Source organism: Pelmatolapia mariae, linkage group LG3_W, assembly GCF_036321145.2.
Source record: "Pelmatolapia mariae isolate MD_Pm_ZW linkage group LG3_W, Pm_UMD_F_2, whole genome shotgun sequence".
NCBI classification, from domain to species: domain Eukaryota; kingdom Metazoa; phylum Chordata; class Actinopteri; order Cichliformes; family Cichlidae; genus Pelmatolapia; species Pelmatolapia mariae.
The window spans coordinates 62,088,155-62,147,924 of NC_086229.1; the positions used below are offsets into that span (position 1 = coordinate 62,088,155).

General features: G+C 39.7%; 2 protein-coding genes across 8 annotated transcripts; one reads left to right on the top strand and one right to left on the bottom strand.

Annotated features, from left to right (window-relative positions):
• Window positions 1-603: 603 nt before the first annotated feature.
• Window positions 604-39,398, bottom strand: LOC134624716 (uncharacterized). Of its 7 annotated transcripts, none has more exons than XM_063469741.1 (7): window positions 39,228-39,398; window positions 35,771-36,124; window positions 35,303-35,662; window positions 33,239-33,279; window positions 30,376-31,050; window positions 28,987-29,113; window positions 20,801-20,863 (listed from the first exon to the last, which is right to left on the bottom strand). In XM_063469741.1, exons 1-5 carry the CDS (start codon window positions 39,298-39,300, stop codon window positions 31,033-31,035), a joined length of 846 nt encoding a protein of 281 aa, XP_063325811.1. In that variant the 5' UTR covers window positions 39,301-39,398; the 3' UTR covers window positions 20,801-20,863; window positions 28,987-29,113; window positions 30,376-31,032. The 7 variants fall into 7 exon arrangements, with proteins under 7 accessions (XP_063325815.1, XP_063325811.1, XP_063325813.1 ...); XM_063469743.1 differs by having other exon boundaries at window positions 28,963-29,113; XM_063469744.1 differs by lacking the exon at window positions 20,801-20,863 and adding an exon at window positions 28,395-28,780.
• LOC134623837 (Fc receptor-like protein 5) lies at window positions 20,741-21,785 on the top strand. Its single transcript, XM_063468850.1, has 4 exons — window positions 20,741-21,035; window positions 21,115-21,360; window positions 21,415-21,597; window positions 21,682-21,785. Exons 1-4 carry the CDS (start codon window positions 20,741-20,743, stop codon window positions 21,783-21,785), a joined length of 828 nt encoding a protein of 275 aa, XP_063324920.1.
• Window positions 39,399-59,770: the final 20,372 nt, after the last annotated feature.

Sequence of the window (59,770 nt, forward strand, 5' to 3'; positions counted from 1 at the left end):
AATATCTTCTTACCTTATTTAGTCGTGTCTTATGTCACTCCTGTCTCTGTGCTCCGTGCTCCCTTTTTTTGGGTTAAGTCCACGTCGCTGCGTTATACTTTCAGTTTTTCTTTGATGGTCCCTTGTCATGTCATTGTTCTTTTGCTTCCCCTTGGTTGCGTTATGTTTGATTACTCCCAGCTTTGCTCTCTTCTTGTGTCTCATTTCTTTGTTAATTCTCAGTGTATTTAAGCCCTGTGTTTTCCTTGTGTTGTGTTGTGTTGTACCCTCTCCATGCTGTGTTTCTCCCCTTATGTCCTTCTGAAATTCTAGCTGCTTGTTTTGTTCCCTCGAGTCTCCTAGTTTTAGGTTCCAGCATCCAGTTTAGTGTTTAGTTTCACATTTGTGATTTTGGTTTATTCTGTGATGTTTATTCATTTGAAGAGTTTTCCCAGCAATAAAACTGCACTTTAAGTTTAACTTTCCGTGGCACCTGAGTCCTGGTCCAGAGGAAGTGCTCAAGGCGGCACCACAAGGAGTTCGCGAGCAGCAAGGCTCAACATATGTTGAAATCTCAAAGGAGTTTTATATGAAAATTTTTATTTATGAAAACTCTGACTTCTGTTCATTCAGGTTTTTTGTTAACGTTCTTACTGACAATGTTTTTCAGTATAATAGAAAACAAAGAACAATGAGATTAAATTTGTTCTGATGAACATGACATTCCAGATTCCAAACAACTGACACAACTAAAGCAAAACATCCGGCATCTAAAGCTATAAATACGTGGACAGCGTCAGTCAGCCAGTCAGTAAGCAGCTGTTTCCACCTCAGGTGAAGAGGAGTCCTCCAGCTCACAAGTCTTGAATCTGAGGAGAACCAAAACGCAGTATCCGTGTTGTAAGTTTCTCTGGTGTTTCATATTTCATATGTTGGCTGGTTTAGACACTCTGCAAACAAAACATGAGACAGATTTGTTTTCAGTCAATATTTTGTTTTTGTGTTCATGGACATAAATATTCACATTACAAAAAACACATATTTAAGTATTGTCATTCATCAGGATATTTTGTCCAGATTCTTCAGGTGTCACAGTAGCAACCAAGAAGATCCAGCTTTAAAAGACATTTTAACATTTGTGCACTATAATAACCAAGAACATGACCCTATTCTAAATAATAACACATTCAAAAAATAAAATAAAATAAAATGAAATACCTTAACCTGAAAGACACCTTTTCATCAATTTTTGTGAATTTTTAGTTTGCTTTTTGTTTTTTTGCTGCTGTTTTCACACAGCTGATATCGTGTGAGGACCAACTCCATTGACTTCCTTTGTATGTTTTCTCATTTAAAAACAGTTCAATTATGTGTATATAAATGTAAACATACCCCAAACTAATTCTGATTCATGTATATTGTGCTTGTTTATTTAGAGACTATGGATCCAAGCAAAGAACTGGGTTATCTCAGGTATGAAATGATTGATTACCCTCTGACCAAAGGAATATATTAGTATTTAGCATAGCTTAGCACAAAGACTGGAATCTGTTAGCCTAGCTTCATAAGAGGAAAAATAAGCTCTTCTTTTAATCTGGTTCAAACGGTACTAAAACCTGACAATTGCAGCATAAGACATTAGAGATGCTATAATCATGTTGGTTTATCAAAATGTTAGACTGTTCCCTTATCAGTCTACGACAATATAAGTGTGATGTCCATGGTAACATGCTAACAGAGAATGCTTGTTTGACCCACCTTCTCCTTTCAGAGTGGGAAGTGTGGAAGACAAAGATCTTACATCAGAGATCAAGAGGCGTAAGTCTGTTTTTAATTTGATTAGTGGAAACAAAGCAGAACATATTCAACCAACATCACTAATTCGCATCTCTGATATCAGGAGTCATCATCCTAGTGTCAAATGGTGAACAGGTGATGGATCAATAACTGCAGCAGGATTGTGTTTGTTTTCTCCAACAGATTCCTGTGAACTCACAGTCGACACAAAAACAGTGAGCAGGAAACTCCAACTCACTGACGGAAACAAGACGGTGACCTATGTGGGGGGACATAACCTACATCATTTCCACAGACGCGGATTTCATTCTCCTCAGCTGCTGTGTATAAACGGTCTGACTGATCGACATTACTGGGAGGTCGAGTGGAGTGGACATGTTTACATAGCAGTCAGTTACAGTGGAATCAGTAGGAAAGGAATAACTGGTAACAATGAGTTTGGATCCAATTCTCAGTCCTGGGCACTTGTAGTAAAAACAGGTTCACCCTCTGTAATTGCAAGGCATGATAACACAGAAACACCCATCGTCTCCCACAACAAATCTAACAGAGTAGCAGTGTATGTGGATTATGCTGCTGGGATTCTGTCCTTTTTCAGTGTTTCCTCTGACACTCTGATCCACCTCCACACATTCAAAACCAGATTCACTGATCCTCTTTATCCCGGATTTGCAGTCTTGCCTGGTTCCAGAGTACTGCTAAAGAAACGATGACTGTTGAACTATGTTCAGTCTATATATGTGTGTGTATGTATATATATATATATATATATATATATATATATATATATATACACACACACATTGTGGTAGTGTAGTGGTAGTAGTTTTTTTACTGTATGTCAGCTGTTGAATTACTATTTGCTGTTCATTATGTACCATGTATTGGTGACTGTAAATTACAGTGGATTGCCTTGTATTTTTAAAATGGTTTTCTTTGTTACACTGTACCATTGATTGATTATTTATAACATACCTCCTTGCATGTGGTTTTTATCTATACAGTCTATTTTAATGAACATTTTATATCACAAGCATCATAAAGTAAGTGTCTGTAGTAAGTAAAACCCTATCAATAGAATTTTGAAGTGTGTGTTTAATATATATACACTCTTTATATTGCCAACTTCCTTGACTCACACACTGCCACACTTAGCATAGAGGATAAAAAATATGTACAAATAGAGATCACATTTTTATTCTTTGATGGTAAGTCTGTGCAAAGTAGAAGCTAATGTTTTGCTAACTTCAAACTCTGTCCAAAAACTGTTAATACTAAATCTGAAAATTCACATCTTTACCTACAGTTTTTCAAAACTGCAAGACCAAAAGAGACAAAGGTTGTAGTTAAAAGTTCAGTTCACCTGCTCTTCAGTTGACAGAGGAAGTTGAATTCTATTTTTGGTGTCATGAAACTATTTATGAAACCTGTTTCTACTTTAAATAAGGTTTGATTCAGGCACAGATCCACCTCGCTGGCCACGTGTAAGGAGTAAGCAAAACTTAGAACACACAGTAGTTGCTCTAACTTCATTGTAGACCCTCTTAATGACTCACTGAGAGGAAGATGAGACTGTACAGAGAGAGAAGACTTGATGATGAGCGATTGTAGAAACTCTGTGTGCAGCTTGGGGTGGCTGTGACTCTGGTGGTAGAGCAGATCAGCTACTAACCAGAAGGTTGGTGGTTCGATTCTTGGCTTCCCCAGTCTGCATGCCAAATATCCTTGGGCAAAATACTAACCCCAAGTTGCTCTCCGATGCATTCATCGGAGTATGAATGTGTGAATGTAGTTTAGTTTGCACTTGTCTTTAGAAGTGCATGGGTGAATGAGGCATGTTGTATACAGCGCTTTGAGTACTCCAGGAGAGTAGAAAAGCTATATAAGAATCCATTTAAACACTGAACCTCTAAAACTGAGGCCGCTGGTTTGTTAGAGACTTGAGTTTAAGCTCAGATGAATTCAGCTTAAAGTGTCTGTAAGTAAAGTAAGGCGTAAAACTACTCAGTTACTCTTTCTTTGAGCTTTATCTAGTTTTCTGCACTTGGTGCATGTGCTTAAGGTTAGGGTTAGTTAGTGTTAGTTAGGTTAGTGTGCTTTTATTATTTTCCTTGACTTTTCTGCCTCTACTTTAAAAGTTTGTGTTCATTGTGCTTTGCATTTAGTTTTGCTTCCTTTGTCTCATCTCGTTGCATGTTTGCCATCATCCTAATAAATAATGGGCTTTTTGTGAAACACACTGTGTCTCTGCACATCCACATTTGAGTCCTCAAACACAAAAACTTGGCCTGCATGTCCCACAGATCTTGACAAGTTAAGATAGATACCTGTGATTTACAGGAAGGGCATTGTTTATCTGATAACTAATATGAAGCCTCATTTAGGACTCTGTTTTTTTTTTGGGGGGGGGGTTACCACTTGCTGTCTAAAGATCTGCTGAGTGAGGGTTTTTAACTCCTCAGTGGTGTAGTTTGTCTCTGTGTCTTTGACCCTGTGCAGTGATTATCACTTCTATAATAAACTGAAAATTTCAAACTAGATAAACTTATCAGGCTTCAAACCCAAATAAAGCACATCTGCCATTAGATAGATTAATGGTATCAAGTATTTGGGTCATAGTTGAATAGTCAGATAAAAAAATATTTGAGATATAAAATCCCATCATATTTCATGGAGCCTCAAAGGAAAATGTGATGAGCTGAAGGAGAATTCATACAGTTTATAAAGCAAACCAACACGAATTTGCTTAAGAATGTGATGGCGGAGTACTTATGCTAAAGTATTTTATTTCTAATGTATTATAACTTAAACACTATAATCTTTTCCTGTTTGTTCATTTGAATAGTTTCCTAGGAGTGTCACAGTCCTGGGTCGGTGACCCAGTGTTTCTGTTTTGTGTCAGTAACCTTTGATTTCTTGATGTGTCTTTGTTAGTTCCTGGGCGTTGCTTTTGTGTTATTATTGTGCTTCTGAGTTCAGTCTGAATTTCCTGTATTACTTTGAAGGTCTTGTCTCATGTTAGTATATTCTGTTTTAGTTCTTTCTTGCCCAATTAGTTCCAGCTGTGTTGCCACCGATTCCTTGGTCTGTCATGTTCCTGCCTGTGTATTTATAGTTTGTGTCCTCCAGCGCTTGTGGTCATGCTGTTCTGTCATGGAACGACTGTGTGCAGGCAGGGGAAGAGAACCCAAAGAGTCAAAATGTGAACTTAAAAACATTGTTTTATTGCAGGCTCGGAAGTAATACAAAATATCAAAATTATACTGGGAGAATTCTAAGAATACAGGAAGACACTGGGAACGTTAACGACGCAACCACGAGCACTGGCGGACCAGTGATGTGAATAACGGCGTTACAAGTAACGGCGTTACTAACAGCGTTACTTTTTTCAGTAACGAGCAATCTAACTAATTATTACTATTTCTATCGTTACAATGTTACAGTTACTAACAATGAAACGCGGTCCGTTACTATTTTTCAACAAACAGATGGTTGAAGCTGTGTTCAGCTTACCGCATCTTATATCAGTCACACAGAAGTAGCTGTAAGTAATCTGGACGCTACAGCTTTAAGCAGCTGCGCATTCCCACAGACGGTAATCGCAATCACTGTCTAGCACATCACCTGGAGCTAAGGGGGCAAAAAAATTGCATGTTGCTGTTTGACTAAAGCAGAAGTAAAAAGTAGTTGTGGTAAGTCAATCACATGACCACTTAAAGACGAAGCAACAAGGTGATATATACCAGTTTTTAAATTGTGTCGATAGGCCACGTAAAACCAGAGTCATGATAAACAAGATATACGCAACGTTTTTTCCTCAATAGTTTCATCACGTTAGCTTACTGTCTAAGGACAGTGCTAGCAAGCACTCTCTGCTTATGAGCAAAAAAAAAAAAAAACAAAAACAAAAAAAAACAGGGGAAGTTTTAGGATTGATGGCGAGAGAGAGCAGAAAAAGAGGGAGAGAGCGAGTTTTGAGATGTGTGAGATTTGTGATGTTTAGCGTATTTGGAGTGTGCAGTTAATGTGTTTTGTGTTGTGTAGTATTAAAAATGGATAATTATACCCTGGACCCCAGAGGGTTAAATGTTTTTTTTTAAGGTAACGCAATAGTTACTTTTCAAATAATTAATTACTTTCAGAATATTGTAACTCAGTTACTAACTCTTTCAAAGTAACTTGCCCAACACTGTGAAGGACACACACTGGTTAACAGGTTAAAGATATCGGTAAAGACTTCTGCAAGCTGCTCAGCACATCCTCAAAGCACACATCAAGGAATGTCGTCAGGGCCAACAGCTTTGCGAGTGTTGATAATGCTCAGTGCGTTATGGGCATCTGTGATGGTAAGAGTGAGTTTTGTGACTTTATGGTGGCTCACAGTTTTTGGGGGTAGTGTTTTCAGGAAATCAGTGGTGGTCAACTTGCATGAAGCCTTTCAGCCATGACAGCATGTCAGTGGTTAAAGCGGAGAGATGCAATCAGTCAAACAGCATTCGTACCATCTCCATCTCACTTCCTCTCAGCTGAACTGCGGTCAGTTTCAGGAAGATGCGAGGTATTTCCACGAATCAGCAACACGATCAACACAACCAATGTTAAAATTAAATTAAAAATTAAATTAATCATTTTTGACATAAGAATATTTTGCTCTATAATGACAAATACACCATCCTGTTGGTGTTGTCTACATGTTTTTTTTCCTTTTTTTGAGGGGGGGGGGGGGTCCTGACCGATTTCAGCCGATAGCTTCTTTTTAAGTCTGTCAGTGAAGGCACCAATGCTCCCCTTAATATCTGCTAATTTTTCTGGGGCCTATGTCTGTAGTCATTAGTCAGTTTTACCATTTTTAAAGCTTTTTTTCTCTCGTATTTGTTGCAGTCAGACAAAAAAACCTTCCACTAAAAACCACAACACTGGCATCCTGTCACAGAGGAAGAGGAGCAGGGTTTGACTTTAACTGACTGTGAACTGTTTAAAGCGTTGACCTGATATCACAGAGAGTAGGATGAAGAAAACATCTCTGCTGTGGCTGCTCAGTAAGTAAACTAAAATGATTATAAATGACAATATGTTGTTTCTTCAGGAACATGCATTCAGGTTGGATTAGAATAGGAGGGCAGTAGATGAGTTTTTATCAAGGACACCAAAAAGAAGGAAGAGGGTCAACAGGAAATCAGAATATTTCATAATAAGTTCATACAGTGCAGCAAATTGACATGGATACATTAATCTACAGTTTTGTGTACATCTCTCATACAGATGCATGACATTTAATGAAGTTTAATGTGGTTTGTGTTCAACAGCAATTTAAAAAAACAATATGTAAAATAAGCTACTTTCATAAATATCAGAAGGTATTAATACAAAGATTTCACTATCCAAAAAGTAAAGTTCCTCTGTTTGAATTTCTCAACTTTTTTGTGTATTTGTATCTTGGTTCTGTATTTTGCACTGTTGACATTTAGCTTGTTATTGTTTCTTATAGTTCATTGGTCTTTATTTCAGTTTACCTGATACGAGTTCCTTTTGCTGTCATTTCATGCCTTCGGTTCTTCTGTCCTGATGCTCGTTTAGGTTGATTCTGTGTGTCGTGGGTTTGTGGCGTCCTTTTGGTTTTAAGATAGATTTTATGTTTGTGCTCCATAGTCTTTGTTCATGATGTTAGTTTTGCTTTTCTGGTGCTTCTGAATTTCTTGTTATGCATGCTTTTAGTTCCTTGATGTTTGATGACGAGCCTTTTGTGTTCGTATTCTGTTCCTTCAGTCTCGCCTCCATGTTTGTCTTCTGTCTGTATGTCAAATTCACATAAAATTGTTATAATACATAAAATACTATTCGGTAAGTTGATCTATAATAATATAACTACATATAGTAATTAAATCTTATAAATATCTGCTGTGCAGTACGATGTTTGAATCCAAGATGCATCTGAGCTGGAGTAGAAAGCTGCAAAACAAAGAAATACTTGAATGTAGTATAAAAGTATGAAGAATTTCCATTACGTACTTGAGTAAATGTACTTTTTTACATTGTGTCACTGCTGATATTAACATATTACCAGCACTCTAATCCAGCACAGATGTATCTGTTTGGGACATTAAAGAGAAAACTGTTTTATCTTTTTTTCCTGAGTGGATTCAAACCCATGATGTCTGTTTTCTCCACTGATGATGATTTTCTGTTTTTACTGCATTTTTTTTTTTAAATGTCAAACTCAAATCAACCTGAGTGTCATTTCTCTTTAGTTCTGATCTCACTGCTGAGCTGTACAACAAACCAAGGTCAGTAACCGTCTTCTGTCACAGTTTAAACTTGACATAACCTAAACCCCGCTAAGTGCCCCTTTTTTTAACCTTTCTTGTGGCATGACATGACAGTCATACAGAAGATTATCACTACAGCCTGATGAATATTTATTATTCATAAGTATAAAGGAAGTATAGGGAAATAATTTATTCTATGTACATATTATATCAAAAAGTCCTTTTAACAGCTTGTCTGACTGTGAGTCCCAGCAGCTCTCAGTTCTTTGAAGGAGACTTTGTGTCTCTGAGCTGTGAGGAGGACGACAGCTCTGCTGGATGGACTCTGAGGAGAAACACAAGCAAACAGCAGAGGACTCAGTGTGGAGATGGGTGGGGAGAAGGAGCTGGTTCCTCCTGTAACATCAGCTACATCTTCACCTTAGACAGTGGAGTTTACTGGTGTGAGTCCAGAAAGGGTCCCATCAGTAACATGGTTAACCTGACAGTCACTGGTAAGCTGAGTGTGTGGAGTTAGTGTTGATGAAGCTGTGTGTAAATGGATGAAATGCTGTAGTTTGTCTCTGTGTTGAGGTGGATCAGTGATCCTGCAGAGTCCTGTCCTCCCTGTGATGGAGGGAGATGACGTCACTCTGCTCTGTAAAACAAAGACCACTCCCTCCAACCTCCCAGCTGCTTTCTATAAAGATGGCTCCCTCATCAGGAAGCAGCCTACAGGTCACATGACCATCCAGCATGTTTCCAGGTCTGATGAAGGCCTCTACAAGTGTGACATCAGCGGTCATGGAGAGTCTCCATCCAGCTGGATCACTGTCACAGGTGAGGAGCTTCACACTCATTTCACTTTCTTTTGTCCACATATTCACTGACCAGAAGTCTCTGCAGGTAGACCTACAACCACAAACTCACCCATCACCTCTTCAAACATGCCCTCAACCACATCTTTGCCCTCTTACTCCACCACGCTGAGACTGGTCTGTCACCTGGTGGTGATCTGTCCATACTTCATCTCCACTCTCCTCATGGTGTCTTTATATCGACACAGAGCCAAAGGTAACACTCTGAGTATCCTTGATTATTTACTAAGCTCGATTACTTTCGCCTCATTTAAATATGTCTGATGACCTCATGTTACAGGAAATGACCCCACCATCTTCTTGGCAACAGAAACTAACGCTGATGAGAGACTCTGTGAGGACTATGATGATATTGCCGAGGTGACCGCTGAGCATCAGCTCTGAGCTTATTCTCTATCACATGGTGGTTATCATAAATGTTATCATAAACGAGTCTTTGTTTGTGTGAACTTTGTAAATAAAGTTTTGTTTGTTCTGTCAGCTCACAGGTTTTTTTTAACATGTCAAAATGATAAAAAGAGCTTGTTGACATCCTGATGTTGCTGTGTCACATTTTTATATTGTAGGTTTTATGTTAGCACCAGTGAGAGGGAAGATATGCAGGCTTCATCATACTGTGGTAGTAAACCCATGCAGTCTCCCCTCTGCTGCCTTGTATGTTTGGCAGAAATAGAAAACAGTGATGTCACATCATTGGTAGCAAATTGATTACCAAAGTCAGACAAAAAACATCAAAACAAACAAAAAATATATAGAATAATATTTGTTCTTTAAACTCCTCTGAAAACCACATGCAGTTTTGCTCGTCACTGATTTTTGTTTGTTTGGCATCTTGTAAACGAGCTGCTTTGTGACATTGATGTAGTAAAAGTTTATTCTAGCGGCTTGGGCATGCAGCCCATTATTTTTGAAGCGCCTGTCTTTTGTGCATCTTGAAAACCATATTATATGCTAAACACCTCTGTCTGGTTTCCTTTTCATTCTGTTCTGGACCTGTTTGTTACTGTTCCCTGACCTCATTTGTGGGGACGTAACACAGCCACACTGGTTTTTTGTCCTCTATGTCAGCTGAAGTTATTTTTGGGTTCTTTTCATTCCAAACATTTTTCTGGAAGCTGAGGATAATAGGTTTTTTGCCTACTTGACTGAGGCTTGGTTTCTACAGAATTCCTAATTTTCCACTTCATAATTAGAGTTTGGACATTGCTGACTGATGTTAAATGTTGGAAACAGATTTCCAAAAGCACAAGGGAGTGTTTCTGGGGAGACAATAACCCAACGCACCAGTTGCTGGAACCAAAATATGCTAAGAATAGCGCTGGAAGACACTTAAAACAAGTAGAGGAAAGACAAGACGACAGGTAAGTGCGTTACTGTATTAGGCTAAAAATCCGTCATCACTATCATGAGATTAACACATAACAACGCAGAGAGAACAGGAGGAGAGAGTGATGGAGATGAAACCAGGAGCAGAGGTGGATGTAGGTGGAGGTGTGGATGTAGGTGGAGGTGTGGATGTAGGTGGAGGTGTGGTGGTGTGTTCCCCTAAAATAAAGCAAACACAGTCATTAAGTTGTCGTCACATTGTGAATGTTGAAAGCTGCAGAAACACAGACAGGTGAGTGTGTCACCTGTGACAGTGATCCAGCTGGATGGAGACTCTCCATGACCGCTGATGTCACACTTGTAGAGGCCTTCATCAGACTTTCTGCTCTGTAGCTCTGTACACCGTTTTAGGGAACATATTTAGTTTTAAAATATGTTACAGGGCTTATGTTTCACTTACAATGATCTAATATGCATGTCCACATAATTATGGATTATTATAATTATAATATTTAAAAAACACGCTGTATTTTAAAGAACATACATTAAGACACAGATTATATTAGATTTATATTTTAAATAAGACAAAATGCTGATTTTACAGCAGTAAAATTATTGTATCTCTACAGTTTAAAAATGTAATAAGCTTTCTGCCTGCACAGAGTGTATAGTGAAACAAATGGAATCATCATAAATACATTATTTCATATTTATTACTTTTTTCCCTCATTGCTTTATTATTGTAGCTCTAGTAATAAAGGGCAGGATTCTGGATCAGCACCATGATGGAAACTTGTGCCCACAGTATATACAGTATAATGAAGAAGGTCTAAAATGTCACTGTGTGTGTGTGCATGTGTGTTTTATGTATATGGATTTTTTTTTTAATTATTACTCATGATATAACATTGTCCAGACATGGCTGGTAAGGACATGAGGAGGAAACAGTAGGAGCTGTGTGAGGCTACTAAAGGCAGTGGATCCCTCAGCAGCTGGATTACAAAGAGCACAGGTAACATTAACACATGTACCAGTTGTTGGAGACGTATTCCAGTATAAAAATAATAAAAAGCACAACTGAAATGTTTTGCTTCTATAACATTTTTTCTGTCATCATTTTACTATAGATTAAGTGTAAGAGTTGTTAGGTGTGGATAATTAAAGAATAGTTTATTGCAATTGCAAGTTGTGCGTTGTTCTCAGATGGAAAGCAAGTGGAGAGTGATAGATGAAATGAGGGGATGAAGGAGGAAGAGATGAAAAGAGTGAATCACAGGCAGAGTCTAGTTTATTTCTCACAGTTTTTTGTTGCTTTATGGTTCCAAGCGCTGTCACCAATCTTTGCATTTTGTTATTATCTCATGACACTTGTTTAATCAGCTACCATCTCTCCTATGGACTTTTTAATGTCTACAGTCTCAAATCAGCACAGCCCTGCCCTCCAGCACTATCAGCAGCAAGAGCAGCAGCAACCCCTCAACAGCAACATTGTACCCATCAGGTAAAACATAAGCTACGTTTGCTTTGCCTTGTGGCCACCTCACAACAGTGATGTGGTATGGTGCGATCCCATATTAGATTATTGATGAATGTGTGTTGTTGTTATTCAGCCTGGTTCAATGAGCACCCGCCCCTTTAAACATCTCTGCACGGCCCTGAGTATATAGTATATAGTTTAACACTATGAGCTTATTTAAAATTAGAAAGACTTTTCGTAGAATAGTTTCATGATGGCTGGAATATTCTCAGCTCTCTTTGGTAAAATACCTTCTCTTGATCGCATGGATCCATTTTTTTTCTCTCTAACACATACTTTAAAGTTTAAAATTTAAAGTTTATTTCAGTTTTGTTGTAGTAAACTGTTGATAAAGAAGGTAAATATTCAGAGTTACTCTGTTTTTGACAGACACTGTCAAATACTACTTTGTCCAGCTGATACTGAATACTGTATTTAGCTTCATTTATGACTGTGTTTAAATCAGTTAATGATTGAGTTACAGTCAGCTAATCGGTTGTTTTTCACCCCTCAGTACTGTAGATTCTCTCTGTGAGGTTTTTACCTGATATCATCTGTCTGGTCAGAGCTACACGAGCATGATCACCTGCTCCAAACACTGATCACATTCACTCTGTAATAAGAACTGAGCTTTACTGTCACAGACGGTCCGACCTGAAAAACATTTATACACTTGAGGATCGGCTTCAGGTTCCTTTATTTGTACCCACAAGTAAATTTGGTCTAATTCAGCATAAATAAGACACATAATGACAGATGGCATCATATAGGACTGTAAATTTCAGATTTGTTTACCTGTGCTGCACTAACAGAATATTTACACAGTGTGTACACTGAGGTTTCCTCCATTTAGTCCTGTTTCTCTTGAATCAGGCTGAGACATGTCGGCTGGTTTGGGGTCCTCAGCAGCTTTGGGGGGACAGGCCACAGCTCTGGCCCCTCCCATGCTTGCTATTTGTGTTTATTCTAAATCATATCTAACAGCCCCACATAAGATCAGTGTTGTTTCTAGTGTCTTTACAAGTAGAAAAATTAGAGCTCAGCATGTATTTATATTGACTGGTTGTCAATGATGCTTCCTTTCTAACAATGCAGTTTTTAGACTGAAAGCTGCAGCACACTCTCTTGATATGCAGCGTCATTTTCTACTTTATAAGGGCATTACTGACATGTTACTGACCTTTATATTATATTTTAAACCTTTATATATTTTAGGTTTTTATCCCCTAATCTTGTTGTGCTTGCATAATGACAAGAAAGACCCTGAAATCTTTCATCCTGAAATATTGGTGGTATGACTTCTAGTGTTATAATTGAGAGTTCAAAAGAACAACAATCACATGTGAGACTTTTTCACCATTTTATTTAAAATATCTCTTTATTAAAAAAACTGTTTTTAATAAAAGAAAAATAAATGCTTTCTGCACATTTCTTTGAAAAAACAACAACAACAAATGAAGCATTTACAGTGTAAATACTGATCAATGCTGCAGTGCACATGAATTGCTCTTAGTCTGGCTCATCACCTGGGACCTGTTTGTCATGGGAGACCCTACCAGGAGCTGAACGCTCCAGACAACTCAGCTCCCAGGATCGTCTGAGCTCACAAACCCCTCCACCACGATAAGGTGGCAATTCAAGGAGGGGGGTGATATAGCCTCTGGGAGAATCCCCTACAGGCTTATCGTACTCTTTTAGGCTATAAAGGCAGGTCTTTTAAATAACTGGTACATTAGCTTCTTTACTTCTACAGAAACACAGCCGTGTCTGTTTATGAAATAAATACAAAAATATTTGTTCTCTTTTTTCTGGATTTTTATAGATACAAAAGGCCACAAAAATCATCACAGCTGAAACTGACAGACCAACGATCAGTCCAGCAGATCGACCCTCTCCGAGTGCTCCTGGTGGACCTGTAGGTGAGACACAGGTGTGAGCTGATTTCTACAAAGTCTCATCAACAAGATCAAAATTTAGGAAGCAGCTTCACCTCTGATCACACACACACTCAACTCTACTCACTCACCTGGAGGATCAACAACACTCAGGTTAATGGTGCTGATGGATTTCCACAAGCGTGTTTCCTCCATGAAGACACGACATTCGTATGTTCCAGCGTCTTTAACTGTCACATTGTTCAGAATCAAAGACACGTCTCCATCCTTCATCTGTCTGTCCTGCAGATCCACCCGGTTGTTAAAAGATGGATGCTGGTTGTGAGTGTCAAAGTGCCCGTCCCGACTCAACAGGACATAATCTGTCTTCATGTTGGATTTGCTCCACTCTACAGATACGATGGAGGTGTTTGAAGCTCGACACGTCAGAGTGACGTTCCTTTCACATTCAGCTGTGATGTTTTTGTGGTCTGAAAGAATGAAAACAACAAAAAGTAGACAGTTTGAAAAGTTCAGTGCAGCTTCTCACATCTGCAACACTGATCAGTGAGGTAAGCCACAGAGACACTGCTGAGCTCTGCTCTATCTCATCTTCTATTGACTCACTGACATTAAGAAGCAGTTCAAAATTCTAACTGCCTTCAGATCGCACCGCTCTCTTCAGCCTGCTAAAACCAAAGTACAATACTGCAGAAAAAAGCAGTGACATGTCACAGTCACACATCTGTCAAACATGTCACACATCTCTGCTTTCCCTTTGGTTGGATTAAAAATAATAACCATAAAAAATAAAGTTTATAAAAGTCCATTTATCATTTCTCAAATGTAACTAATCTTAAAGAACATTAAAAATTCACTTACAGCTAAGTAAAAACACCAAAGTACACTAACTGTGTTACAGAGACTGCAGTTTCTAGCAGCAGCAGGCTGTTTTCGGTTCGTTCAATGAGAACAAACAGAAGCTGTTTAACTGTGAATAAAAAGTGAATAATCTTACCTTGAGATGCTGCGATGAGGCCCAGAAGCACAGCCACAGAGACTGTGCGTTTGGTGTTCAGCATTTTCTGTGTGCACACAGAAAGTCGCCCTTTCATTAAGAAATTAGGTGCAACGGAGGCACTCTCTGAATCAATCCAAATGTCTTAATAGGCAATGTCTCCTGTTTTGATCCCGTAAATCAGCTACAGATTTTACAGAAACAAAAAGTTGTGACAGTGCAGTAGGTATAACTACACCTTTCTGAATGCACACAGAACCACCAACAGCGTTTCCACTGTGTGTCTCTGGATTTATACACAGCTGTGAATTGACTCCACCTACCGCTGGTGGGCCCTGGCACTTTAGGCCCACCCACTTCAGCCAGGGGCCCAGCATATTATTATCTACAGTTGTTTTTTTCAAGGATTAAAATAATAAATAAATGAACCAAAGACTAATCTGTGTCCCTTTTCTTTAAATAATACTTGCAAAAAAGAAGAAAAAGAATCACCACCTTTAGCACTGCCCGACACTGATGTTCAGAGGTTGTTCAGTGGAGCATAAAGACATTTTCCACGTTTTTATTCATTTATTTATTCTTTTATAAATGTTGAGATGGATTCAGTATTTTGTGACACATGCATGATATCAAGCTCAGTTTGAGTTTGAGTTTTTCCTGCTGTTTACAACTCACACCTGAAGTCAGTCCTGAGAATTATTAACAGCCTGTAATTAATGAATGTGTGCTTTCTAGCATTTTTATTGAGAGTTTCACACATTTTAAGTTTTATTTTTTATTTTTTAACAGTAGAAACCCTGATCCCTGTGCAGTATGAGAGTAAAGGGCTCATAGTGTCAAGTCGCTGAATGCAGTAAATGCAGGTTCTATTGTAAGCTGAAAAACCAATAAAAGTGAAAATAAACAAAAAAACCTTCATTTTTTGATGTTTTGCATTGAAATTAAAGGGACAACATGTTTATTTTACTTATAATTTCATCTTACTGTGCAAAATAAAGGCTTAACCAAATCATCTGTTTCTGTTGCTCAAACCATTCTGCTCTGTACAAGATCAGATATCAGTGAATCCATGGTAGATCTCATTAGTTTGAGTTAAATGTGAGTTTAACAGCGAACAGACGACACTCAATGAGGTGAATGTGCTGCTAACAGGATTGTGTTTAAATATAGGAGCCATCTAAACTTGCACTCAGCTGGTGTTCTCTGGATCACCTCAATCCAGGTGGTGTTTTTATGCAATATGATTTATTTTAGCTGCTGAAACATCAGATTTAAAAAAAATAAAAACAACAAAAGAACAACAACAACAACAAAAAAAACCACACACTTCCCCTATATCCATATGTCCATCTTTTTTCTTTTCTTTTTTTTTTATCTCGGACACCTACGTGCTTGTTGGGAATTGTGCAAGTTAAATTTTAATTTTAATTTTAGTTTTCCTGTTATAAACTGTAGATAAAGAAATAAGATCTCCAGAGTGACGCTCAGCTTGTTTGTTCTACATGCAGGACTTTGTTCAGCTGATTCCTGATACTGAATGTAGTTTTATTTATGACTGTGTTTGCAGTGAAGCTGCAGCATGTTCTCTGGATATGCAGGGCCTTCCTTAATTTTTTTATGAAGTATATGTGCCATCATTTTATCTAAGAGCTCACACTCATGTAAGACATTTTCATTCTTTTATTTTAAATGTGTTTTTCTGTTATTAAAAAAAGTACAGCAAAACATGGATTTCTGCACAACTCTGAAAAAAAACGAACAAAAGCACAACCAATGAAGCATTTACTTATGAACGCGGCAGTGCACATTGCTCTTAGTCTGGCTTGTCACCTGGTACCTGTTTTTATGGAGGACCCTACCATGTTTTTTGTGTGCATTATTAAATTAGGTCAAACATCCTATCTACAGTAAGTTTCTGCCTACCGTGGGTGGGACCTGGTTCCTTAGATCCATCCATCAATATCCATCCAAACCATTTTCTTCGGTTTTATTTCCAGTTATCAAAAAAAAATGAAATAAACTTCTTGATTGTTGATTTATTTTAAGTGGGAAAAAAAGTAAAACACGACCTTTCCCACCTTTTAAATGCAGCACAGCCCAAGCTGCCAGGTGTCAGCTGTGAGCACTGACCAGCCAGTGCTACCCCAGCTGCCTTAGCTTCAAGCATCCCTCAAAACATCTCCAGAGCCTTCAGTGCTGCTCGAGCCACCTGAGCCTCAGGACTTTACATGACCCAGTGTCACCTGCAACATCTATACATAAGCCTAAGTCCAGGAGTTCGGCATCATCCATTTCTGAGTCCCTCTGCTTCATCTCCATCTCCTCCAACTTGCCTGCCAGACTTTGACCAAGCCACCAGATCTTTCCTGTTGCCTTCGCTGACACTGGCCTGCAGCTAAACCAGAGGTGTGCTTTTATTATTTTCCTTGTTATATCTTTACTTTTCAGCCTCTACTTTAAAAGTTTGTGTTCATTGTGCTTTGCTTTTAGTTTTGCTTCCTTTGTCTCATCTCTTTGCATGTTTGCCATCAGCCTAATAAATAATGTGCTTTTTGTGAAGCACACTGTCTCTCTGCACATCCACATTTGAGTCCTCAAACACAAACACTTGGCCTGCACGTCACACAGACCTTGACAAGTTAAAGAAGGTCAGGGTTCACATTTTCTATCTGCTCGACAAACCTGTGATTTACAGGAAGGCTATTGCTTATCTGATAACTAATATGAAGCCTCATTTACAACTCTGTTTTTACCACTTGCTGTCTAAAGATCTGCTGAGTGAGGGTTTTTAACTCCTCAGTGGTGTAGTTTGTCTCTGTGTCTTTGACCCTGTGCAGTGATTATCACTTCTATAATAAACTGAAAATTTCAAACTAAATAAACTTATCAGGCTTCAAACCCAAATAAAGCACATCTGCCATTAGATACATTAATGGTATTAAAAATTTGTGTAACAGTTGAATGGTCAGAAAAAAAAAATATTTAAGATATAAAATCTCATCACATTTCATAGAGCCTCAAAGGAAAATGTGATGAGCTGAAGGAGAATTCATACAGTTTATAAAGCACACCAAGGTTTTAGATGTGTCCTTGATCCAACACAGCTGATGGCTAAATGACCTCCTCAACATGTCTTGAAGTTCCCCAGAGGTCTGGTAATGAACTAATCATTTGATTCAGGTGTGGTGACCCAGGGTGAGATCTAAAACCTGCAGGACACCAGCCCTTGAGGCCTAGAGTTGCCTACCCCTGTTGTGCGCAATATAACAGAGTCTATGCTATGTGAGTGTCCTAAACTATAGCAGTAACCGATGTGAGGAAATGGTGAATGTTGAGAATGAATGACAGTCATGATCCATTGGGAGGGATAGGGGGGAGGAGGAGTGTTGAAGGATTAAGTGATGGAGAGGTTCAGTGGGAGACTGAGTTCAATGGAGTGACAGCTGTGGGGAAGAAGCTGTTCCTAAACCTTTTGGTTTGAGTCTGAAGGGTCCTGTAGTGCCTTCTGGCAGGGAGGAGCTGGAAGAGTTTATTGGCAGGATGAGAAGAGTCTCTGAGAATGATGCATGTTCGCCGTAGACATCTCTTCTTTTGGACATTCTCAATGGCAGGAGGTGAAGTCCCTGTGATGTGTTGGACAGTTTTCACCATTGCATTGCGGGACACACCTAAAACCTTGCGGTCAGCAAGTGTGTCAAGAGGTTAATTAATCAGCAGACACGTGGTTCTTCCCCAATGTCCTCGGGGGAAAAAGGGGCCCTAATTGGCCTTTTTGACCGGGCTGGAGATGTTAGTGTACCAGGACAGATTCTCAGAGATGTCGAGATATTGAGCATTGATACTGCCCAGTGGTTATGGACATCTATGATGGTAAGAGTGAGTTTTGTAACTTTATGGTGGCTGACAGATTTTGGGGGTAGTGTTTTCAGGAAGTCAGTGTGTGTGGTTTCCTGACTGACTTCAGCCACTTACAATGGTTTTTTTGTTGTTGTTTGTTTGTTTGTTTGTTTGTTTGTTTTACTGAAGGCATCACAGTGGTACCCATGTTCCCCTTTATGCCAGCTAATTTTGTTGGGGCCCATGTCTATAGTCAGTTATCAGTCAGCCATTTTAAAGCTTTTTCCTTTTGTATTTGTTGCAGTCAAAGAAACCGTTGCTTTCAAGAAAAACCACAACACTGGCTTCCTTTCACAGAGGAAGAGGAGGAGGGTTTGACTTAAACTGACTGTGAACTGGTCAAAGTGTCGATCTGATATCACTGAGAGGAGGATGAAGAACACATCTCTAATGTGGTTGCTCTGTAAGTACACTTATCTATGAAAATATGTTTCCGTCATCATAAACATTCAGATTGGATTAGAATAGGAGAGCAGTAGATTAGTTTTTATAAAGAAAACCAAGAAGAAGGAAGAGGGTCAACAGGAAATCATAATATTTCATAATCAATTAATACAGTGCAGAAGACTAACATGGATACATTGATTTAGAGGTTTATGTTCAGCCCTCATGTTCAGATTTTTTCAGCTTTTTGTGTCCATGTATTTTGGTTCTGTATTTTGTGCTGCTTTCTGTTACTTCTTATGGTTTAAGGGTCTTTATTTTAATTTGCCTGATACTAGTTCCTTTTGCTGTTATTTCATGCCTTCAGTTCTTCAGTCCTGATGCTCGTTTAGGTTCATTCTGTGTGTCGTGTGTTTGTAGCTTCCTTTTGGTCTTAAGATTGAATTTATATTTGCGATCTGTAGCCTTCTGTTGAGGATGTAAACTTTTTCTTTTCTGGTGCTTATGAATTCGCTGCTTGTCTTTTGTCTCTATCTCAAGTTCACATGTGAGTCTGTCATCTGTTACTTCCTGGGTTTTTTTTTTCTTGGTGGTCTTTTGTCTCTTGTGTATCTAGTTTAATTTCACTGTCATCATTATTCCTAATTTCTTCTTCTAATTTATTCCTTATACTCTCCCCTTGTCCGTCATGGTGTCTGCAATGCAGCGGGCTCCTGTGTCTTTTCCTAGTTTTGTTGGCACTGCCTTGTTTTGCTTTTTTGTATTTTAAACAACTCAAGTTTTTTAAACTGTTTTAAGTTCATTTCTTGTCTTGTGAGTCCAGCGTCTTCATCCTGCCTACCACACAAATGTTTCAATGAAACAGAGACTGCTCAGTAACTTTATCTATAATATTCTACATATAGTTAAACAAAAAAGTTTAAATAAATGGCGTGGAGTACAATGTTTGAATCCAGAATGTGTCAGAGCTAAAGTAGAAAGCTGCAAAACAGAGAAATACTTGAATATAGTATAAAGTGTAAAGAATTTTCATTAACTACTTGAGTAAATGTACTACTTTACATTGTGTCACTAGTAATATTAACAGATTATAAGCACTCTACTCCAGCAGACAAGCCTCTGTGTAGAACATTGAAGAGAAAACTGCTTCATCCTTTCTCTGCTTATCAGTGGACCACTCAGGGGAAAAAAAACAAACAAAACATGACGTCTGTGTTCTTCCCAATATGGTGGATTTATTTTTATTGGAGATTATGTATCGGAATTTCAGGAGCAGGACCACGCCTCCAAACACACTTCTTCCGGTTCTCATCTATATAGGTTCCCCCATTTCTGCAGCTGTCATTCTTGTGTACGTGCCCCACCTTCCCTCCTCTTTACAATTCGTTAACTTCTTCACTCCTATTTAGTACATGGGGATCTGCCGGGCCTGGGAGCGGTCGCCAGTCCCCTTTGAGGCCTTTCAAAAAGCCCAGCACAAGTCATGTCCAAGCATTCACTTTTACCTGCTAAAACACTGCCAAACGTAAAATGAGGATGTGGGCCCAGCTAGTGAACTGCTGTTTTAAATGACACATTCAAATCAACCTGTGTTTCATTTCTCTTTAGTTCTGATCTCACTGCTGAGCTGCACAACAAACCAAGGTCAGTAACCTTCTTCTGTCACAGTTTAAACCTGACATGAACTAAACCTCTCAAAGTTCCCGATCCCTTTTTGAGCTTTGTTGTAGCATGACATGATCATGCAGAAACTGATCACTTCAGCCTACTAAATATTTGACCCTCATAAACAAAGGAAGTAGAGTCATATCATTTATTTTATGTAAATGAAATTACTAAATATTCTCTACACAGCTCGTCTGACTGTGAGTCCCAGCAGCTCTCAGTTCTTTAAAGGAGACTTTGTGTCTCTGAGCTGTGAGGAGGACGACAGCTCTGCTGGATGGACTCTGAGGAGAAACACAAGCAGACAACAGAGGACTCAGTGTGGAAGAGATGGGTGGGGAGAACCAGCTGGTTCTTCCTGTGACATCAGTCACATCTACAAATGGGAGACTGGAGTTTACTGGTGTGAGTCCAGAGAGGGTCCCATCAGTAACATGGTTAACCTGACAGTCACTGGTAAGCTGAGTGTGTGGAGTTAGTGTTGATGAAGCTGTGTGTAAATGGATGAAATGCTGTAGTTTGTCTCTGTGTTGAGGTGGATCAGTGATCCTGCAGAGTCCTGTCCTCCCTGTGATGGAGGGAGATGACGTCACTCTGCTCTGTAAAACAAAGACCACTCCCTCCAACCTCCCAGCTGCTTTCTATAAAGATGGCTCCCTCATCAGGAAGCAGCCTACAGGTCACATGACCATCCAGCATGTTTCCAGGTCTGATGAAGGCCTCTACAAGTGTGACATCAGCGGTCATGGAGAGTCTCCATCCAGCTGGATCACTGTCACAGGTGTGGAGCTTCACACTCATTTCACCTTCATTTGTCCACATATTCACTGAACAGAAGTCTCTGCAGGTAGACAACCTACAACCACAAACTCACCCATCACCTCTTCAAACATGCCCCCAACCACATCTTTGCCCTCTTACTCCACCACGCTGAGACTGGTCTGTCACCTGGTGGTGATCTGTCCATACTTCATCTCCACTCTCCTCATGGTGTCTTTATATCGACACAGAGCCAAAGGTAACACTCTGAGTATCCTTAAATATTTACTAAGCTCGATTACTTTTGCCTCATTTAAATATGTCTGATGACCTCATGTTACAGGAAATGACCCCACCATCTTCTTGGCAACAGAAACTAACACTGATGGGAGACTCTGTGAGGACTACGATGATATTGCCGAGGTGACCACTGAGCATCAGCTCTGAGCTTATTCTCTATCAGATGGTGGTTAACATAAAAGTTATCATAATACGAGTCTTTGTTTGTGTGAACTTTGTAAATAAAGTTTTGTTTGTTCTGTCAGCTCACAGGGTTTTTTTTAACATGTCAAAATGATAAAAAGAGCTTGTTGACATCCTGATGTTGCTGTGTCACATTTTTATATTATAGGTTTTATGTTAGCACCAGTGAGAGGGAAGATATGCAGACTTCATCAGCAACAACATAAGTACATGTCAGTAGTTAACATAACATCCATATCTTTATACTGTGGTAGTAAACCCATGCAGTCTCCCCTCTGCTGCCTTGTATGTTTGGCAGAAACAGAAAACAGTGATGTCACATCATTGGTAGCAAATTGATTACCAAAGTCAGACAAACACATCAAAACAAAAGAACAAATATTATTAAAAAACAATTATTATTATTATTATTATTATTATTATATTACAAATATTATTCTATATATAGAATAATATTTGTTCTTTAAACGTTTCTGAAAAACGCATACAGTTGTGCTCGTCACTGAGCTGTTTGGCATCTTGTAAATTAATTTTCGACTTCATAATTAGAGTTTGGACATTGCTGACTGATGTTTTCACTTCTGGGATATATTTAAATATCCTTTTACTGTTTCATAAAGTTAAACTTTCTTCTACAAATTCTCTGATAATTCGTTTGATGAAATCAGAGACAAAGAGACCGCAATGTCAGTACAAAAAAAACATGCAGCGACTTTTGATAACACACACAAACAAGCAAACAAATGGCAGGTAAGGATGGTTACCATAATAGTCATTTAGACCTGTGTGTGTCAACTTGTTTGTTATCATGCCAAAATTTCCAAGGTATGTAAACTTTTGATTGGGGTCATTTGGGTTTTTTTCTGATGTCATTATGATTTAAAAAGGTCAAACATGAGCACATGTGAAATAAAAGATTTTGTATTTTATCTCATAATTCCCAAAGTTAGAAATTCTGCCAGGTTATTTAAATGTATGAGTACAGCTGTACCTCCGCTGTCTGCACATTCCCATGGGTTGAGGGTTCATAGCAATAGTGATGGGATTTCCGGCTCTTTTTAGAGAACCGGCTCGTTCAGCTCGGCTCACTAAAAAGAGCCGGCTCTTTCGGCTCTGAACCAGCTGTTCAGGTTGTTTTGTTGCTTTAATTAATTTATTATTAACAATAATATAAAATTATGCACAAATGGAATTACTAATGTAAAAAAAGTGGCTTTATTTATATATGTTTATATATAAATATATGCGGTGGCCCCTGGAGACAAAACACTTACAAACTCCAAAACACATTTCTAGCTTCAACTGAACTTCCAAAACAGAGCTACCTAGATCAGTTAAATTACACAATTGAAAGCATATGTGTATGATTTGTGTATTCATACACAAGCACTCATATATATTCAAATAATTTAAAAATAAAATGTTCATTTACCTGTTACTACCACACACCAAATCCGGTCGTTGGTACTTGCTTGCTTGTGTAGCTAGGTAACAAAAGCTCAACACTGCCCCTAGCATTCTGGAGCACTTCTGTTGTCTTTTGTACGTGTTTTGGAGTTTTTACGTGTTTTGGAGTCTGTTCCTGTGCTACTGCAAGTGTAACTACTGCCCCTCCCCCCTCTTCCCAGCGCAAAGCACAAGACTCATGTGCGGAGTGAACCGTAAAAAAAGTGTGAGAGAGAGGGTGAGAGAAAGAAAAAAAAAATCCCCACGGCTCGCGATAAGGAGATTAAAACGCACTTACCTAGCATATTTTGGTTCCTGCAACTGGTTCGTCGGGTTATTGTCTCCCCAGAAACACTTCACTTGTGCTTTCGGAAATCTGTTTTTTCCTATTTCCATTTTTTCTATTCGTTTTTCCTATTTCCATTGTGATTTGTGTGCTTTTGCAGCATTTGACTTATTGCTGGTGTTGTGGGGGGGGGGGTGTTTTTTTTTAAAGTTGCAGTCCGTTTGGTTTCTCGGGGCCACCATCGATAACTTATTGCCGTAATCAAAGTATGAAAGGACAATGTTTACACTTTGAATCAGAGGGGGCTACAACAACATCATGAAAGAATGGATCCATCCTTCCTTTTATTAGCAGTTCAGGCTGATGATAGTCATGGTGCAGAGGTGTGGGCCACTTTGTACTCTTCCTTGAACACGAAAATGAGTTCACTGCACTCAGATTGTCTCAGCAGTAACTTTTTGCGTGGCTCACAATTTTTTTTTTTTTTTTTGTATGTGTAGGGTTGTCAGGAAGACCGTGACAGGTCAACCTGTATGGATAACTTCAGAAATGTGTCTCCCACACTGATGAATAGAACCAATCACAGTGTTGGTCTTTGTCTCAGTAGGAGAAGTTTTATTTGTTTCTGACAGCAAGTCAGTGGTTAAAGCAGCATGCAGTCACTCATCAGAAATCAGACCACCTCCAGCTCACTTCCTGTCCGCTGAACCACAGTCAGGTACAGAAACATGCAAGTTGTTTCCACAAATCTGCAACACGATCAACACAATATGGCAACAACAAAATTAATGAAACCCATTGATAACTAATATTAAGATTATCTTTTTTAAGTAAGAAAAGGTTTCCCTCAAATCTTGGACATGGAGAACTGTCAATGAAAGCGTCTGACAGACACCAACATGTTTACATGTATTCATTTGTGCAGTTTCCTGGCTGATTTCAGCTACTTGCCCACAAATTTTGCTTTATCTCAGACCATCATAGAGGTACCAATTTGTTTCTGTCCATCTTAATAGATATCAGCCAGCTTAACTATTTAAAAGGGTTTTTTCTCATGTTTGTTGCAGACTGACAGGGAAAACTTTGCTTTTACTATAAACCACAACACTGGCATCCTATCACAGAGGAAGAGGAGGAGTGTTAATCTGATATCACTGAGAGTTGGATAAAGGACACATGCAATGATTATCTATAAAAATCTATTGTTTCTTTATCACAAACATTCAGATTGGTGTGGGATTGGAGCAATGTTCCCTCTAAAGTGCGCGCATACGCAATTGCGCACTGCTGGCATGGTCTCTGGGCACAAAAAATCTACTTTGCGCACAGAAAACATCTAACGTGAATTGAAATTAAAATTAACACTTTAACAATTCTGTTTTGCAGTGTTAGTCAGTACTTAAATGCCTGCTCCCATATGAAATTAGAACGATGACACCTTATCCCATTGTCCAGCCAATGATGCGATTCACATTTTGTAACAGTTGCTGTTGTAATGCAGTGTATCACCACATGGTGGCGCCTCCCATTTCATGACTGGTGTGTCAACCCCTTTTTGTTCTTCTTCACACTCTCCCTGTAATGGATGCTCCCGTGTGTACGCGGACTAGTGTGTTCTCGAGTAATGTGTGGTAGAGGTTATTGGAGGTTATTTTTGATATTCTAAATAAATTAGTACTTTTGGAAAGTCAGAAGCTGTTGCTCATTCGCTATCCACCTGCACACCTCTGCGGCTGGCTTCATCTCCACCACACATTACAATTCGTATATATGCAGCTAATCAACGTGGTTGACAGGCTATGACAGCGTCCTTATGTGCCGACACCGGTGTTTTAGCTGGAAAAGCTGCGTGGCTGATGTGGAGTAAAGCCACGTTAATGACAACGTGTACAACCATTGGAGATGTGAGCAGGACAGACGGAACAACTGACGGAAAAAGTGTGGACTTTCTACCAGTTTTTAAATTGTGTTGATAGGCCACGTAAAACCAGAGTTATGATAAAAATATCTGCAATGTTTGGTGTTCTTCGTGAATACTATCGTTGTTTATATTTACTGCAGGAAGAAACGGTAAAAACGGCGTTTTATAAGAAAAATGCTCGAAACACTCTCCGCCTGTGAGAAGAACCAAAAAAACAAACAAACCCCCGAACATGTACCATGTGGACCAATTTAAAATAATTATATGGCAACGTAGCAATTGTTGTTAAGAAACGGGAGGAAGTTTTAGGAGTGACGGCGGTGCTTTGAGATGTGAGAGATTTGCAACGTGTAGTTAGTGTGTAGTGTAGTCAATAGTTTTGTTGTGTGTGTCAGAACAATGAGGCGACTGCTGAATGTTACAGGTGTTACAGGAGTGATACATCTCCTGTTGTCAGGCCTGCAGGTATCAGGCTGTTGTTCTCCTTTATCTCATAGTGGACAGAAATTATTTTTTGGAGTGGCACAAATAATTTGTTACAGAGTTACAGGACTCTCTCCCAGACCACAGACTCATAGTCATAATACAAGTCAGAGCTTTATAATAAATAAATAAATAAATAAAAAAGTTGTGTTTTCAAAATTGGAGTTCAAGTTATTTTTTCCTCCAAGAGTGTTAACATACTACACAGGTCATGAACAAGAACAAGTTTTTGTTGTAAGTGGGCAAAAGCAGTTAATTAAAATTCGTCTAACATAAATCTAAATGCTGTAATTTGATTATTTTTATAAACCATGTAACTTTGATGGATTAGATGCCGGCGTGACCACAGTGCACACGTCTGATGTTGCTCACAGTGGTCCAAGGGATCGCTCAGAGAGTTTGTGTGTTTGCTCAGACGTGAAAAAGTAGAGGGAACATTGGATCAGAGGTGTATTAGATCAGTTTTGATAGAGGAGAGCGAGACAATGGGTCAACAGGAAATCACAACTAATTCAATACTGAATTTAACATTGCTATACAGAAACTATACAGATAGCTGCACAGAAGTTTAAACAGCGTGAAATAACTGTTTTACAAGGTGATGTTTTACGACTAGTAAAGTCAGAATTCTGCTTGAATACCATATTTTTCAAACCATAAGGCGCATTAAGCAAAACAAAACAGTCAGATAAGTCAAAGTTTACTCAACTCATTCTTCGTGCCTCCTCCACTTCCGTACCATTGATTCATTCATGTTGAATTCTCTCACAGCTGCTCTATTCCCATGTTGTTGTAGTATATTAATGACTAACCTGGTATTGTGGATCTCAGTTGTTCTCCTGACTGAAGTTTGGTCCATATACAGCATCCTGCCATGCGATTGCATTTGTCTCTAACCACCTCACGTTAACTTTTATCGAGTGGAAAAGAGTTAGCATTCATCCTCCAGCTTCACTGTGTTTATGTTATGCTAACATAGCTGTGCCACTAGTGATCACGTAGCACATTATTATATACCAGTTAGCCCAACTTCAGTAACCCTACAAACATCACTGCTGTTTAGTTCTCTGTCTTCATCAATGTGTGAAGTGACAGCAGAGCTGTACATTTAAAAAGTTTTCAGCAATCTCTCAGTCAGAACATGCTATATCATGTTTAGGTGGAAACTAGCGAACTAACTTCCTGCTAAGTTCTAACTCCGTTAAATTTAATAAATTCTGTTTTTCTGGATGCCTTGATGTTAAACTGAAGTGTTACCCCTGCTAAAGCAGCAACACTAAACATTTTATTAAAGATGAAAGAATTGAGATGGTTTTTAACTCTCAGTGATGTTGCAGTGTTTGTTTGACTTTGGGACCTGAAGCAGACTGAGTTTTGGACCCAGTTTACTCTGCGAGCCTCCTGACTACGGTAACCGTAATGCTCCCGCAATCCATCTTCGTAGCTTACCAAAGTCATACTAAAACATTTTTTGACAGGTTTTGAGTGCTGTGTGCCACGTAAAATCAGTTTGAGGTCAGTAAGTGCAACCAGGATTCATACATAAGTGCAGAAAATATAGTAATCATACAAAAGTAATATACCTAAAGAAATACTAACAGAAATTACTCTCCAAAATCATATAGATGATACAGGATCATAATTATTGATTTATGTCTGTTTTATTTTAATGTTGCAGCTTTAGATGGTTGGAACAACTTTTATATTGCTGAGTCACTTTAGCTATAATAATGTAGGATTACATAGTAATTAAATAAATGGCAGGGAGTACAATATTTGAATTCAAAATACAGCAGAGCAGAAATAGAAAAATATAAAAAAAAAAAAGAAATACATCAATACGGTTTAAACATACAGCATGAATTATACTCTATAAGTGCTCAACCAAACCCATAACGTCTGTGTTCTCCACAGTCTGGTGGTTTTCTGTTTTCTCTGCTATTTTGTTGAATGTCAAACTCAAACTAACCTCAGTGGGATTTCAATTAAGTTGTGATGTCACTGCTGAGCAGTGCAACAAATCAAGGTCAGTCAATTTAAACCTGACATGAGTTCAAACATTTGATGCTTTTTAGGCTTTGCTGTAGCATGACATGATGATTATTACAGTAATTGATCACTGAAGCCTAATGATGTGTCGTGTGTGTCGAAGCTCCGAAGCATGTGTCGGGTAATTTCAGGGGAGTTTTTGTGAAGCGCGTATCGAGGTTTGCTTTGATTACGTATGCAGTGACGTTCGAGGTTTCGCGGGCAGTCCGTACCACATGACTGATTCAGGAACTGGTTTGCTGGTGCCAGATTTTTTTCTTCAATGGAACCAGCAAGGAGGAGATTTTTTTTATATCTCATCTCTTCTAATAAACTATGCATAGAGTAATAAATATCACGAATGATAAGAACCATAATATAAATAAACAACACTACAGATCCTATAATCTGATTTCTGTCTTTTAGTTTATTAAAAAGTGAAGCACCACACAGTTTGTGTCATTATCCAGATGTACATAAGCATGATTACACAGTTACACAATCATACCAAAACGTTGTCCTGATAGTTTCCACTTTCTTTTCTATCAGACATACTGAGACAATGTTCGGGATAAATAACCATGAAAACAATTTATTTATTTGGTTTAGAGGTTTACACATCACATCATTATAGTCAAAGAGCCTGTTTCACTTGAATTGTCCACTTGATGGCGCAGTAGAGCAAACGATTCATCACAATGCTTCGAACCATGAGTCGACCAGTTGGATGGAAAGCTTCAGTTCATCACGAGGCTTCATCTCACCATCACTACTGAAGCCTGCTAAATATTTGACCTTTAAAAGAATGCAGGAAGTATATTCACCTTTAAAAAATCCAGATTCACTAAACTGTGCTGGATGGACTCTGAGGAGAAACACAAGCAAACAACAGAGGACTCAGTGTGGAGATGGGTGGGGAGAACTGACTAGTTAATTCTGCCTGTAACATCAAGGTCCCATCAGCAGTCTGCATTCACCTTTTATTTTGTCCATATATTCACCTGAAAAGGTGCAATTCTCTCTGCATCTTGGCCTTTTGACTCCACTTCCCTTCACCTCATGATCACACTGGTCTGTCACCTGGTGGTGTTCTGTCCATACTTCATCTCCAATTTCCTCATGGTGTCCCTATATAGATACAAAGGTAACACTTTGAGTATCCCTGATTATTTATCAAGCTCAATTGCTTTTGCTTCATTTAAATACATCTTATGACCTCATTTTACAAGGAATGACACCACCATCTCCTGTGAGGACTATGATAATATTGTCAAGGTGACCACTGAGCATCAGTTTTAAGCTTACGCTCCATCAGATGGTGGTTTTCAGGTCGCTGTGACTGAATAATGTAACCGTATAGTAACTGGCTTTGTTTGTGTGAACCTCATGAATAAAGTTTTAGTTTTTCTCTCAGCTTGTTGTTATTGTTTTTTTCACCTTTTATCATAAGTTTGATGTTAGCATCAGTGACATGCAGGCTTGATCAACAGCAACATAAGTACATGTCAGCAGTTAAAATGACATTTATATCTTTAGACTGTGGTAGTAAACCCATGCAGGCTCCCATCTGCTGCCACGTATGTACGTTATTCTATAGACATCATAGCCTGCAGACTCTCCTATGAAACTGAAACTTTGGCTCTGGCTCTATTTTAGCCATTTGTGGTGTGTTTGCTCTCAGCCATGTTTGTAGCACCACCACTTACTACACCTCTCTACCTGAAGCACAACCCAAGTCTTTGGCTTGGGCAGAAAACTGTGTCACATCATTACTAACAAATTAATATACACTATACAGGTTTTTTTCTCTTTTTTTTTTTTTGCTATGGTAAAAAGAAAAGTTAAAGTCCAATCTAAAAAGTAGAGATAGTGTCTGTCTCCCAAATCCAAATTGGAAGCTGGTTCCATAGAAGAGGGGCCTGAAAACTGAAGTCTCTCCCTCCGTTTTAAATACTCTAGGAACAACAAGTAGGCCTGCAGTGCGAGAGCGAAGTGCTCTAATAGGGTCACATGGAACTATAAGGTCATTAAGATAAGATGGGGCCTGATTATTTAAGACCTTGTATGTGAGGAGCAGAATTTTGAATTCAATTCTGGATTTAACAGGAAGCCAATGAAGGGATGGAAATATTGGAGAAATCAGGTCTCTTTCTAGTCCCTGTCAGGACTCTTGCTGCAGCATTTTGGATTAACTGAAGGCTTTTCAGGGAGTTTTTAGTTCTAATTTTAGAGATGTTGCGCAAATGGAAGAAAGTAGTTCCACATATTTGTTTAATATGTGCATTGAAGGACATATCCTGGTCAAAAAAAGACTGGTAAAGAATAATGCGGCTATATGGTTCTATTTTGACCACTACAAGGTGAATGAAGTGTCACACTTTGATGCTTACCCCATGCCCTGGGTCGACAAGGTCCTGGACTGATTAGTCACAGCTCCATTTTCACAAAACTCATATCTACCAAAGGCTTCTGGCGGAACCCCTTCCCTCCACAATCTACAGAAAAAATGTCCTTCTCCACTCCGACAGGTTGGAAAAAGTAATCACACTTCCCTTCAGCTTGGTCGGGGGCCCCATCTGCTACTTCATTATCCATAGCGTCATTATCCATAGTGACAACACCTGAGAGGACCATTGGAAGTGGGTGGCTGCAGTCCTGGAGTCCCTGAAGGAGGCAGGGCTCATGGCCAATGGAAAGAAATGTGCTGTTAAACCGAAAGCATTACAGTACCTGGGGTATACTTGGAAGGTGGGCAGATGCACCCTGAAATGGACAAAACAGCTATGGGATCCTGCCTGCATTCCAAGACCAAAAAGCAGGTGAGACAGTTTTTGATGCTGACTGGTTATTACCCCGGTTAATGCCAGGCTTTGCAGAGCTGACCAGCTCCTTAACTGATTTCATCCAGAAGGGAGCTCCTGATCTGGTCATAGTGTGATCGGTGGCTCAGCTGCATGGAAGGGATGGTGTAGTGGTTTCAGGGGGCAGTGCCAGGGACGGCTCTCCAACGCAGATGGTAGTCATCATCTAATGCCGCCTTCCCTACTTCAGTAGAATGCCAGGACCTAGAAAGGAAGAGGGGAGAGCTTAGTGCAGGACGAGCAAGCTAGGTAAGGAAGCAGTGTGTACAACAGTGTTTACAGCAGCTTGAAATAAGTTGCATTAATAAGGCCACAAGCATCACAGCTGTGTGTGCGTTGTACTAGGTAGCCCCGCAACACATCTCTTGCTAAACCGTTTTTGGACTAACTTGTGCTCTGCAGGCAGAGCTTTGTTAGACTGCTAACTGACATTGACGCAGAGCCAAAGGTAACACTATGATTATCTTACATTATTATTATTTTGTCAACAGAGAGATTGTCTGGGGACTATGATGATATTACGCAGATAACCACTGAACATCAGTTCTGAGCCTGTGCTCCATCAGTTAGATGGTGGCTCTCATATCACTGTAATTGAATTACGTGTGCCACTATAATATATATAAATATATATACTATAATACCTGGTTGTTTGTGTAAACTTCGTACATAAATTTTATTTGTTCTGTCAGCTCACATTCTCTACATGTCAGTCTGAGGGAAAGCGCTGATCCTGATGTTGGTGTGTCAGATTTGTATTTCACCAGTTGAGATTACATGCATACCTTTAGAATGTGGTAGTAAACCCATACAAGGTCCTCTCTGCTGCCTCGTACTTGAATCAGAGTTTGATCGATGTCAAGTGATCCATCAATATCAATCACAAGATTTGATATATCAACGATCCTTGTTCATTTAATCAGAGTGTAATCAATGACAAGTGATCTATTGATCTCAAATCACAAGATTTGATATATCAAAGATCCTTGGATATCGAATCAGAGTTTGATTGATGACAAGTGATCTACTGATTTCAAATCACAAGATTTGATATATCAAAGATCCTCGTACATCGAATCAGAGTTTGATCGATGACAAGTGATCTCCATCCATCCATCCGCTTCCGCTTCTGCTTTTCAGGGTCGCGGGGGGCGCTGGAGCCTATCCCAGCTGTCGTAGGGCGAGAGGCAGGGTACACCCTGGACAGGTCGCCACTCTGTCGCAGGGCCAACACACAGGGACAGACAACCATTCACACTCACATTCACACCTAGTGGCAATTTGGATTATCCAATTAACCTATCCCCACAAGCTGCATGTCTTTGGACGGTGGGAGGAAGCCGGAGTACCTGGAGGGAACACGGGGAGAATATGCAAACTCCACACAGAAAGACCCCGGCCTGATGGTGGAATTGAACTCAGGACCTTCTTGCTGTGCGGCAACAGTGCTAACCACCGTGCTGCCCTATTGATATCAAATCACAAGATTTGATATATCAAAGATCCTTGTACATCAAATCAGAGTTTGATCGATGTTTGATATTTTAGAGATACTTTTGATTTTATATACTACTATTTAAAAATTCTAGTAATATCAATTTGATATAGATATTGTTATGTTGTTATATGCTGTATGTGTTTTTACTTTTGTTGTCATGTTGATAGGTCTCTCTAGGAAATATGATTTGAATCTTAATGAGATTTTTATATGGATAAATAAAGGTCTAATAATATAGTAAAGATTAATTATAATTTAACCTGAGTAGCGAAAGACTGCGGTAGGTTTGGTGAGCCTTGAACCCCGCTTAGCTATCGAGCTGGTGGGTAACAGAAGATGTCGGAGCGCTTTTGAATATATGTGGTGTCTTGATAAACTGAGCAGATATTTGAGGTTTACACAGCCACATTCTCGCCTGAAAATATGTTAAACGTTTATTATGTGACTCAGAAAGAATAATAAGAGTAACATTAAAACTAACTAGCTGCTGCCATTGTTGGAAACTGAGCAGGGCCGCACTATGAATTCTGGGACACAGTTTCTTCTTCTTCGGGGTTTAACGGCAGCTGGCATCCTTATACATGCAGCGCTGCCATGTTCTGTTTCAGTCCGTTACAGTTTCAGTTATTACACTCTTAAATCCTACTACTTATTCTTGCGTCTTTTGGGATCTTACGAAGGTTCAAACGACGCGTCGACTATTAAATTAGATGTCGATGATTTTGATTGTCGTCATGGCAGCCCTAATATCAACGCAGAGATTGTTCAGTAAACTTCATTTGCTACTTCATCAGTCAGAGGAGTAGGAAGTGGGGGATTATTTTTGTTCTTTTTTTTACAGATCAAAATAACAGCCACGGGAACTGGTACAAGAAACAAAAGAAAATATATCACTTTATATCTAATGACTCCATCCTCTGTGTCTCCTTGTTGACCTGCAGGTGAGAAACAGGTGTGAGGTGTCAGCTGTCAGGTAGGTGATGAGTGAAGAACAGAACAGAATCCATTTCCTCTTCAAACTGCTGTCAGACATTATCTACTGCACTCTGATCACATCACTCAGACCAGCTGCTTTCTACAAAGTCTCATCAACAACATCTTTAGAAACAAACATCAAGTCTAATGAGCGTCTGAACTTCTTTAAGTTGCTTGAAGACATTTCACCTCTCAACCGAGAAGAGTGTCCCCCCAAAAGGGACATGGACCCCCTAATGATCCTCTACCTAATCACAATAGCCAAGGTGTAAAAACAGGTGTAGGTCACAAATGGCCTGGTAAATGGTAAATGGCCTGTATTTATATAGCGCTTTAATTGTCCCTAAGAACCCCAAAGTGCTTTACATATCCAGTCATCCACCCATTCACGCACTGGTGATGGCAAGCCACATTGTAGCCACAGCCACCCTGGGGCGCACTGACAGAGGCGAGGCTGCCGAACACTGGTGCCACCGGGCCCTCTGACCCCCACCAGTAGGCAATGGGTGAAGTGTCTTGCCCAAGGACACAACGATTGAGACTGTCCAAGCCGGGGCTCGAACCGGCAACCTTTCAATTACAAGGCGAGCTCCCAACACTTGAGCCACGATCGCCCCGATCAATCAGCCAAGGTTTCAGGTGAGCTCATTGTGAAATCTAGCCCCATAAGACCTAGTCCTATTATGAGGATGGCGAGCCACCCGACCTTGCAGGATGGCGCAGGATGGCGAGCCACCCGACCACCGCTGTATTGCGGTAGGACTGATAAATCTATATGAACTGATAAATGGACGTCAACTTCCTACCTGTTTGGAAACACGGCTTATTGCAGGTCAACTAAACTAAGCTGACTATACCTTGTCCAACTTCCTCTTGGGACCAAATTAGTTTTTTTGTATTATTATTATTGTTGTTATTATCATCATTATCATTGTGTTTTTTATAATATATATGTAGTTGGGAATAAATAATTTTTCAGTGCCTCAATAATGCTATGCTTATTTATTAAGAAGTGTTATGAAGTTATATAGTGTAGTATTAAGTCGACACAGCCCTGAAAAATAAAGGCATTAGACCATGTGTCAATGGGGAGTAGAAATTGCAGACTCTCGCTCACGCTTGCCTGGGAAAATTAGACAAGAGGGCACCATCTCTAGTGGAAAGTTACTGAGACACTGTTGTTTAGACTAGAATGAGAGAGCTTCTGTAATTAAACTGTCAGGGGCACACCACCATTTTGAGATCTGCGGCAACGTGTCATGCAGGACGCATCTACCTTCTAGAAGTAATAAAGTGTTAAATGGTCTACTGAGCAGTGTTCTGTCTTCCATCGGCTGCCTCTGAGGAATCAAAAGAACTCGGTGAAGTGTTGATATTTAAAATGTATATATATTTTTCTTTTGTTTATCTGTCTATAAATTTCATCTCACCATAAGATACATAATACATGTATATTCAGGTTCTACTTCTGTTGTTTGTATTTTATCCGCACACTCAGGCTCCATAATCGAAGCACTTCTGACTAGCTTATTATCAAGCTGCAGTCAGGCACCCTGATCCTTTACTGCGTTACATTGTGCCATGCGTTTATGAAGTGGCTGTTTGGTTTCTCCAATTTAGAGGTCTGAGCATTCCTCGTTACATTGTACAGTATACACAATGATTTTAAGTTTGTGAGGAGTTTTGTCTTCGGGAAGAACCAGTTTTTGTCTGAGTGTGTTCCTGGGTCTAAAGAACACTGGGATGTTCTCCCATCGGGCTTAAGTCTGGGACTCTCTGCCATTTGAACCTAGAACCGAAGAAGCTTCTTGGATGAGAGTGAGACATCTTTAAGCAACGTAAAGATGTCCAGATGCTTTTCTTTCCGAGCTCCTTAGATTACGATGAGCTGGATGACTGAAAACTTTCACAGACAAACAAACATCAACAACCAGGAAGCAGCTTCACCTCTGATCACACACACACTCAACTCTACTCACTCACCTGGAGGAACAACACTCAGGTTGACAACACTGATGAGGTCACTATCCAGTTTTGCTCTCCTTCTGTGTTTTGCTCCCTTCATGAAGACGCAACACATGTATGTTCCAGTGTCATTAATTGTCACATTCTTCAGAATCAAAGACACGTCTCCATCCTTCATCTGTCTGTCCTGCAGATCCACTCGGTTCTTAAAAGATGGATGCTGGTCATCTGGAATAAACTTCTGGTCCTGGTAAAAGAAGACATGTTCTGTCCCCAGATCGGTTCTGCTCCACTCTATAACCACACTGGGATTGGTGTCGAGGTTTGAAACTTGACATGGCAGAATGACTGTCTGTCCAGCTGTCGTGTTTATCTGGACTGAAAGACAGGAAACACCACAGAGCAGAGAGGTTAAAAACATAATAGACAACATCAGCAACTAGGAAGCAGCTCATTTGTTGATCAAAAACAATTGTAGTAACTCACCAAGAGGAAGAATCTTTAGCTCGATGGTACAGGTGTGCTCTGTTGCTCTCTCCCTCTGGTTTGCTCCTCGCGTGACGACATGGCATTCATATGTTCCACTATCAGCAGGCGTCACGTTGTTCAGAATCAAAGACACGTCTCCATCCTTCATCTGCTTGTCCTGAAGATTCACCCGATTCTTAAAAGATGGATGCTGGTGATCTGGAACAAAGTGCTCATCCTGGAACAACAAGGCATAACCTGCTCCCAAATCAGATCTGATCCATTCTACAACTATGATGGGCTTCTGATTGTTGTGAGCTCGACATGGCAGAGTGATGTTCTGTCCAGACTCAGCTCTGATGTTTATCTTGTCTGAAAGAAGAAATAAAAGATAGCTAAAGTAAGAGAGAGAAAACAGAGATAAAGCTAATGGTATCCATTAAAAAAAAATCCAATGTTGCCTTGTTCTTGATTTACCGCACTCACAAGAATTTTGGAAAACTTGACTTCTGACCAAGTTCTGGTCAAACTCATCTTCATTCTCACATTCACACACTTTGTTCTCCAGGCCGCTGCCCACCTGCCTAACCAGTTGACAACAATACCCCATCAGCCTTTTAAAGCTGAGGTATCAGTTTGAAAGTCCTCTTTCTCAAGTTATCTTGTTCATAAGGCTGGGTGTCCCCACCAGCTGCCTTTACCAAAGCTAAAACAGATAAAGCCACCCACCCTCAGACCCCACATTGTGAGGTGTGCACAAAGGTAAAGTTTATGCAGACTAGGAATAAGGAGCCTGATGCAGGAGTATAGGTAATGATCATTCCAGTGCAGTGTTCGTGTATTATCTCGAAAGTAAGAGTGACAAGGTGCAAGCAACACAAAGGTTTCTGGCTGATACAGCCCCATATGGGCAGATTAAAAGTATCAGATCAGAACAGACTTAAAAACTTATCAGACTCTTCTTAGCAAAACTGGGATCAGACATGAGACCTAAGAACCACACACACCACATCAAAAGAGTACTGCTAAGCAAAACTGACTACAGTTTTGACGTGGCCAGATGTATGCTTATAGAGAGAGAGTTATTTAAGCAGTTTGTATGCAGTACAAACAGCAGCTGTGGTGAGGAACAGATGTTTTAACAAACTCACAAAACAGACACCGTAATTGATGCTGACAAGAAGAAAGTCAAACCTTTTCAAGATGCAAACATTTGGAACAGCATATTATGTTTATAAACAGAACAAGAGAAAACTAGACTCAAGGTGTGCAAAGGGAATGTTAGCTGGAAATGACAACAATATTTCAGCCTACTGGGTCTTTTATCCTAACAGTGGGAAAGTGCTCAGCCACAGATTCGCCATGTCTGTGATGAAAACAACTGTGGAAAGACAAACACAAACGGACATGATGCCATGTGATAAAGATGACTTTAAGATATAAAAGAGGACTAAAAAGACAAAGTCAAAAGATGGGTGTAGACTTTGAAGAAACTTTCTCTCCCACTGCTTATCTGACCACTATCATGGTATCTATGCAAAGAGCAGTACAATTAAACATGGTTTTACATCAGATGGATGTTAAAACTGCCTATCTGCGTGCACCACTAAATTGTGAGACATACATGAAACAACCAGAGAGCTAAAAGGAGGCTGAATCTGATACAAATGTAAGGTTGAAATAGTAACTGTATGGGCTAAAACAATCAGGCAGAAGCTGGAATAAGATGCTACATGAACATATGAGTAGGAACAATTTTGTGCTCCTCAATTTTATGGTTACACATGAACACCAAAGAATGAAAAGGTAATCTTGATAAAATGGGTAAATGACCTGATCATTGACACCAGCAATAACAACACACTGATTGTTGTGAAGGAAATGTAGGCAAGAAAATTCTAAATGAAAGATTTGGGTTAACTGAAACATTGTATTGGTGTTGATTTTGACCAGAGAGATAACTATGTGAGGATGTCACAGAAAAAAGAAAAATATGTGGGGGAAAAAAATCCTTGAAAGGTTTAATATGCAAGGTTACAAAGCTAGAGCGACACCTTGTGAGCAAAAACTGAACTACACTGATGGTGTAGAAAAGATGAACGATTTCCAAAGGTACAGAGACGTCGTCTGATCAGTGCTGCAATAAAAGCAGAGTTCTGAGCACATAGCGATCCAGATTGTGGGGCTGATGTAACAGACAGAATGACACAGCAGAACTGGTTACTGTATAGGCCTGACTGTGAATGATCATTTAATGTAATAGAAAACTAAAACGCAAACCACTGTTGCATTATCCAGCTGTGAAGCTGAGTACATGGCCTTAGCTACAACTGTACAAGAGAGTATGTACTCATACAACAACATCAACAAGGTATCGATGGACCTATGCACCACATAAGGTTTATGAAGAGAACCAGGGTGTGATAGCATTGGCAATGAATCATTTAACCAGACAGAGATGCAAGCATAGTGACATAAACTATCACTTTATAAGGTCAACTGTAAATGAAAGGAAAATTATTTTGGATAGCTGGCCAATGGATGGGATGGTAACAGATGTGATGACAAAACCTGCTACAAAAGTTAAGTTGTTTAAATTTGAATGGTTTATGTTCATACCGTACATAAAAAAAGTTTTATATGATACTGGGTGAGAAACCTCGTGTTTTTAGGAGAATGACAAAGTGAGAACAAGTGGAGGTGTTAGATAAAAATATGCTCTAAACTGTAAGAAGGACGTCTTTCTTTAGTATTTTCTAGACACAGACAATGTTTGAGCTGATGTAGAGAGGATATAAAGGAAAATGGAAACAGCCAATAAAATCATTGTTTGGCATGTGGCTGTCAATAAAGTTACTCTCTCTCTCACTCTTGGGAGCGATGTTAAGTCTAAAAATGGCGGAAGGCTGTTGTGTGTTTATTCCTCCGTAATAATCCTCGGTTCAGTCTCGACATTTACACCAGAATTCCTGCGCATTTCTCCTTCGCTAACACATAAATATGAAACTATGAATGCTGCAGAAAATCGTTAATGTGGTGATTTATCGCACAAAGCGGTAAAACAAAGATTTTAATTACAGTTAATTATTTTAGCACTGAGCGCGCTCTCAGTGCTGCTGTGAAGGTGGCGGCAGCACATCAGCGCTCTGAAACCATTTAAACATAAAAGCTGACTGTCCCACCGCCAAACGTGGAAATTACTCGTTTGCAGAACAAAGTCAATTTAACTGATTGAACATATATTCTTGGTGTGTGTTCTGCGTTCTTGTAACTGCGACAGCAGTAGAGTAAGGGCGTTTCCACACTCTGGTCCCAATCCGAGTTTTTAAACTGGAGGTTTGGTTTGTATTCACACGGAAAAATCAAAGTGAACTCCAAACAAAATGCGTCACTACAAACAATGTGAAAATGTTTGCAAAAGGTTCCGTCAGAACAACATTTAAATGAGATTAGATTAAAACAAACTGTCACTTACCATCGGAGCCTGAGGCGAGAGTCACGGAGAGTATGATCCACGGCACAAATCCTGCGCGGAAGATGTTACACATGTTCTCGGTGACATCTCTATAAACACCAAACAAAGTTTCCAAAGTTTATTCCAAATACAACTCCATGTTTCAGCTTCTGCTTTACAGCGTACCAGTGGATCAATGTCAGTCTGCGTATTGATACTGAAACTTCAGACCTGTAAGTTCCTGCTCTGAACTTAATTTGGATGTTCGAAACTCATTTTTAACGTCACTGATTTGAGCTAAAGGTGTATTTTGTTATCAAAAGAGAACACAGGAGGAGACGAATACAATACGAGGAAACTCCAGTGTAAAAAATACCTGATATAGGAACTATTTATCCTTCCGCCTCCTCCTGGGATCACCTCACGGCTTACAAATGCTTTTGTTCGAGTTGCGTCATTAATTATTTTTTTCTATTCCCGTGCAGTTTTCTGACTCTTTGGTGACTCACAGTTGTTTGTTTGTTTTTTGTTTCGTTTCGTGTTGTCGGGGGGCTGTGTCAGGAAATTATTGATCAGTGATCAGATTGGTGGTCAACATGCACGAAGTTTTTCAGCCTCAGTGGGAAGTCATTAAAGCAGAGAGGTCCAGTCGATCAAGCAGTATTCACACGTCTCAGCTCACTTCCTCTCAGCCAAACCGCTTTCAGCTACAGGAAGATGCAAGCTGTTCCCACGAATCTGCAACACGATCAACACAAGTCACGTTAAGATAAACATTAAACAAAGTCATTGGTAGTCATTCAGGTTCCAAAAGTTTGCTCTGTAATCTCAAAGGCATCATGCTGTCAGTGAAGGCATCGCACAAGTACTGACATGTTTTCATTCATGTGGATTTACTGTCTGCGGCTTCCTGAGTTAATTCAGCCACTTACAATTTGTTTTAACGCTCAATGAAGGCATCAAATTATTCCTTTATAGTTGGTTATCATTCTGTTTGAGTATTTGAACACTTTGTCAAACAGTCGAACCATTGCTTTCATGATAACCACAATTACGACATCATGTCACGGAGGAAGAGGAGGAGGGTTTGAGTGACTTTGAACTGATCAGTGTTGGTTTGATATTACAGAGAGTGGGATGAAGGACACTGCCGCAGTCCTGTCCTCCCTGTGATGGAGGGAGATGACGTCACTCTGCTCGGTAAATCAAAGACCACTCGCTCCAACCTGTTGCTTTGAAACCGTTTTCTTTCTTTCTTTTTTATAATTCACTGGACAGCTGGACAAGTATGTTTATAAATATAATATTAGGCCAATTTTCTTATACATATTTTTGACCTGGGGGTAGAATTGATTGTAAACTGGAAAGGGAGAATGCTTATGAACTTGCAAAGTAAAAACTTGATGCATTTAAGGTAACACTTTTTCATTTTTCTTTAAGAAGAGAATTTGTTCTGCTGTGCGATGGCCGAGGCTGTTTCTTTTCTTAGAGATAATTTCTCCTGCCTTAGAGAAAATCCTCTCACATGAAACGGAAGAGGCTGGAGGGCATAGAAACTGCAATTCAAGTTGGTAGAGATGCAGTTATACGGTCTTCCTGGGTCCCACAGACGATCACCTTCAATAAACAGATTAAATTGCTGGACATTTTGTAGAATAACATTTTAAGATTATTTTAAAAATATTTTTTATTATATTACATTCATGTCTTTCTAAATGTGTTTAAAGAAAGAAAGTGTACTTTATTGATCCCCGTGGGGAAATTCCTCTCTGCATTTAACCCATTCACTCAGTGAAGCAGTGGGTAGCCATTGGCCACCCGGGGAGCAGTGTGTAAGGATGGTACCTTGCTCAGGAGTACCTCAGGGTAGCTGTTCAGGGGAATCGAACCCCTGACCTTTCAATCATAGGGCCACCACTCTACCTACTGGGCTATCATTATAAGTTATATAATGATAGCTTTATATTATGAAAAGCGGATTTTTGACATTTTAAGTTTTTCACATTTTCAGATAGAAACACGCACAAAACCAAAGTAGATAAAAAGAACTAAAACCTGTCAAACCCACCTGATTGACCAGAATCAACTCACAATAATGCTACACGACAGGACCTCCTCTCTTCTGGCTCCATATCTCTTAATAGAATGATCAGTGGTTCGCCATCTCTCACCATGAGATAAAGTGGTAGTACAAGACCTAAAGTGGCAGTTAGTACAGTGTTGCACAAAGTAAGAGTTTTTATATTAATTAATAATTAAAAAAAATGAAGTGCAGAGTGTAAAGTGTACTTGCAAAACTGTAAGGCAGTTTCTCTGTGCTTTCTGTGATGTGTGTTGTGTGTTCAAGTATTTGTGTGAACTTTGTGAATAAAGTTTTATTTTTTATTTCAGTTTGTTGGTATCCCTACGTTATTATTTTAAAAGTTTTATGTTATGACTTATGGTTTTATGGCTTGATCAACAACAACATAAGTACATGTCAGCAGTTAATCAGAATCAGAGTCAGAATACTTTATTGATCCCTACGGGAAATTATGTATTTCACATGCGTGTCCTTAGAGTGTGGTATTTAACCCACATAAGCTCCCATCTGCTGCCTCGTCCACATTATAGCCTGCAGACTCTCAAGTGACATCTTTCTTTGAACCAAAACCTTCACTATTTTGTGTCATTTAAAAATGTCTTATGACCTAATTTTGCAGGAAATGACCCCACCATCTCCTTGGCGACAGCAATCAGTGGTGAGGCAGAGACTGTGTGATGTCTGTGATGAGACTGTGGCACTGACCACTGAACATCAGTTCTAAGCTCATGCTCCATCAGATGGTGGATGTCAGGTCACTGTGACTGAATTACATGTGACATCATAATACCTGTCTTTATTTGCACTGATATTGTGAATAAGGTTTTCTTTTTTGTGAGCTTATGAACATCCTGATGCTGTTTTTTCACATTTTTTAAATAAGTTATCTGTTAGTGTCAGTGAGAGGGAAGATATACAGGCTTGATCAACAACAACATAAGTGCATGGTGTCATGGTCTGGATGAGCCACAGTAATAGTCCAGAGTCCCTGCTTTCCTCCTCTGGGCGGAGTCTTCATCACTCCTCCCAGGTTCACCACCTGAGGTTAATCAGGCCAGCTGTATTTAAGACACAACCAGTCTCCGCTAGATTGTCGGGTAACAAATGCTATTGTATGGCTTCATGACTTCCATGTTTCTCATAGTTCATGTAGTCACCTGTGCTCTCTTGTGTCCTCAGTGGTTCCTTGGAAAACTCACTCACCTGAACGCTGGTCTCTCCTCACATCTCTGCAGCCAGTACCCTCTTTCCAGTCTCACGTCCCCACGTATTGTCTGTTTGGAATCTCGGATCATTACTCCACTTGTGTCAGCCAGGCCTCATTTCCACGCTTCTCCCCTTGTTTTAAACTCCACCTGCAAACAAGTAAGGCTGTTTCATTCTTCAACTGTGGATCTGCCTTGTCAGTTTCCCAAACCAACTCCGACTAAGCTCTCCCTCTCTTTCAGTACCACTCCATCACCACTGTTCCCCTTGCTGAGCTGCGTCTATCACAGTTTATGTTCAAAGTTCACAATGATCTCACAGCTTCTGTTCATAGTACATCACAGTCACTTTGTCTGAGACCTCATACTTCATGTTACAGTAACTTCATTTTTACTTCATGTAAATATTATTGTCACAACATCACTGTAAATTAAATTCTTGTTCACTTCATTCTGGGTCTCCGTTTTAAGTCTGGTTTTAGGACCACCTCACGTTCTGGCTTCAGCCCTGACACATGTCACCAGTAATGACGTGCATATCTTTAGACTGTGGTAGGAAACCCACACATGCTCCTGTCTGCTCTCTGGTTTTCCACAGACTCGTGTACATCACAGCCAGCAGACTCACATGTGAAACCTTTCTGTGTAAGTGACACGTTGGCTGTGGCTTAACTTTAGCCATCTGTGGTGTGTTTGCGCTCAGCTTTGTCTGCAACATGCCTCACAACGAACATCCACTACAATTGCAGTGCTATCCAGGTCTGTGGCAAAACATTTCTATTTCTCTAAATCAAAAATCAAAGCAGAAATAAAAAATAATGATGTTGCATCATTAACAACAAATTGATTAACATGAATCGCTACTTTATTGTGCGGCAGGGCCCTATTTCATTGGGCCTGGCCGGCACAGCACAAACAAGGTCCTAAAGGATGATTCCCACCCTCCTTTAGGCCCACCACCCATAGAAGGCACTATAGGGGTAGGTGCAATGTGTGTTGGGCAGCGACAAGAAGCGGGAGACCCTGGCAGACTGATCCCTGGCTTCTGACACTTGCTATTGGGACAATGAATGTCACCTCTCTGGTGTGGAAGGAGCCCGAGTTTAGGCAAAGAGGTTGAGAGGTACTGGCTAGATATAGTCGGTGTGCTGAAAGGTGCTCCACCTGTGGACTCTGTTGTCCTACTGACAGATTTCAACACTTATATGGGAAACGATAGTGAGACCTGGAGGAAGGCTCTGCCAGATCTGAACCCCAGTGGTGTTCTGTTACCAGATCACGTGGATCACGTGGTGGGGAGGATGCTGGACAGACCTGAGGCACCCAAACATATACTCAGGGTACACTGGGAACATCTGACAGAGGCCCTGATCTCCAAGATCTTTAACTCCTACATTCGGTAGAGCTTCAACAGCATTCTGAGGGAGACTGGGGATACTAAATTCAAATGGACCACATTCCGCACCTCGATTGCTGCTGCTGCTGTACTCAGCTATGGCCACAAGGTGGTTGGTGCTTGTTGTGGTGGTAACCCCCGAACAAATAGTGGACATCAGAGGTGAAGGGAGGGGTGAAGGGAGCAATCAGGCAAGATTGCTCCCTTCAATCTTCGGAGGCAGCGATTGGGACCGACAGGCAGAGTGGAACAGCTAGTGACTGAAAGAACAAGATCGCAGATACAAGCAGTGGAAATAAGCTTTCTCCGAAGGGTAGCTGGCTTCTCCTTTAGAGATAGGATGAGGAGTTTGACCATCCAGGAGGAGCTCAGAGTAGAGCCACTGCTCATCCACTTTGAAAGTAGGTATTTCTGGGATCTGAAAGGGATGCTTCCTCGGTGAGGTGTTTCAGACTGTCCCATCAGGAGGAGATCCTGGGGCAGAGCCAGGACACCCTCGAGAGATTATGTCTCGGCTTGCCTGGGAACGATTTGTTGTTCCTCTGGACAAGCTGGAGGAGGTGCCCAGGGGAGAAGGAGGTCTAGGCTTCTCTGTTTAGGCTGCTGCCCCAGTGTAATATTTAAGGGTGCAGTGTTGTCAGAAAGACAGTGACATCTCAACGTGCATAAAACCTTTCCTGTTTTTGTCACAGCCAGTGGTTAAAAAAAGACTTTAGAAACGTGTCTCTCCCACACTGATGACTTTGGATAACCAGAACCAATAACAGTGTTGGTCTTTGTCTCAGTAATAGAAGTTTTACCTGTTTCTGACAGCAAGTCAACGGTTTAAGCAGGAAGAAGCAGTCGCTCATCAGCAATCAAAACAACGGCAGGTCACTGTCTCTCAGCTGAGCTGCAGTCAGCTACAGAAAGATCCACATTGTTTCCACAAATCTGCAACACGACCAACACAGGAGATGATTAAGATCAAAGTTAATCAAATACACAGACAATCACTTTTGAGATTCTCTCATATTATATACGAAACGTTTGCCACACAGAACACAGGGAACTGTCAATGAAGGCATGAGGCAGGTACTGACATGTTTTCATTTATGTGTATTTATTCTTGTCTGTGGTTTCCTGATTGACTTCAGCCACTTTCAATGCTTGTTTTAACATTTAGTGATTTTTTTCTTTTCTCTTTTTGCAGTTTGACAGAGAAACCATTTCACTGATGACCACAACACTGGCAACCTGTCACAGAGGAAAAGGAGGAGGGTTTGACTTTAAGTGACTGTGAGCTGGTCAAACTCTGTTATCACCAAGAGCAGGATGAAGAACAGATGTCTGCTGTGGCTGCTCTGTAAGTACACTGCAATGATCTATAAAAATCTGCTGGTACTCCAATTTAAACAGTCAGTTTGGTGTAGAATCGGAGAGGTATTAGATTAGTTATTATTATTGAGACAAGGAAGAAGGGTCAACAAGAAATCAAAGAGTTTCTTTACAAATAAATACAGTGTAAAAAAAACTGATGTGGAAACACTGAATTATCAGTTCATATGCTCCACTTATACAGATGGCTGCACAGGACTTTAAACAAAGTTAATAAGTTAAGCTTTTTGACTCTTTAGTAAAAGTCAGAATCCTTCTTGAATAATGATAAACAGGCAAAAAAAAGTGATATACCTAAAGAAATAGTACTTATTCTTCCAAATTATATCAGTGATATTGGATATTATTTATTTGTGCGTGTTTTGTTTTAATGTTGCAGCTTGAGATGGTTAGAACAACTTATATAATGCTGTGTAACTTTATCTATTATAAATGTTGAGGAACAAGGTGATTGAATACAAAATGCGCGGGAGCTGAAGTATAAAACTACAAAACAAAGAAATAACTCAAAAACATTCAGACATGTAGTATGAATTCTACTCTATAAGTACTTGAGTAAATGTACTACTTTCTTTGCAGGCACTGATTGCCAGCATTCTGTGTAGTATATAGAAGAATGAGCTGTTTCCTACTTTCTCCACTCATCAGTGTGTTATTCAACCAAACCCATGGCATCTGTGTTCCAAACAGTCTGGTGGTTTTCTGTTTGTTCTTCTGTTCTGTTGAATGTCAAACTGAAACTAACCTCAGTGTCATTTCTCTTTAGTTCTGATCCCACTGCTGAGCAGCTCAACAAATCAAGGTCAGTCAATTTAAATCCATTAAATCCATTAATGGGTTATACCTTTTGTCCTTTTTATGCTTTGCTGTATCATGACATGATAATTATTACAGTAATTGATGGCTTAAGCCTGCTGATTAATTGATCTTCCAAAGTATGAAGGAATTATATTCACCCTTAAAAATTCCAGTTTCACAAAACTGATCAGTATTTATTTTAACCACAGGAGGCAGACAGTCTGAGACTCAAGTGGTTCTAACAAATTACAAGAAGATCATTTATTTTGCTTACATAATCCCAAAACATCCTCTTCACAGCTCGTCTGACTGTGAGTCCCAGCAGCTCTCAGTTCTTTCAAGGAGACTTTGTGTCTCTGAGCTGTGAGGAGGACGACAGCTCTGCTGGATGGACTGTGAGGAGAAACACAAGCAAACCGAACACCACTCAGTGTGGAGATGGGTGGGGAACATCAGTTAATTCTTCCTGTGACATCAGCTACATCGTTCAACGAGACAGTGGAGTTTACTGGTGTGAGTCCAGAGAGGGTCCCATCAGTAACATGGTTAACCTGACAGTCACTGGTAAGCTGAGTGTGTGGAGTTAGTGTTGATGAAGCTGTGTGTAAATGGATGAAATGCTGTAGTTTGTCTCTGTGTTGAGGTGGATCAGTGATCCTGCAGAGTCCTGTCCTCCCTGTGATGGAGGGAGATGACGTCACTCTGCTCTGTAAAACAAAGACCACTCCCTCCAACCTCCCAGCTGCTTTCTATAAAGATGGCTCCCTCATCAGGAAGCAGCCTACAGGTCACATGACCATCCAGCATGTTTCCAGGTCTGATGAAGGCCTCTACAAGTGTGACATCAGCGGTCATGGAGAGTCTCCATCCAGCTGGATCACTGTCACAGGTGAGGAGCTTCACTCTGATTTCACCTTTTATTTCCTCCATATATTCACTGAATAGGTGGGGTTCTCTCTGCAGGGATACCTACAACCGCAACCTCGCCCACCACCTCTACAAATATGCCCCCTACCTCTGCTTTGACCCCTTCCTCCACCAGCCTCCATCTTGTGATGAGACTGGTCTGTCACCTGGTTGTCTTCTGTCCATATTTAATCTCCACTCTCCTCTTGGTGTCGTTATATCGACTCAGAGCCAAAGGTAAGTCTCTGAGTAGCTTTGATTATTTACTACACTCGATTGATTTTGCCTGATTTAAATATGTCTGATGACCTCATGTTACAGGAAATGACCCCACCATCTCCTTGGAAACACCAACCAATGAGGAGGAGAGATGGTCTGAGGACTATGATGATATTGCTGAGGTGACCACTGAGCATCAGTACTAAGCTTATTCTCCATCAGATGGTGGTTATCAGGTCAATGTGACTGAATGATGTCATAAAAGTTATCATAATACGAGGCTTTGTTTGTGTGAACTTTTAAATAAAGTTTTGATTGTTCTGTCAGCTCACATCATTTTCTTCTTTTTTAATGTGTCAGTCTGACAGAAAGAGCTCGTTGATGTTGCTGTGTCACATTTTTATATTATAGGTTTTATGTTGGCGTCAAAGAGAAGGAAGATATGCAGGCTTGATAAACAACAACATAAGTACATGTCAGCAGTTAAGATGACATCCTTATCTTTAGACAGTGGTAGTAAACCCAAACAGGCTCTGCTGCCTTGTATGTTTAGCAGAAATAGAAAACAGTGATTCACATCATTAGTAACAAATTGATTACCAAAGTCAGAAAAATAAATCAAATCAAAACAATATATATATATGCAAACAATATGCAAACAGCTCCATGATGAGCACAACTTTATGTATTTATTTGTATTTTCTCTAATATTCCTTGAAAAATATCCCCAAAATCACAAATTCTGCCAGGGTATGTAAACTTATGAGCACAGCTGTACCTCTGCTGTCTGCACAGCCCCATGGCAGTAGGTTGAGGGTTCATATCAATATCCAAACAGCCAGTCACATGACAGCAGGTCATAGATTTTGGCACCCAGTCATTATCACGAAACCTGCTTGGTAAGAATCGAAATGGAGAAGAAAGATGATGCAAGTGACTTTAAACATAGGATGGTTGTTTGTGCCAAACAGGCTGGTCTGAGTGTTGATCTATTCGCATTTTCTCATACCTATCTCTAGAATTTACAGAGAATAGTCTGAAAAAGAGAAAATATCCACTGAGCAGCTGTTCTGTCAGAGAAAATTCTTTGTTGATGTCATATATCTGAGGAGAAAGACCAGACAGCTTTCATGGCACAGTAGGGTGATAATAACTCAGATAACCACGTATTACAATCAAAGTATGCAGGAGAGCATCTCTGAAAGAACAACATTTACACCTTGAATCAGATGGGCTATAACAATGTCATGAAAGCATTGATCCATCCTTTTATCAGCAGGTCAGGCTGCTGATGGTAGTGATGTAGAGGTGTGGGCTGTATTTTCTTGGCACACTTTGTACCCTTCCTTGAACACGAAAATGAGTTCACTGCACTCAGATCGTTTCAACAGTCACCAGATCTCAATCCAACAGACGACCTTTGGGATGTAGTTGAATGGGAGGAAGACAAATCTGCAGCAACTGTGTGACGCTATCATGTCAATATGACTGAAAAATGTTTCCAACATCTTGTTGAATCAGTGTCATGAAGATTTAACACTGTTCTGAAGGCAAAAAATCAGATTCCAACCCAGTACTTGCAAAGTGTACCTAATATAACGACCTACACATGATAATTGTTGATCTTTTTGGCTGTTTACGTTCTTGCACTTTGTTGTTCTTTTTAACCCCAGCATATGATCTGGTGCACCTTATCAATTATTAATTCATTTATTCCAAATTAAGCCAGCAAGATATTAAGTGTTTAAATATAAATAAGTAATAATACTGTGCACTACCATATGGAGCACATATCTGGTATGCTTGGGCATGAAGTCTGTAGTTTACTGACATCAGCAGCTACAGAGCATCTCCTCTGCTGCAGCATCTTCAGGACTGAAGCAGCTCCCAGTGTTGGTGAACTTCATTAGAGCAGATGATCTTCATGGTTTACCTGTATCATCTAGCAGCACAATCTCAATTGCCAGGTACAATGTCCAAAACAAACTGTGGGTAAAAGAGAAAGTGGCTCTGACAAAGGAAAGACAACTCTGGCAAAAATGATAGTCACTATAACAGATGAATTTAAGTTTCTTTGGGATGGCGTCCATCATGTTCTACAGGAAATTTTGTGACCTTGTCTTGGCTCAATATCTTTTGTGTAGTGTTGGCAGGAAGACCGTGACAGGTCAACCTGTATGAAGCCTTTCCTGTTTTCTGGATAAAAAAGACTTTAGAAATGTGTCTCCCCACACTGATGACTAATCACAGTGTTGGCCTTTGTCTCAATAGGAGAAGTTTTATTTGTTACTGACAGCAAGTCAGTGGTTAAAGCAGCCTGATTACTGCAGTCACTCATCAGAAATCAGACCACCTCCAGCTCACTTCCTGTCAGCTGAACCACATTCAGGTACAGAAACATGCGCGTTGTTTCCACAAATCTGCAAAACGACCAACACGACAGATGGCTAAGACAATAATTAATCAAACTCTTTGATAATTAATGTTGAGATTCTCTCATAGAGGCAGGATACACCCTGGGCAGGTTCGCCAGTCTTTAACTATTTTAAAGGGTTTTTTTCTCATTTTTGTTGCAGACTGACAGAAGCCTTTGCTTCCACTAAAAACCACAACACTGGTATCCTGTCAGAGAGGAAGAGGAGGAGGATTTGACTTTGAACTGGTCAAAGTGTGGATCTGATATTACCAAGTGTGGGATGAAGAACGTGTCTGTGCTGTGCCTGCTCTGTAAGTACACTGTAAAACGTCTGTTGGTTCTTTATCACAAACATCCATTGTGGTGTACAATCAGAGGTGTTTTAGATCAGTTTTGATTGAGGAGACTGAGACAAAGATTCGGGTCAACAGGAAATATTTAACTATAAGTAAACACAGTGCAGGTGACTGATATAGAAATATTGAATTGCACCTTAATATGCAGCAATCATACAGATGGGTGCACAGGAGTTTAAACAAAGTTTGAATACAGTTTTAAAATGTGATGAATTATGTTTTTTGGTAAAAGTCAGAATCCTGCTTAAGAAATCATACAAAAGCAATATACTTAAAGAAATGGTACTTATTCAATAAAATCATATAGATGATTTTATTGCATCATATTTTTTATTTAAATGTTGATTTAATTGTGTTTCAGTGTTTGAGATGGTTAGAACAACTTATATACTGCTGAGTAACTTTATAGTTATATAGCATCACATAGTAGTTAAATAAATAGCAGAAGTACAATCTTTGAATTCAAAATTCAGTGGAGGAGAAATAGAAAACTACAAAACAAAGGTTCAAACATATGGTATAAATCATACTCTGTAAGTACTTGAGTAAATGTACTACTTTATATTCAGTCATGTCAACACTCTGTGTAGGATATAAATAATAAACTGTTTCTTCCTTTCTCCACTTATTAGTGTGTAACTCAACCAAACCCATGATGTCTGTGTTCTCCACAGTCTGGTGGTTTCTCTGCTGTTTTGTTGAATGCCAAACACAAAATTACCTGAGTGTCATTTCTCTTTAGTTCTGATATCACTGCTGAGCAGCTCAACATGCTTTGCTGTAGCATGACATGATAATTATTACAGTAATTGATGGCTGAAGTCTGCCGAATATTTCACCCTCAAAAAAATGAAGGAAGTATATTCACCCTTAAAAAGATTCCAGATGCGAAAAACTGATCAGTATTTGATAGAGTTAATTTAATCACAGGAGGCAGACAGTCTGAGACTCGAGATTTGAGTAGTTTTAACAGACTATAAGAAGAAAATAATTTTGCTTACATAATCCCAAAACATCCTCTTCACAGCTCGTCTGACTGTGAGTCCCAGCAGCTCTCAGTTCTTTCAAGGAGACTTTGTGTCTCTGAGCTGTGAGGAGGACGACAGCTCTGCTGGATGGACTCTGAGGAGAAACACAAGCAAAAGAAACACCACTCAGTGTGGAGATGTGTGGGGAACATCAGTTAACTCTTCCTGTGACATCAGTTACATCGTTGAAAGAGACAGTGGAGTTTACTGGTGTGAGTCCAGAGAGGGTCCCATCAGTAACATGGTTAACCTGACAGTCACTGGTAAGCTGAGTGTGTGGAGTTAGTGTTGATGAAGCTGTGTGTAAATGGATGAAATGCTGTAGTTTTTCTCTGTGTTGAGTAGGATCAGTGATCCTGCAGAGTCCTGTCCTCCCTGTGATGGAGGGAGATGACGTCACTCTGCTCTGTAAAACAAAGACCACTCCCTCCAACCTCACAGCTGCTTTCTATAAAGATGGCTCCCTCATCAGGAAGCAGCCTACAGGTCACATGACCATCCAGCATGTTTCCAGGTCTGATGAAGGCCTCTACAAGTGTGACATCAGCGGTCATGGAGAATCTCCATCCAGCTGGATCACTGCCACAGGTGAGGAGCTTCACTCTGATTTCACCTTTTATTCCATCCACATATTCATTGAACAGGTGGGATTCTTTCTGCAGGTAGGCCCTCTGGCTTCTTCTCCCTCCATCTTGTGATGAGACTGGTCTATTACCTGGTGGTTTTCTGTCCATGTTTCATCTGCACTCTCCTTATGGTCTCTTTATATCGACGCAGTGCCAAAGGTAACCCTTTGAGTATTCTTGATTATTTGTTAAGCTCGATTGCTTTTGACTCATTTAAATATGTCTGATGACTTCATATTACAGGAAATGACCCCACCATCTCCTTGGCAACAATTACCAATGATGAGGAAAGACTTTCTGAGGACTATGATGATATTGTGGAGGTGACCACTGAGTTCTGAGCTAATGCTCCATCAGATGGTGGCTATCATAGAAGTTATCATAATACGAGGCTTTGTTTGTTGAACTTTGTGAATAAAGTTTTGATTGTTCTGTCAGCACACAGCGTGTTTGCTACATGTTAGTATGAGAAAAAGAGCTTTTCAACACGTTTTATGTACGTGTCAGTGAAACAGTGGAAGATATGCAGGCTTCCTTAACAGCAACATGAGTACATTTCACCAGTTAACGTGTTATACATATCTTTAGACTGTGGTTGTTAACCCACACAGGCTGTTTGGTTTTCCACAGACTCGTGTACAGCCTGCAGCCTTACGTGTGACACCCTTTTGTGCAACTGAAAATCTGACTGTGGCTGTTTTAGCCATCTGTGGTATGTTTGTTCTCAGCTAATTTAATACTCTTTTAAATACTCTAGGAACAACAAGTAAGCCTGAACTGTGAGAGCGAAGTGCTCTAATAGGGTGATATGGTACTACAAGGTCATTAAGATAAGATGGGGCCTGATTATTTAACCCTTGTATGGTGTTCGTATTTTTGTTACTCAGCCAGTGTTCATGGGTCTGGTGGACCCGCTAGAATTTTGGCTTTCCAATTAACACTATCAAACAATTTTATGTTAAATTACTCAACAGATGTTTACTTTATCCCAATTACGAGCCATGTGAACAGCAAACATGGTTCATTTTTTCCTTTTACCTTTGTTCGATCACATTTATGAATTAATGTGCTTCTCGTTTTTTGTCAATAAAATGTTATAAAAAAATAAAATCAGTTCTAATCAAGTGTACATATCCTTATACCATATTTTGCAGGTTTTGATGGTATATACTGCCTAAAGGGGCAACGGCCTCTAAATGGCATGGGTCTCACAGACCCACCATACAAGGGTTAAGACCTTGTATGTGAGGATTTTGAATTCAATCCTGGATTTAACAGGAAGCCAATGAAGGGAAGCCATTATAGGAGAAATATGCTGTCTCTTTCTAGTCCCTGTCAGTACTCTTGCTGCAGCATTTTGGATTAACTGAAGGCTTTTCAGGGAGTTTTAGGGCAACCTTATGATAAGAATTACAGTAGTCCAGCCAAGAAGTAATAACTGAATGCACTGAAGGGCACAATAATGGTCAGAAATTACTCCAAGATCCCTCACTGTGTGGTCATCTTCTGGTGAAGAAAGGTGGGGCTCTATGGGTCTATACCGTAAGGTTAATGAGGTCTCACAGTTTGATGCCTACCCCCTGACCTGATTCGACAACTTCCTAGATCACCCCGTCAACTTTCCAGGACCACATTTACCTCCCACATGCTGCCTATGCTGCCACCTAACTTGATGATGTCATCATCAATAGTGACATCTAGGCAGAGTATTTGTAGTGGGTGGCTGCAGTTCTGCCGTAAGCAGATGGGGCTCACACCGAACCCGAAAAAGTGTGCTGTTTGACTGAGGGCATTACATTAAGCTACAGGAGAGGGGTTTATGCAGTGGTTTCAGGGGGCAGTGTCAGACATGGCTGGCCAATGATTGATGATTCCTTGTCATCCAAAGGTCATCTCCCCACACCCGTATATGGCTTAACTTTAATGGTTTACCATTTACCAATAGGATGGCCCCTAAATGTCCAGGAGTGAACATCCTTTATCAGATAAGGAAACCAGAATCTCACATGAAATGTGCCTGCAGTTAAACACTTACAGCTATTGCATCCCCCACCTAGATGTAGGAGAGGAACAGAAAAATATCTAAACATGTAGTTCAAGGCAAGGTTTACAAATTTAAGTACAACAATGGCAACATTTAACAATTCACTCTAACAGTCAGGATCTAGAAAGGAAGAGGGGCGAGCTTAGTGCAAGCCACAGGACAAGCAAGCTGAGCAAGGAAGCAGTGTGTACAACAGTGTTTACAGCAGCTTGAAAGAAGTTGCATTAATAAAGCCCCAAGCATCAAAACCCAACCACTGTGTTCATCTTGCTGGGTACCCCTGTAACACGTCTTTTGTTAAACTGTTTTTGGACAAACTTGTGCTTTGCAGGTGGCACTTTGTTAAACTGCTAACTGACACAATGTTTGATTTATGGTCGTTTTTGTGTCAAATATAAAGAAAAATGTCAGAAATGTGTGGTTAGTATTGGAATTCTAATAACTTAATTATCAGCATTTAGGGCTGCAGCTTCTCTTTGTGATTTTCAAAAATGGTGTAACCTGCAGCTGAGCTCAGGTGGTTTGTTCCGGTCACTTTAACTGGTTTACCATGATTCAAGCGAGAGCAGGGTTTTGTGATCACAGGTAATGATCCAAATGTTGTTGTTTTGGGTTTTTTTGATATTCACTTTAACAGAAAAGGAACCACACATAAATCCAGACAAAGAAGCTGTGCAGCTCCAAAAAATTATGTTTCTTCTTGTGTTAACAGAAATTTTCTGCATCTTTAGTTTTCCACACCCGAGACTCAGTATTAGTGACTCACCTGTTTAACACACCTGGTCTCTCGATGCTGGCCTACTTTGCTTCCAAGTTCATACTGGACACCCACCTGCCTGCCCTCCTGTTCTCAACAATCCTCTGGACTTTGGAATGAACAATATTGGACATCTTGGATTCTCACTCCTCTGCTCCATCAGACACTATCCTGGATTCCTCTTTCTCAATATCACTCCTCTCCATTTTCCCAAGTAACAAAATGTGCCATGCACAATATCTTTGTAACTTAAGTCTGCATTTTATTCTACAACTTTGTTTTTTTGCATTTATGATTTTAGCCTTAGGTATCTTCAATGATTTCTTTATTCACTCTTACTGACTTCTGATTTTTTCAGTCTGTGGCTATTTAGAAGTATCGTTACTATAGTTGGAATAAAAGCCAAATATAATTTAAGATGTTTTAAACTCAGGTGTGACGGCTACTGGCCCCGCCCCTTCCAGGTTCTGCTCATGACAGAAAAGCAGAGACTGTGATAGGTTGGTAGGTAGTGTTGGCTAATGAAATATAAAACTTGTGACTTCACCTTCAGGTACTTCTGAGAAAATGACTCATACATGAGGTGCTAAACTGCATGCCAGCCAAACAAAGACTGTTTCCTGGGCATGTGCGCTCATGTGTGTGAGATGATAAATGTTTGCATATGTCACCTTAAATGTTTCATCAATAGACACCCCACCCTTACACTTCTCATGTCAGTCAACTCTCTGGGATTATTTGTCGGTGACCCAGTGTTTTGTGCTTATTAATATTATCATTGTTATTATTATTATTGATTATATATTCTAGTTGAGAAGTTTTCGTCCTGTGTTTCCTTGTGTGTCTAGTTATCCCTGTCGGTGTGCTTTCTCTGTGCTCTGTTTCATGTCCCTGAATCGGTAATATTATTTAAACAGAGTTTTGAGAGCCTGATTTAACTCAACACTCATTAAGCTGAGTCACTTCTGCTCACAGGTTTTTAAGTTTCCCACAACATGATGTCAGTGAAAACAACAATAATCATGAGGTAAACGAAGGATGCGAAGGAGAATCCATAACGAAACAGGAAAAAAAGAATATTGTACCACACTGACTGTTTAACATTGCAATGATGGATGCTGCTGCCATGGGTCTGCTGTAATGAAACTATAAACTCCAGAAAGACTATAGCAAGCAACTTATTTAGATAGCACTTTCAGACAACTCCCAGCTGAAAACAGTGTTGTACACTTAAGATGCCAAAAATGATAGATTTTTTAACTTTTTTGTAAAAAAAAATAAAAAGATGTGTTCTTACTACATTGTTCCATGAAAGATGTAAAAAAAATATTCAACAATATTTATTTTTTCTTTTTATTTATTTCACAAAACATTCATGATAAAACAACAACAACCTCATTACTTATTCATGTGATGGATTTTTTTTTCATTTGGCATGCATGTAACTTATACAAAAGTGTAACAGTAGTTTTTCTCCTTTAGATGCAGTTCTGATTCATTTACATATGCAAGAACTATATCTGCACTCATTGCCATCCATAACTCTTTACACGCTAATGACTAATACAGCAATAAAGTTCAGTATAATAACACATTTTCAAAGGTTCTGTTGCTACATCATTCAGTAAATATACAAAGATGAAAAGAATTTTGCTCATCATGCTTGGACATTGCTTGTGGTGTTCCCCAGGGTCCTGTACTGGGTCTAAAACTATTGTAAGGTATTTGATACATTAAAACTAGTTTTATTTGAAGATGACACAAATGCGTTTTTTTCTGGGGGGAATCTAATGGAACTGCCGGACATGTTTGCTGTAGAAATGTGCAAAATGAAAAGTGAAAATAATTTGATATCAAAGATCTTTGGGTATTGATTAAGAGAGAGTTTGATGTCAAATTAGAGATCTATCAATTGCAAATATCACAGATCTGAAATATCAAAGATCCTTGTACATTGATTCAGAGTTTGGTCTACCATTGAGTGAGCTATTAATACCAATGATATAGAGTAGAAATAGATAGGTTGAGGTAAGTGAAAGAAAACAGCAAATGGTATCCATATCAGAATCCTACGTCGTCTTGTTCCCAAGTTATCACAGTCAAAGAATTTTTGGAAAACTTGACCACTGACCTTGTGGTCAATGTCTTTGAGATTTGAATCCTTGTGAGAGTTTTCTTAGATGCACCAATGGTATCAATTTAAAATCCTAGGTGACTTCCTTCTAGAGTTATCACATTCACAAGATTTTCATAAAACTTGACCTGTGAACTAGATGTTGAGATTGAGGTCGCTGAGATTCAAACTCATCTGGAATTTTTAGTAGATGCACATATACCTGCACACGTCCATACATATAAAATGTGCATTATGCATGAAGTGGTGACCGTAGATGTCTACAGTGTCCAGTGACTCATGACATCATGATTGAGGAGTTATAGAGTCTTACTGCTGTTGGGATGAATGGTATGTGAAAGCGCTCCTTCCTGCAGCTAGGGTGTTTCAGTCTCTGACTAAAGGAGCTGCTCAGCTCACTCACAGAGTCATGCAGAGGGTGATGTGGGTTGTTCATGATGGATGTGGAGGTCAGCTTTACTAACATCGTCCTCTCACCCACAGATTCCAGAGCACATTTTTAACCCCAAGTTAATTATGAAAAAATAAGAAAGTGGTGAGTGGCGCTATATAAGAACCAGTTAATTTACCATTACCATTTACTAATCCACCCCTGTGACTGTCCATAAATTAAATCTGCCAGTTGGCATAAACAAGTTTTCAGTTTGTTTATAATTCTAGTGCCATCTGTCCTTTTAACACAAAGCGGATAAAACAGTAAACTCCTTCTGTTAAATTGATTAGATTTTGATGTCTCAGCTGTGTCAACTGATGTGATGTTTTTTCTACTGTAAGTCATTTTCTCAGCTAACCTCCCGCAGAGACTCAAATCTTTTTAAAGTACATGAAAGTATTTCTGTGTGAGCAACAGAACATCTGTGGGAGAGATTCACATCAGAAGTCATGTAAAGGTCCATTTAACAAATCCACTCTGTGTTTGTTCACAACAAGGTGCATTTCTGCCACCTTAAATGTAGAGACTCCACACAACTGTCATCCGGCCTCATTATCTGGCAAACTTGAGGACGCAGCTTTGTTGGATAACCATTACATTACAATTTGATGTTAACATGAAAAGATATTTTCTGATAAACTGTTATAAACTTGAGTTTCTCAATGCAGCATTTTACCAAATGTGCATAGTGTGGTCTCCTTATAATGAAAGAAATTCAGCATAATGAAAATGTGCTGTAGTTTTTTTTTGTGATTATTTACAAAAACTGAGCATAAATCGTGGAGATAATATCCCCAGGAAACAATAAACAAACACAAAATGAAGAAAATGAGAGGGAGAAGAGGAGCAGGCCTTGGGATCAACACTACAATCAGCAGCTGAGTCCCACATATTAATGTAGCCGTCTCTCCCATCTACATTTCACACTGTTAAGCTTGTGCTCATAGTAAGATTTCCCTTACAGTTCCTGCTGGCTTCCTTAGACCATTGCCTGTTCCAAGCTGCCCTTGGTGACATGGAACGCTGTTTTTTGTCCCTTCTTGAAACACAATAATACCCACTGTTCCTCACTCATGCGAATGATGTTACAAAGCATTCAGATTTGTTGCTCTACCCAAACTGTCCACAACTTTCAGAAATGCCAGGTGGTCACTCCCTGTCATGCTCAGACTCCAAGCTAAGGGGTCGCTTCCTCTTCTGACACCGATGTCTAGACCCCAACCTGGCAGCACACTACTGTGACTCACCTTCTGTATAATTTCCACTGAAGAGGATGTGAGATGTGGGCAGTGTGTGAAACAAAAGCAGTGTATGAAATGAGGAATTATTCTGCTTGGAGGAGGAGACTCTGTTATCTGAGCATTTTAAGGTTCACTTTCACTGGCATGACAAGAAGTCTGTTTTATATAAGGAAAGACGAGGAGCATGTGGACGACCTGTGTCGACATATTGTCACAGCCTTTCCAAATGACAGAACTGGAGGAAAGATTTTAAATAGGTCATAATTAAAGACCTAGTGCCTGAGGATAAAATAAGTATTTTCTGGGTTTTTACAGCAGTTTTGGAGTGCAGCAGAATAGACCAACTGGAACACAGCCAGATCAGCCAAATAAACTTACACAAATCAGGTGAGCATGGATGCTTTGTTAATAGTAACATCACCAATATTTATGTTTCTAAGTATTATGTTTGGATATTTAATTGAAAATGAAAAGATGATTACTTCAGTGAAGTTTATAAAAGTGTTATTTGATTTTAACAACTACAAAATATTCACTATTAAAATGCTTTTCATGCTAAAGAGAAATGTAATGATTTTAACGTTTGAAGTAATTAATTATGTTGTAAAATCAAGTTGCATTACTTATTGCAAAAATTACAAACAAAACCATTTCAAAATAATTTGACCCAGCCCTGATAATAATAATAATAGAATAAAATAATTTTAACTGTAGCTAACTGACTCCAGACTGTAGCTTTAAGTTTTAGACAATAATTTAGAACCAGAAGTGGCTACAGCTAGACTGTAATTCACATAGCACACTTAGTACATGATTCTGGTCACAGTAAAGGTCAACTGGAACAAGAGAACTGTGGAAAAAACACTTCAAAGATCAAAAAAAGAGCATGAAAAGCACAGACAGTGGCTGCAGTGGATACTGTGCTTTTAACACAAGGTTTAATTTCAGATCTTTATGTTATAACTTTGCTGTTGCAGCTGACAGACGTAGAAAACTGATGACTTACATGGGACAAAAGTAAACATGAGTAAACCCTCACTAGGTTTTGGATAAAGTTTACACTCACAAACTTGTCAAACCTGCATTTGAAACATTGGCCACCATAGCAGTATAGTATTGCAACATGGCATTTGGGTTTTCTAACTAAAATAGGAAAATAGGAACATAAATAGTGGCATCATTGCCAGACGTGGCCCACATCTGGTTGACATGCACCCTGCCATGACACCAGTCAGTCAGAAGTGCCAGCTTGATGCCAGATCCTGGCCAGGCCTGTGTTCTATGAGCCTGGGCCACATACACCAAACCATAATCGGGCCAGATGTGGCATGCCATTACATAAACAGTGCCATCTACACCAGATCTGGCCCATATCTGGATGACATACCACTTACCATGCCAGAAGTCAGCCAGCAGTGCCGGGTTAACACCAGATCCAAGCCAGAACTGTCTGCTATGTGGGATACTGCCCCAATCTGGCAACAGAGCTCTCTGCAGGCATATGAACAATGCCTGGAGTCGGGCAGACAGAGGACGCGATACCTT

What these genes read in the sequence shown, in the direction of transcription:
- LOC134623837 (XM_063468850.1), top strand. Translation starts at nt 20,741, where the DNA reads ATGAAATTACTAAATATTCTCTACACAGCTCGTCTGACTGTGAGTCCC. An exon ending in CAGCTGGATCACTGTCACAG is followed by an intron (nt 21,361 to 21,414) that starts GTGTGGAGCTTC and finishes TTCACTGAACAG; the next exon opens with AAGTCTCTGCAGGTAGACAA. An exon ending in ATATCGACACAGAGCCAAAG is followed by an intron (nt 21,598 to 21,681) that starts GTAACACTCTGA and finishes CTCATGTTACAG; the next exon opens with GAAATGACCCCACCATCTTC.
- LOC134624716 (XM_063469739.1), bottom strand. Translation starts at nt 39,300, where the DNA reads ATGTGTAACATCTTCCGCGCAGGATTTGTGCCGTGGATCATACTCTCC. An exon ending in TCTCGCCTCAGGCTCCGATG is followed by an intron (nt 36,125 to 39,227) that starts GTAAGTGACAGT and finishes TTCTTCTTTCAG; the next exon opens with ACAAGATAAACATCAGAGCT. An exon ending in GCTAAAGATTCTTCCTCTTG is followed by an intron (nt 35,663 to 35,770) that starts GTGAGTTACTAC and finishes CCTGTCTTTCAG; the next exon opens with TCCAGATAAACACGACAGCT.